Source organism: Panicum virgatum, chromosome 1K (assembly GCF_016808335.1).
Source record: "Panicum virgatum strain AP13 chromosome 1K, P.virgatum_v5, whole genome shotgun sequence".
Taxonomy (NCBI): Eukaryota; Viridiplantae; Streptophyta; class Magnoliopsida; order Poales; family Poaceae; genus Panicum; species Panicum virgatum.
The window spans coordinates 29,528,882-29,599,557 of NC_053136.1; the positions used below are offsets into that span (position 1 = coordinate 29,528,882).

Consider the following 70,676-nt stretch of genomic DNA (forward strand, 5'->3'; position numbering starts at 1 on the left):
CTAATTGGATTAAGCCAAGACACGTACATTGACAAGATATTGAATCGGTTCAATATGCAGGATTCCAAGAAAAGTTTCTTGCCAATGTCACATGGCATTGCTCTAAGCAAGAGTCAGTGTGCTACGACACCTGATGAGCAAAAGAGGATGAGTACGATTCCTTATGCTTCAGCCATAGGGTCGATCATGTATGCTATGCTTTGCACGCGCCCAGATGTTTCCTTTGCTCTAAGTGTTACGAGCAGGTATCAGTCAGATTTCGGTGAAACTCACTGGACAATTGTAAAGAGTATCCTTAAATAATTAAGAAGAACTAAGGATATGTTCCTAATATTTGGAGGCGAAGATGAGCTCCTTGTAAAGGGTTATACCGATGCTAGTTTTCAAACAGACAAAGATGACTCCAAATCGCAATCCGATTTTGTTTTCTGCCTCAATGGTGGGGCAGTGAGCTGGATGAGTTCCAAGCAAGATACGGTGGCTGATTCGACGACAGAGGCCGAGTATATTGCAGCTTCCGAAGCTGCAAAAGAAGCTGTTTGGATCAGAAAGTTTGTTTCTGACTTGGGTGTTGTTCCTAGTGCGTCCACTCCAGTGGACCTCTATTGTGATAATAGTGGTGCCGTTGTACTAGCAAAGGAGCCTAGAACAACTAAGAAGTCCAGACATATACTGCAGAAGTATCACCTTATCCGTAACTTTGTTGAGAAAGGTGATGTGAATGTTTGCTAGGTGCACACGGATTCAAACGTTGTTGATCCGTTGACGAAACCTCTCCCACAACCAAAGCATGAGGCGCACATGAGATCTATGGGCATTAGATACTTACATTAGTAATTCTAGTGTGCATGGGAGATTTTTGTGTCATGAGTGTGTTTATGTAATGATGAATAATTATTATTTGTTCCATGGATGATTATTTTACATTGATTATCAAGTAAGTGACTTGTTCGTGAAACTCTTTGTTGACAATGATATGATTCTAAATTATCCCTAGTTTATGTCGTTATGTGGGACAACAACGACGTTGAGACTAGCACATGCATTAATTGATGATCATGTTTCACAGATCATGGATATGGAGATATCGGATTAATGATGTGGACACATGTTGGTGAACATGGTGTTGGATTGACCCACTCCAAGACAATGTCGGGATTGTTATTTTGTATGTGCCATAAGTTGTTCTTGAGTGTTATATCTACTGGATCCTTAGACCTGAGATCGCCATTGTTTCTCACTGTGTGTAGTGGTGCATCTTAGGGCTGCTAAATGCTACTCCGTAACTGGGTAGTTACAAAAGTAGCTTATAGGTGTGTCATGAAACATGGAATGAGATGTGAGCGGATCAAGATGGAATTTGCCCCTCCTAGATAACGGTAGAGATATCTCTGGGCCCCTCGAGATAGTTGGATTTGAAAGTGCATGGCCATGCCAAAGTGATTAAAGAGTTAATCATTATGACTAAAGGTTAGTTATTAATAGAATCCACTATTAGATCGAGAGAATGGTCGAACTATCACAAAGGTGGCACGCATCTCGCCTTGAGCTTGACTGGTATCGTGTGGCAAACGGATCGGTGTATGAGTATATCTAAGGTTCGGATGATATGATCTTTATGTGTATTTGTGAGTCACTATGCCCTGCTAGGTGCCGCTATTGACTTGTGATTCGGAAATGATTTCCGATCACGACCACCTACACATGAACCTAACGGGTCAAACACTTAAGGGGTTTGGAATGTTGGAAAGCTTGCCTGTATGATTGTCTCTAGTGCAAGTGGGAGATTGTTGGTGATATGCCCAAGAGCCCATCATCACAATACGGTTTAAAGGCCCAAGAGGATATTGATCCAAGAGGGATTAGGGTTACTAATGGGCCTATGAGATAGAAACCCATTAATACGCCCTATATATACGAGGGAGGGGTTAGGGGGCGACAGACCCCTGTGAGCCGCGCCACCTCCCTAGCCGCCGCCCCTCCCCCTCTCTCTCGGCCGCCGCCCTTGCCGTGCGTGCGGTGCTAGCACACCGACGCCCGGCGTTTCATCCCTGTAAGTGTGGACTTCGTGGAGGCGCTGCTGCGACTGCTGCGTTGATCGGTTGCTGGGATCAAGTACGAGGAGCTCGGTTCGTGGGACGTGATTGACTACTTCCTCTACATCGACGCGCGACTTCTTCCGCTGCGCTGCACGTCTAGTGGTAACGATCTATGATCTTCTACTCGCAAATATTTTGGGTATATACAGTAGTGATGCTAGCGTAGCCTACCCGTTTCCCTACAATTGGTCCTTATCCCGCAACCATGAAACTCACTGACTGGTTTCTTGATACGATCCCAACGGATTTTCAATTCCTCCTACGGTTACTTGTTGTGGTGCTGTTGTACATATTAGTAACATCTGCCCAATACTGATCAGACTTATTGCCATTTCCATCAACTGGGTCCAATGAATTTTGCAACCAAGCACTGACCTACATTATAATAAGTTGGTCAGTATATATACCAGATGATGGCATGCATATAAAAAAAGTACCAGAAGGGAAAAAATAACTTACCAATCTAACGTCTTCTTCATGCGACCAGTTCAGTCGCTTGTCGGTCCTAGTAGGCTCAAGGGTGTCATCGTCATCAATGTCAATTGTTTCTTCTTGTGAGGCTGACCTCACCAGCCTCCCGCACCCGTCGCCTTCCCGACGCTTCCACACACGTGGCCCGCCGCGTCACCGCGCGCGCCCGCCCGCCTGCCCGCCGCGTCACCGCGCGCGCCCACATGCTGGTGAGGTCAGCCTGACCCATTTTGTGCTCCTGGCAGCAGACACGTCGCCACGGCGACCATATATCGCGGACACCACCAGCATCCAGCACACTGCACACGACGGCAGGGCAGGCCCCGACCCGCCACGTGATGTCCACGTCGCGCCGCTCCGTGTCCGTGGGCAGCCCATCGAAAGCCGGGGGCCCACGCATGCAACAAGCCAGGCACAAAAAATTTATTGAAAAGTTTTTCATATGTTTGGCAAAACCAATCCTAACCAAACATATGTAATCTGATGCAATTGCTAAATGCACACAACTATGTGTCCCCAAAATTCTGAAATTGCTTGAAATTGCTAAGTGCACACACATAGATACATAAACAGCCCAACATAATATATAGAATTTGTTTCCTTTGCAACACAAATATAGTCCATAAACACAAATATTGGGCAACCAACTATGCCGGCACAATTCACATACTGTCTCAAAGTTTACATAACAAAACAAAGTCCCACAAACAAATACTAACGACGATACATACTTCTTAGAGGCCCAACATATGTCTCATATGGCATAATTTATAGGATTCTCACCGGCGCCTTTGTGCCATAAAACATGCATATGCAATTTCATCACGGACCGCATTCATGTTCACATCGTCTTCAACTTCATCGGCCTCACGCATTTCCGCCTCATCCTCATCTTCTTCGAGCATTCTCAACCCGCCTAATGCCGTAGCCATATTAAAGTCCACATCGTCATCATCATTTTCCAAAATGAAATTATGTAGGCCACAACATGCTAGAATGATTTCTGCTTGTGTACGCTCAGAATATTTAGGGATGCCGTAGTACAGAATTCTCCACTTCATCTTCAGGATCCCGAATGACTGCTCTATGTCCGACCTAAGTGAAGAATGCGCTTTGTTATATACCTCTTGTGTACCCGAAGGTCCTGATCCCTTTCTCCATGCCCGTTGATGGTACTTCACCCCCCTATAAGGTGCTAGATATCCTGGCCTGTTGGGGTACCCCGCATCAACCAGATAAAACTTTCCTGCATTGACAATGCAACAATCAACCAACATGGGTTACATATTCATTGCAACATACAACGATGCTTACTTGCAAACAATTTACCTGCGGGTGGATGGGGAAAATTTGTGCCATATTTGCGAATGGCTTCTTGCAGCACTGTCCAATCATGTGCTGATCCAGGAATCCCCGCAGCAACAAATGTGAAGCGACGATCAAAGTCACATATGGCCAGTACATTCTGAGTTTTTTTCATTTCGCCTATCGATATATTGGCCAACCTTACTGAAAGGTATGATAACTTTGACATGTGTTCCATCTATTGCCCCTATTGCATTGTTGAAGGCAGGAGCAGACTTATGCTTCGCTACCTTGTGGTGGACAGAACTGAAAGTGGAGTCCTTGGGGCGAATTATATCTATGGCTAGCTTCAGGACACAAGATAAGACATGGTGGAATTTGCGGCTAACAGTCTCCATGGACCTCTCAAATCTATTTTCAGCCTGCCTAACAGGTTGTGGGGGTCCAACCATGTCTCGCATATATGCCTCGCGTTGCTCTTGGATCCGCTGATGCTGCTTGTCATTAAGCTGGTTGATTGCCTTTACAGTTTCGCCGTCATTTGCTTTCAGCTTGCCTAAAAGTTTTTGTAGCACCGTTTTTGATTTTTTGGACCGACTGCTGCTTGCTGGGGACATTGCTGGTTGCTCCTTCTTGGATGGGCTGTCCGCAGTCGATTTGGTTGCGTCACTGCTTCCCCTCTTACGGCTACCTGATGTTGGTACAGAGGTGCTATCCTGGACAGGGGTGTCCTCGGAATCCCTCTCCGCTGTGCTCCGTGCGGCCGCTATTCCAAGCATGGAGCCCCACTCAATGGCAACGTCCTTGAACATGGCGGGCAGCAAAGAAGCCCAACTTGGCTCCTCGAACTTCAAGCGGTCCACCTCCTTCAGCTTCTGTCGAAGTAATATAGACACCAATTAGCTTCAATGGCATGATATGTAGTACCAAAGACTTCAAGCATAGAAAATTGAGGCACTGTGCAAGAATGCTTACTTTAGTGTAGTGATCCCAAACATCTTTGCGGGCCTTGTAGCCGCCCCCTGCTCGGCCACCACCTGTGCTGCTTTTCAATTCAGTCAAACAAGTATGGAAGATTTTAAGCTGCCGGTACCTAGCAAGCAATTGATTCTTATCGTGGTTCCACCCTGTTCTTTCTTTGAAAGCCTTAACCAGGTTCCTCCACCCTAAACGAGACATTTTACCCTCTTGACAGTTTCCTTCCTGCATTTGTTCCAGCCATAGTTCACACAACGCTTCCGTTCGAGAATCATTCCAGTTGGCTCTACGGGTCTCGTTCTACGGCCACAAATGATTCAATAAGTGACAAGTCATCAGGCATGCAACAAATTATTCAAGAAGTGACAAGTTCAATGTTCAAGCATAAAACAACAAAAAAACATGATTGTTGATGTCATAGTGTTGTATGTTTTTTGAATTAGGCACACAACATTCGTTGCTGTTTATGGAAAGGGATAAGCAAAATATAAGTCCAATCAGTTAGGGAACCACTAACAGCAAAAGTGAATAGCACATCTGAAATAAAGATTTGCTCCATTTAGATTCTTCAAAGTTCTTACATGCTATGCCAATCATTGAAGTATAAAAAATAAAGGTGAAAGGGTGCGCATTGGAGATTGTATATGCTGAAAACAAAATGGAGGTAGTAACCTCCATGTTTAACGCAGTAGCTTACAGCTACATTCTCTGAGTACATCTGAACCATAATCATATGTGTTCATAAATGGCCTCCAGACAAAAAGGTGCAGCAAATTGCCAAAGGAAAAAAAATATCATACCACCTGTATGCTGCACGAGAGTGATGCATAATACAAGGCATCAAGTACTCTAAAGATAGGAAGGAGACAACTACTGCCGTAGCCATTCTGAATTTACAGTTCACAGCTAGCAATTGGAAGTAGTAATTTGAAGTAGTAATTTACTGAAGACTAACTGCAAAACTTTGTTTTCCTCACTCCATTTCTGTTATATGCTAATATCTGAAATCACAAACTAGAAAATGCATTTCTTACCAAAGACAATCCGGCGTCAGCATCCTCATCACTTGAGTCACTTTCGTTGGTTGACGGAATAGGAACAGGGGTCGGCGCCTCCCGGAGTGTTTGGCGTCGGGTGATCCGACGTCCGGGAGCTGAGGAAGCAGAGATATCATCGCCCATAGGCACCGAAGCCCAGGTACTAGCCTCGCCGTACCCTCCTGCACGTATGAAACAACAGATACATGTTACAAAACATTATAAATGTGGAAGTCGGTATGACTAATGCATGGTACTGACCGTAAGAGCTATGAACTTGACGCATCGGAATAGGCGTGACGGATGCAGAGGGGCCACCATGCCAGTTCGCCATGGAGGAGGTGGAATGCCTTGCGGGTTCTGCAAGGGAGTGTGCGCCGGCAGGAGGTGTGCATTGGTAGTACGGATGCGCCGGCCCAGTCATGGCTGCTGCAGGACCCGTTTGTGTAGGAGAAGCACCAAAGTACGGGTACCCGGAGTAAGGAAAGGCCGAAGCATTGGGTCCTCCGCTGCCAGGCGGTGCGCCACTGAAACCAGACAACCCATGCGGCGGCGGTGGCATGCCTCCGGGGACCGGCGATTGGCTCGACGCCGAGCCGAAGTAGGGGTTCAAGCTGGTTGAGAACCAGGGGTCCGGCTGTGGGTAGTTGCCGAAGCCGTCGTCCCCTTGGCCGGCCATGGCAGCGCGCTGCCAAGGGGGAGGAGCAGTGGGACGAAAGCAGGAATGGAGGGGGGTGCGGCGCAAGAGGTTGAAGGCAGGCGTGGGGGAGCCTACTGGGTGGCGCACAAGGATGGGAAGGGCCCCGGGGGAGAGCAGGAAACGGGGCGGCGGGGAGAGGACCCCAAGGCCGGCGATGCCACAGCGAACTGTGGCACAGAGACGGCCGCGGGGCAGGGTTTGGAGGCGGGATACCGGATCCCGCACAAGGCAGGCGTGCGCCAGGCACCGGGCCAAGGAAGGAGGCCGGCGGGCACACCGGAGCCGGCCCGGCGGCGGCGGTGCAAAAGGAGGCCAATGACCCTGGCCGGCGGAGGGGTTGCAAGGGCGGGGACGATGCAGCAGCCGGGGAGAAAAGCGATGGGGGCCTGTCGGCGGCGGATCCGTTTGCTGCCGCGGCGGAGGGGGCCGAACACGGGCCGGCGGCCGCCGGTCCGGCCCCGACCTTGAGGCGCCGCTTCTGCGCCTTGTACGGCGGAGGCACGGAAGCCGCCTGCAGATCCGGTGTGTGGGGGGTGGCGGCCACCGGATCCGTGCAACGGACGGCAATGCGGCGGCCGGCGGCGGCGGATTGCGGCGGCGCAAGGAGGACCAGCGGCGCCGCGTGAGGCAGGAGGCGGATGTGGTTTGCGGTGGGGAGGAGGGCGCATGAGCGCGTTGTTGCGCTGGGGCAGGCGACGGGGACGCCTAACGCGGTAGTCCGTGGGTCCCCCCTATGACCCCATCCCTTGGGTTACTGTTACAACCAAACACATGATATTCAAACAACGGGATTTTTTGCACTCCAACAACCAAACAGGGCCCGAGAAAGGTCGGGCGTGGGGCCCACTTTATAGAGGGCCCATACGGCCGTACGGCGGGGCCGTCGCGGAGCGAGTGCGTGCATGCCGGCCTGCCGGGCACAACCGCACAAGCTGGCGCGGCGTACTTGACCTCCCGAATTCGAATTCGAATTCCATCCTCGCTGCTTGCGCCTGCACGTATAAAATAAAAAATTCGAATTGCCCTAAAAAAGTAAAAAATTTGAATTCGGGAATTTTTGAGATGAAACATTTGCGATCATCTCTTTTCTAATCATCTCCTGGCAGGACTCCTGGCAGGACTCTTTCATTCACTCTCTAATAAAATTCGGGGAAAAAGAGCACCAGAGGACTCTTTAGATGATCCCTTTGCTGCTGCTTCTGCGCGCTCTAAAAAACAAGTAGAGCAAAACGGAACGGGACGCGCTCCACCACGTTACGCGAGAATTGACATGAATAATCACTCGACCTTAATTAGTTTATGAAATTACATTGCGGCAAGTATCACCGACAACAATGCCTAGCAAATGTCTCACTAAAAATTGCTAGAGAAGCAAATGATCTGATTCTCTGTTCCACCTTCCTATCTCAAGCATAGCTTACCAGTAACTTCTAGCGCTTGCACGGAGTCTTTCTGATTTGCTCGACTCTCAAGATTTGAAGTTTTGATCTAATAGCATCTCTTTCCTCATCATCTCAAGTAGTACTTTTGGCACCAGTTGGTCTTTCCAAACAGTACCAAAAGAGGCCGGTGTCCTAGATTGATATATTTGGTCTCGATTTCATAGTACCAGTTGGAAAAACGGTGTCCAAGACCCTTAACAACCAGTATTGAGGGTCTTTCTCTGGCAGTGGATATAATATTTTTGAGACAAGCAGTATATCACTATCATTTCTAGTCCTTTACACGTACGTCGGATTGATGCATGTATTTGAATGTACGCCGAGGTTTGGTAGACCGTCATCTCAATCTCGGATGCATCATCGATCATCTTGGCATCTAGTACATTGAGGGGATGTAATACTAGTCACGCTAAAAAAACAGGACAAAAATCCAGATCAAAAGTATCAGCTTTTTTTTTTGAAAATCAAAAGTATCAGCTTCGTCAGCTGGTAGCAGTTATATCAAAAAATAGCAACTGCCATCGATCGTGTCAGCTACAGCGGCAGGTCTGCCATACACCTCGCTCTCGGTGGCTGCTGCTGCAGGGGCGGTAGATAACCTAAAATTTATCCTAAATAATTTAAGAATTAAACTCCAATTTTATACATTTTTAAGTTAAAAATATACAAGGTACCAGTTGAACTGTGAAGGGACGACTGACTGTGATCCATTACCACCGCTTGTAAGCTAAATCACTAGATTGGACGACGTCGTTGTTTTTATAGGCAGCCTGTCGTGGTGTGCAAACCCACAGCCGGGTGTCGTAGTGCACCCGCCTAAACCCAGAGGGTGAGTACTCGGAGGTTAGCTAGAGTCAGTTCGATCTCGGTGGGAGAATGCGATGAACACAGCAGGTTTTGAGTGGTTCGGGCCGCCGGAGCGAAATACCCTACGTCCACTGTGTATTGTATTGCTTGCGCCCTCAAGAGGTTGAGAGTCTTGGCGTGTCTAGTCCTGAGTCCAGAGTGAGTCTGAGTATCTGTAGCGAGCACATCCCTTTTATATCTCAAGGGAGGCGCGTACATGACCGCTGGGTCCCCGACAGGTGGGCCTAATCGATGTAGTATAAAATAACATATTGTTCATACATTATGGCATTGCAGGTGAAAGAGATCTCATTCCTGGATTTCTTTGGTCTGCTCCTGGAAATCTTCCGTCCAGCATGCCCTGTCTTGTCGAGACGGCGCCAGGGTGTAGCTTGCGGCGTTGCCTGCAACGTAGCTGAACGGGCCGTGTAGCTTGCGGCATAGGCGGTATGATAGAAAAGTGCCGTGCCGTCGTATCCATTTAATGCGACAGACGGGCTATGCGCGGATGCGGCTGCACTGTGTACCTCGGTAATATGCGGTCTACAGTGAGGCCTGACAAAGGCTGCCCCGCGTGCCGCGGCGGCAGAGCACGCCTCAACTACCCGCATTGAATGCGGTGGGTGGGCGAGTCTTCCAGCAGAAGACCCGCGCCCACGCCTCCAGGACACGTGGCGGCTCCGGACCTCCCCCCCCCCCGGCGGTATGTTGGTTCTACGCGCGAGGGAGGTCCGGATGGACGCGGGAGGTCCCGGACCCCTATGGGGGTCCGTGCCCTCGGCTGTTGGCTCGGGCCTTCCCCTCCTCAGGGACACGTGGCGTCTCCGGACCCGTCACAGAGCGGGGAGCGGGTCCGGGGCCATTGGCCCGGTGAGGTAAGAGTCTGACCCGTGGGACCCGGCTGCTCCGCCCCTTATGACGTAGTTACGAATGACTACGCGAGTCATGCCTTGCTGCAGTAGAAGTGGGCATCCCTGCTACAGGGTACCGACACAGCCAATACACAGTGGTCGCCGGCTTTCACAGCCAGAAATTTGGCTATTTGTACCAGTCATTGGGCTTTGTTTGTATCGGTTGAAGCAACGGTACCAGCTGGCCGGTACTAAATGCAGGATACTTACTCACGACCTCAAGCCTCGTGTGTAACTTTTTTTTGCATTCCCACCTATGCATCACAATGACTGCGTGCGAGATGGTTTCCTTTTTAATAAGCCGTGGAGGCCTATTTTGTACTAAGCCAAGACGCCGACCGGTACTAAATGTTACCCTTTAGTACTGGTCGGTGTCATTGACCGGTACTAAATGGCCGCGCCATTTTAGTATCGGGCCAAAACACCAACCGGTAGTCCGATACTAAATGGCATCACGGGGCGTCAAAATTTAGAACCAATACTAAATGCACCCTCGAGACAATTTAGTACCGATTCTAAATGCGACCGGTACTAATGTTTATGGACGAATGACTAGTTTTTTTGTAGTGTTTCTTTCTGCTCCTTCCTCTCTTTTTTGCAACTAACCCAATCATGGATCCATTACTCTCAATCGTATTTACTAATTAGTGCGCGTACGAGAGAACGGATACTGCACAATGGCAGAGATGGTATAGTAGCAGCAGATAGCAGGCAATCGTTGTTGTTAGCGTGTCACCTCAGTTCCAGAACGAACTAACTACGCCTTGTACGTACTGATGATCCCCAACTAATTCAGTCCACCCCAACCCCAGCCCTGCGCTCTCTGCCGCCGCCGCTTCCTCTTAACTGGTGGGAGGGAGAATCTTAGACGGCCGGATGGTAAGCTAGATTATTAGTCTGGTGATCAGCGTGACACGCCACTGACCACCACTGGATGATTTAATTTGGTGTATCCATGGGGATGGAGAGCACGGCGGCCACACGAAGATGAAGAGCACGGCGGCCACACGAAGTAAAATATGTCCTGGATTTGGAGAGCGCTCCTATTTGTTATTATTGAACGTGCTGCATGTTTTGTCCCGTTCTATTCGATCGCGTCCTCGTCTGCTGTCTGCCATATAAAATTTTGGAGATACAAAAGGATACCCTTATCTACGTTGTAGATGATGTGGCAGCAATGCTAATATAATATATATCCTGCTTGTATGGTGGATATATATTGATACATACTCACGTGGATATAACGGGATATCACCATATATAATGTTATATGCTATAGCATATATCCATGCTTGGTATGTATAGCTCATATGCAAATACCACTACAAGAAATCCATTGATCCATGACGATTTTTTGGTGACGTTTATAAAAATTGTCATAAATAGATAGGATCTATGACAATTTATGGAATTTCGTCATAAATTTGCAAATAGCCCATATGAGCTCTAATTTGGGCCCGGTATCTATGACAAACTATTGAAAACGTCATAGAATGAAAATAGAAATCGTCATGGATTTAATTGTCATGGATCAACAAATTTTTTTGTAGCGTACATTTTGGAATACTTTAGTTTAAATGGTGAGAATTGAAGTTGTCGACCTTCGATCCCCTCGGCAGAGTGTCAACTATTTTGCTTAACAAGCAAGTGAGCTCCAATATTTATTTGAGCTAGTAGCTGCGTAGCAGTAGTAGGTGGCAACTGTTACAGGCCCAACTCTCGGAGGCGCGACCAACTGCTCCCGGAAATGACGGAGGCGACTGGGAGGCGATTTTGCGGCGACTCGCTCGTCGCTGATCATCTGTGATTGGTGCCGGCGGCTGGCCGCGATACTGCCGACGTCTCTGTCGGGCAGCGTCGGGGTATCCTCCCTGACCTTCGTTCCAATCGCTCGCGGAGCATTGGGAACGCTTGTTCACCTGCGTTGGTAGGGTGGAACAGATTGGATCTCGTATCCACGCCGGCCTCTGTGGTTTTCCGAGTCTGGGAGTCTCATCTGTCGTAGAGGCTGCGAACTAGTCCCTATATTGCACCGCTGAAGGTCCTTCCGTTAGGATGGATTCTGGGAGCGGATCGTTTCGCTGACAGGTGGAGAGGAGTCCGCTCATATCACGGCTGGACTCTTTCCGATCGGTTTCGGAGATCTACTATCTCTAGTCGGCTCCTGGAGTTATTCGCAACTCGGGTTGTTCGGCGTCTTCACCTTTTCTCTCTCGGCGAGATTAGGTTTTGATAGCATAGCGCCTTTCCTGCCTACTTGCCTGGTAAAAGCTGCTTTCCTCTGATTGTCTTCCTAACGCACTGCGGTGGGGTGATCAGGGATTTCCGGTGAGGAAATTGCCCACCTGAAGCCAAAGTCGTTTTGGAGCACCAATCTAGGGTTACAACTTCGCACCGATGGCAGGACCGGCGCAGCAAGATGGACGGGACGATTTGAGCACCAAGCAGGCCAGAGCGCATTCTGCATCTGATGGTGCTCCGGCGACGGCTTCAGGACTGGAGGCCAAGATTGCAAAAGGTAAAGGTGTTTTAGATATGCAGAACAGCGCTAGTTCAGAGCGGCAGATTGTTCTGGCAGTGCAGCACCAGGAAGAGGAGTCAGGAGTAGATGACGAGGAGTACGCCTTCGAGGATGACGAGGAAGCAGTCCAGATGAAACACCGATGGATGGCGATCGCTAGATATTACTCTGGTAAGGATTACTCTACCTGGGGTATGTTCAGTGAGATTAGCGCAATGTGGGGTAAGAAAGTGTCAATTCCTGTGAGGGAACTTGGAGAGAATAGATTTCTCGTTGAGTTTGATTCTGAACAGTTGTGGAAGCGTGTTATTGATGGAGGTCCTTGGAAGCACAAGGATGATGCAGTGATTTTTGTTCCATACGATGGTATTAAACGTATGTCGGAGGTGGAGATAGAATCCATTGCTTTATGGGTTCGGATTTATGATATCCTAGAGAACATGATGACGGAGGGGTTTGCTAGGGCACTGGGAGCTAAGATAGGGAGAGTTTTGCAAGTGGGCAAGGCGGTGCAGGACTACAAAAGGGTGAGAGTGGCCTTTCCACTAGCAAAACCTATTATGCATACCGTTGAACAGAAAGTGAGGGGTGAAGGAATTTTGGAGTTCGTAGTTAAGTATGAAAATGTGCCTCACTTTTGTTTCGGATGCGGCAGAATAGGTCATGCACAGCGTGAATGCCCAGATGAGGGGCTTGTGGCAGGAGGAGTTCGCTATGGGAAAGCACTATGGTGCTCCCCTCAGAAAAAGGGCATGTGAAGGAGTATGACTATTACTGCAGATAACCAGGGAGCCAAGCGCGCCCTGAATTTCAGTGGTGACCAGCGAAGGATAATGATGTCGGCTGCAAGTTCAGCCAATAGTTGGAGGGAGCATGAAGTCATGAGTGGAAGGAGAAGGAACAGGGAAGAGGATATGGCGGATCATGTGCCGCAGGCTAACAGACAAGGAGAAATTCTAGATGAACTTGTTAGCGGCGTGAAGAACATGGCAATGGAGGCCAAGATACCTGATTTAAATGAGCACCCATCCCATATTGAGGGTGGGAAGGTTCCTGGTCTAGATTCCTTTATTGATTCAAGTGGCACATCGGAGAACATGAAGACAGAACTGCAATCAACCGAGCATCTGAGTATGCTTGAAAGATTAAGGGGAGCAAAACACATGAAGGCAGCCGCTGCAACTGAAAAGAAGAGTGCGATGGGATTACGTGGCACTGCAAAAGATATTGAGAAGCCAAAGCGAAGTAAGAAAATTGCGCATTCCAACATTGCAGCTTCCATACAGGAACTCGAGCGCAACGGTTTAATGGCAGACGACATGCAGAAAAGGGAGGAAGGTAATGCATCAGCTGGTGCAACAACCAAGGCGAAGGTGGAGGAAGGTGAGTCTCCTGCGAAACGCAGTAGGCGCTCCCCCGCACACGTGACACCCCTGACGGGAGCTCGAGAGGAGCCCCGTCAGGAGCAATGAATACTCTAGCATGGAACTGCGGGGGGCTGGGGAACCCCCGGACAGTTCAGGAACTCTGCAACTTTGTCAAGTTGCATCACCCCAAGCTTGTTTTTCTTTCAGAAACAAGAATGAGTGCCAATAGAAGTAAGAATTTGCGCTGGAAATTAGGTTTAAAGCATTGTTTAGCAATAGATAGTGATGGCCTGAGTGGTGGTCTTGCTTTGTTTTGGGATGAACATATAAACGTGTCTTTGCTGTCGCAAGGTCAACGTTATATCGACGTGTTGGTGTATGAGAACCCCAATGCAGCACATTGGAGAGCCACATTTATCTATGGGGAGCCTCGAGTTGAAAATAGAAGGAATATGTGGGATCGCTTGCGCTTGCTGTGTGGGGCATGGACTGCGCCATGGATGCTTATTGGAGAGTTTAATGAAGCTATGTGGCAGTATGAACACTTTTCTGAAACACCGCGCGCGGAGCGACAAATGATGGATTTCAGGGAAGTTCTTAGCCATTGTGATTTACATGATCTTGGTTTTTCCGGTCTTCCTTGGACATACAACAATAACCAGGGAGGCAACCGTAATGTGCGAGTTCGGCTTGATCGGAGTGTTGCGAACACTGCGTGGTCGGCTTTATTTCCAGGGGCCAATTTAAAGCATCTCACCTCCTCGCGCTCTGATCACAAAGCGCTGCTACTTGTCCCTCGCTCCGTTGGACAAGTGCCGCGCTGCCATACATTCAGATACGAAATCATGTGGGAACGGGAGGAAGAACTAGGTGTTGTTGTTGAAAATGCCTGGAAGAAGCGGAATCCGGGTAGTGATTTGGGTGCTCTAGCTGTGGCGCTACAAACCATCACCCAAGATTTGAGAACATGGAGCAAGGAGAAATTTGGTCATGTGACCAGGCAGCTGGAACAGCTCAGGAACAATTTAGAGATGTTGGAAAGGGATAACCCCTTATCTAATCGAGGAGCCATTTTAAAGACAAAGCAAGAACTAGATGAATTGCTATATAGAGAGGAAATGATGTGGCTGCAACGGTCAAGAATCAGTTGGCTTAAGGAGGGAGATCGTAATACTAAATATTTCCATCGGAAAGCCAGATGGAGATCAAGGAAAAATCACATTAAGAAGCTGAAGAAGGAAGATGGCAGCTGGTGCACAGACCAAAAATCCATGCAAGGTATGGCTGTTAATTATTTTGAGAACTTATTCTCGAGTGATGTACAGGTTAATCCACAGGAGCTAGTCGATCTGTTGGAGGTGTCTGTCACGCCTCAGGCAAATGAGGATCTCTGTAGAGAGTACAGTGATGAGGAAATCGGTGATGCCTTGTTCCAAATAGGCCCACTTAAAGCACCAGGTCCGGATGGGTTACCGGCACGATTTTTTCAGCGAAACTGGGGTTTACTGAAAGAGGATATCATACGAGCAGTGAAGGAATTCTTCGCCTCCGGAGTCATGCCGCCTGGAGTTAATGATACATGTATCGTGCTCATCCCCAAGGTACCCCACCCAGAACACCTTAAGGACTTTAGGCCAATAAGTCTGTGCAATGTCATTTACAAGGTCATGTCTAAGTGCATAGTAAATAGACGAGACCGCTCCTACAGGATCTGATATCTCCTAGCCAAAGCGCTTTTATCCCGGGGCGCTTGATAACAGACAATGCCCTTATTGCTTTTGAGTGTTTGCATGCAATAAATTCTAATGTTATGTAAAGGTCAACCATGGAGGCGATTTTCTTAATACAACAATTGATGGAGAGATATAGGGAACAGAAGAAGGACTTGCACATGGTCTTCATTGACCTTGAGAAGGCATATGACAAAGTACCGAGAAATGTCATGTGGTGGGCCTTGGAGAAGCACAAAGTCCCAACTAAGCACATTACCCTCATTAAGGATATGTATAAGGATGCGACGACGTCTGTCCGGACATGTGATGGCAACACCACTGACTTTCCTATTAACATAGGCCTACACCAGGGGTCAGCATTGAGCCCTTATTTATTTGCTTTAGTGATGGATGAGGTCACAAGGGATATACAAGGTGAGATCCCTTGGTGTATGCTCTTTGCTGATGATGTGGTGCTAGTTGACGAGAGTAGGGCAGGGGTTAATAGGAAGTTAGAGCTATGGAGACGCACGTTAGAGTCGAAAGGGTTCAGACTTAGTAGGACCAAGACCGAGTACATGATGTGTGATTTCAGCGCGACTAGGCATGAGGGGGGAGACGTTAGTCTAGATGGACAAGTGGTGGTCTAGAAGGATACTTTTTGGTATTTAGGATCGGTGCTCCAAAAGGATGGCGACATTGATGAAGATGTTAGGCATAGAATTTCAGCTGGCTGGTTGAAATGGCGGCAAGCTTCTGGCATCCTTTGTGACAAGCGGGTGCCACAAAAGCTAAAAGGCAAATTCTATAGGACAGCAATTCGTCCGGCGATGCTATACGGTGCTGAATGTTGGCCTACAAAAAGGCGACATGTCCAGCAACTGAGTGTAGCAGAGATGCGGATGTTGCGGTGGTTTTGCGGGCACACAAGGAGGGATAGAGTCCGGAACGAAGTTATTCGGGATAGGGTCGGAGTGGCACCAATTGAGGAGAAACTTACCCAGCATCGGCTGAGATGGTTTGGACATGTCCAACGAAGACCTCCTGAGGCGCCGGTGCGTAATGGGGTTCTTGAGCGGGTCGATAATGTAAAGAGGGGTAGAGGTAGACCTAAACTGACGTGGGATGAGTCGGTTAAGAGAGACCTTAAGGATTGGAATATCTCTAAAGAGATAGCTTTGGATAGGAGCGCTTGGAGACTAGCTATCAATGTGCCTGAACCTTGAACTTATTTCTTTCGGGTTTCATCTCTAGCCTACCCCAACTTGCTTGGAAAAAAGGCTATGTTGTTGTTGTTGTTGTTGTTGTTGATGAACAGAGTAAGTTTTGTGCTTATAAGCTGGATCTATCCAAGGCGTATGACAGAGTTGAGTGGTGTTTCCTCCGCAATGCGCTACTGAAACTGGGCTTTCAGAGGAATTGGATGGACCGAGTCATGACTTGTGTCACATCGGTACGCTACACTGTACGTTTCAACGGTGCTATGTCAGCACCGTTTACACCTACTCGAGGTCTACGGCAAGGTGATCCTCTTTCGCCATACTTATTTATGTTTGTGGCTGGCGGTTTATCTACCTTGATCAAAAGCAAGGTTAATGCAGGTTCTCTTCAGGAACTAAAAGTGTGCAGAAATGCACCGGGTATTTCGCACCTCCTATTTGCTGATGATATGCTTCTCTTCTTCAAATCTGTACCGGAGCAAGCAGCAGAGATTAAGGATGTGTTGCAGACTTACAGCAGATGCACCGGACAACTGATCAATCCAGAAAAATGCTCTATTATGTATTTATGTTTAGCGGCAAGAGGCCGATGGAGATTCAGGAGCAAGTCAGACACATACTGCAAATTGATAGATCGGTGTTCGATGCAAAATATCTGGGCTTACCGACGCCGATTGGGAGACTGAAAGGTGACCATTTCCAGCACCTGAAGGAGCGCTTGAGTAAGCACTTGCGAGATTATACTGAAAAGAATATGTCCATTGCTGCAAAGGAGATTTTGATAAAAGCAGTAGCACAAGCCCTACCAACTTACAGCATGAGTGTTTTCAAGTTACCGCTGGGCTTATGAGATGACCTGACCAGCATCATACGTGATTTCTGGTGGGGAGTTGAAAATGGGCAAAGGAAAACTGCATGGATAGCTTGGGAAGAACTAGTTTTAAAAAAGTGCTGCGGTGGCATGGGTTTCAAAGATCTTCGGCTCTTCAATTAGGCCATGCTTGCCAGGCAGGCATGGCGCTTAATACAGTTCCCTGACAGCCTCTACGCACGTCTGCTTAAAGCCAAGTATTTTCCGAGGGGTAACCTAGTTGATACGGCCTTTTGCTCCAATGCCTCATCAACCTGGCAAGCCGTCATGTATGGACTCGAGCTCCTTAAGCAAGGTATCATTTGGAGAGTGGGCGATGGCAGCCAGATTCGGATTTGGAGAGATCCATGGATACCCCGGGAGTTATCAATGAGAGTGTCAACTAGGCAAGGTAGATGCAGAATGAGATGGGTGTCAGAACTTCTAGACACAGAAGGTCGAGACTGGGATTTTGATAGACTCATTCAGATTTTCAACCCAGCTGATGTGGAGGAAATTGTTAAAATTAAAATCCCAGCTAGGCGGATGGAGGACTTTATTGCATGGCACATGGAGAAAACCGGCCTCTTCTCAGTACGGAGCGCGTACAATCTTGCTCTCAGAATCAAACTGGGTCAGGGAACTGCGTCCTCTAGTTTTGCACCTGATGGTGCAAGGAAAGTGTGGTCACGTGTATGGAGCGGCAAGATTCCCCCAAAAGTGAATGTATTCACTTGGAAATTAGCTAGAAACAGCCTGCCGACAAGACGTGCGAAGTATATCAGACACCTGGAAGCAAGTGATACATGCGCTCTCTGTGGCCGGGAACCAGAGACAAGCTACCACGCCATAGTCACCTGCCCCCGGGCGCAAGGTTTGAGAAGCGCAATGCGTGAGCATTGGCTGTTGCCGGATGAGGAACAGTTTCACTACACTGGACCTGACTGGCTCCTATTGCTTCTTGATCAGTGTTCAGATGCAGTGCGCGATCTCACCAAGCTGCTGCTCTCGAAGACATGGTCCATCCATAATAACATCACCCATCAGGAAGGTCCCATGAGTATCCCTGAAGCTGTTCATTCCCTTCTATCCATGCAAGCTACGCTGTCAGATGTTCTGTCTGGCAGCTGTTCAAACACCGGAAAGGGGAAGCTGCCCTGCCCAGTGCCAGGCAAGCAAAAGCAGAGTAGTGCTGGCTCCAAATCGTTTGGGAGGACAGCATGGGATCCCCCTCCAGCGGGATGGACCAAAGTGAATATAGATGGCTCCTTTGTTTCCCAATCTGGGACTGCAGGCGTTGGCATCATTGCTAGGGACAGTCAGCGTCGAATTATTTTCACTGCGTGGCGTGTTCTTTTCAGGTGTCGAGATGCAACGGAAGCGGAAGCGCAGGCATGCTTGGAGATGCTTGGAGGGTATTCGACTTGCTGCACAGTGGGCCCAAGAGCCCATCATCGTAGAGACGGACTGTGCTAGAATTGTTCAAGCAATGGAAGCCCAAGAGGATTGTTCCACACTCAGCTTCGTCATAGTTGAGGCCAAGTCCCAAGCCCGGTTGCTAGTTGATTGGCGTGTTGCCAAGGTAAAGAGAGAGTGTAATTTAGTTGCTCATGAGTTAGCTCATTTAGCTCGGAGAAATACTCACACAACAGTGTGGATAGGTCAAGCACCTGCGTGCGTACATGATCTAATAAAAAAACGAATGTAATTCTCCGTCCTAATCAATAAAGCTCTCTTTTACCCGGAAAAAAAAAAAGTAGTAGGTGGCAACTACGAGTATGAACTAACGGCTGGGCCCGGGCAGGTTCCCAATATCCATGCTCGCAGACTCAGGCACCGAAGATTTAAACGTGACGACAAACGCTAGGCTGCGGGAACGGCTGGGCTTTGTTCTCTGAACCTCGCTTTTTTTAGAATCAGGATTTTGAGATAAGCCAGCTGACTGGAGAATTGACTGTCTCGATAAGCCGGCTGTTTGACAATCTTGATTATTTTGAGTCGATTCTTTGACCTGAGTGGTAAAATGTCTGAAATGCCCTTGAGGTTGATAATATCTCATTTTTTTCTGAATACAAGCAAAATTCAATAATTCTTATATTTTCCGAGTATCTTGACTACATAATTATTATTAGATCAAATAGATTAATATCACAAATATACGATGTACCAGCATCATTTGTGTTATCATATAGACTGGCGGTGTGGTGAAGGGGCGCAGGGCACCTTCTGGCGGTGTGGAGTCTGAGCACAGGCCGGCGGCGCTGCTGACCTAGGAGGAAAGATGGCCGGCGCAGCTCTGCTCCGTGACGGTAGGGGTGGCACTCGTCACAGATCCAGAATCAGGGAGGAATGACGGCGCGATTCCAAGACGCCTGCGCCCGGCACGGCCAGGTGGAGGCACGCCGGCGTAGGGAGAGACGGGTGGTGGGGGAGGGGCCTTGCGGAGGGAGACGCTTGAGGAGGAGGATGCTCGGGGAGAAGGGCACAGGAGGAAAAACTGTTCGATTATGGGCTAAGCGAGTCGTGGGCGTAGGTCGGGAGAATCGGCCTTGCAATTGTTTTCTGGATTTCGTGGTAAGGGGCGGTCCAGAAAATCAAAAAATAATCGAAACGTTTGGGTGGGCTTTTCGCTTATTCTCATTCACAATCCGCTTATAAGCGGAAACAAACATGCCCATCGTCAGTAATCCGGAGCAGATCAGAGAGAGAGCAGGTGGAAGGCACGGTGCATGGCCACCCCCTACGCATGCATCCACGAGGGCTTCCCTCTGACTACTAGTAGAAAAAGGGGGGAACTTTAGCACCGTGTCATGGTACCAGTGCCGATGAAGCATACATTATAGCACCGGGTCATGCCATGGTCCGGTGCTAATACCTCCACAGGCATTAGTACAAGTCATGGCATGACCCGAAACTAATGTTGCCATCTATATATACCAGACCCTCTACCTCTTCCTCGGCTGCCAACAACCAGCACTATTCATGGCAGCCGAATGAGGAGAGGGGAGGAGAATTATTGCATTTTTTTATAAAAAAGTTAGCAATTTTCTCTATAACAGCAATTAATTTCTTAGATGCAGTTAGCAACCCATTTAGTTTATAATTGTTATACATGCGATAATTATTTATTTATATGCAATTAGTAATTGAGTCAGATTATTATTTTTTATATATGTGATAATTGTTTTATATAGTTAGCAAGTAATTTAGTTTATACTCCTAAATTATAGGTCGTTCCAAATTATAGATCGTTTGACTTTTTTGACAACAAGTTTGACCATTGAACTTATTCAAAAAGTTTGTGCAAATATAGTCAAATTTAAATCATTCTTAAAGAACTTCTATTGATAAAATAAGCTAAGAAAAATTGATATTTTATACAAAATTTTGAATAAAACGAGTGGTTAATTTTGAAGTTGAAAAAGTCAAATGACCTATAATTCGGAACGGAGGGAGTAATTGTTAGTAATTGAGCTTTTCACCCGGTGCCAAAGGCCGTATGTATAAAAGAAGTGTCCCGACCCCTTCTTCCTCCTCCACACGTTGCTTCCTCTTCGTTGATCGCTACTTCCTCCTCTGTGCCTGCGCCCGAGCCTTCTCCATGCCACCGTGCCCGAGCCTCCTCCGCACCGTCGTGCCCGACCCTCCACCACCGCATCGACCCGCCACCGCCGCACCGCTCGCGCCTCCTCCACGCCCGCACCGTCACGCCTGACCCTCCACCACCGCATCAACCTGCCACCGCCGCGCCGTTCGCGCCTCCTCCACGCCCGCACCGGCCTCCGCCGGCACCCGCACGCCTCCTCCAGTGCCGGCACCCAGCCACGCCTCGTCCTGTCGCCTCCGACCGCGTCCTCTCAGCCTCCGGATGTGTCCTCGATGCGCCTCGTCGCCATGTTGATGCGCCTCGCCCGGTCCCTTCGTTGCGCTGGCACCCTAGCAGCTAGCCCTCCTCCATGCGTGCCGCTGGCTTGCGCCTCCAAGCCCACGCCTGGCCCACTCAGTAAGCGCCAAGCACGCCTCCGGGTGGTAAAGGGCCCAAAATTTTAAACTAGAAAATTGAAGGGCCGGGCCCTAAAAGGGTTGGACTCTAATCTTATATAATTTTGAGCTAAAAATTTTAAGGGCCTTGATGGGCTGTGAAGAGGCCATTAGGGCCATGGCCCATTACCACTCCTACGCACGCCCAAGTACGTAGGCACGCTGCGCACACCTATTTTAAGATTTTCCCCTATTATTTTTTTCCAAATTTCATTATTTTAGTTAATTAGGTTTTCTAATTCTAATTGTTGTAGTTTAAACTAGAAATTTACATTACAATTTAGTTTAAATTAGTTAGGTTTTAGTTGCCCTTTGATTTCATGTTTTATTTAGATATTAGCTAGAATTTAATTAGTTTAACTTTATTAGTAGTTTTAATTTAGAAATTTATTATTTAGTTTTAATTTTGAACTTCAGTTAATTATTCTATTGATGTTTCCAATATGTTTACATATAATTTTGTTTTTAGATAATTATATATTTTAATTTAGTATTTCTTTAGAATATTATTAATTTGATACTAGTTGTTTCAGGTATAACTAGATATTTTAGTTTATATCGTGAATTCCATGTCCATGTATTATTCAAATGATGTAACTTTCAAAGATTTATATATACAATATTTTTTCTTTTTAGATTGTTCCATGAATGGGCACGTGTCATTTGTAGAATTCATTGTTGTAATTAGGTTCAGCATAGATTTAATTATTCCTTAGAGAATTACGCACAGGCACACTCTCGCTCTCTCACACACACTAACACATACATACACTCACTCTCTCGCTCACACACACTCATTGTCTGTCGCTCTCTCTCTCTCACTCAACCTCACATACACTCACACACACATTCTCTCTCTCTCACCCTCACACATACACAACAATAACAACAACAATTTGGTCACAGTAATAGAAGAGGTCAAAGAAGGAACATTCCAGCCACAAAGGTAGAACGATGAGCTAACCAAGGCGTTAAAAAAATCTGGAACACCATAGACGAGCCCGCGCATCGGTGTGGTCCCATGAAAAGTTGATTATGCTCGAGATAGCTCGTACAAGACACATTGAAAAAGCAATGTAGAAAAGGACAACAAAATATATGCCTTAAAAGAAGAGATGAACATAACAGTAGCGTATCTGCAATCTCATGGACGCAAGGGTTAACGAGGCACTGATGAGTGCTCTCAGCCAGCTAAGGGCCACTAAGGGCCACTGCTGGGTCGCATACGGATATTGTGATAAGCCCGGCCTCTTAGCGACGTAGAGGCTATGCATACACGGCGACACCTGATGATGAGCCCCTAGAGAATGAACTGGTTGATGCCGCCCAAAGATACCGAATGGATGATATCACCATCCAGACATCATGTGAGCTACATATCAAAGCATAGAATATATTTGTTCTGATAGCTCACGGGTTGGCGTTACCGGTGATTCCTAGTGGTACAATTCATGAAATGCGGGTATCCCCTGGTGGTACCATTTGCCTTAAACCTTTAAATGAAGTTGTGCTATTTTAGTTGGAGGACAAGATTATGTAATTATTTAGACTCAATCTATAAGTTTTAGTCTCATTCATCAGTAAATAATTTCCTAGATCTATGGAAGGGAGAGAAGAAGATTTGTTTTTTTCTATCTTTACACACATGCATGATAGATTTTTCTTTCTAAAATTAGTGGTACAACAATAGGTTAGGTTTTTATTTTTTTATTTAGTACTAGTTAAATTGACATTTTCAACATCTATGCATATATAGAAGTATATATTTATGTCCATTTAGGGCTCCATTTCTTTTGAGAAAAAAATTGATTTATTTTTTCTATCTTTACACACATGCATCATAGTTTTTTTTTTCAAGATTTAGTGGTACAATAATAGGTTGGGTTTTGATTTTTGTTGTTTAGTACTAGTTAAATTAAATTGTTTCTACATTTATGAATATATAGAAGTACATATTTATGTCAATTTACGGCGACATTTCTTTTGAGAAAAAAGTTTGATTTATTTTTTACATCTACACACATGCATGATAGAGTTTTTTTTCAAGATTCAGTGGTACAATAATAGGATGGGTTTAATTTTTTATTTAGTATGTGTTAAATTGATTTTTCATCATCTACGCATATATAGAAGTACATATTTATGGCCATTTATGGTTTTCCTTTGAGAAAATAGTTTGATTTATTTTTCTATATTTACATAAACGCATGGCCATGTCAATCCATTTAAGTTATTTGTTGGTGTTCAGAGATGGATAGGACATGGGTGTACAATACTCAAAGGACGAACGCCTATTTTTGTGGAGAGCTTAATAATTCATTGAAGTTGTGGAAAACCACACAAGAAATGAGAAGACACGGATGATACATTGCCCATGCAAAGTCTGCCGGAATTTGAGAGTATTCAGCGACCCAACTACAATCAGATCGCATGTGGTGGTGAATGGTTTTGTTAAGGACTACAAGATCTGGAAGTATCATGGCGAGACGGATGCTCCCCCTCCAATGAATAATACACTTGATGAAGATGAGGAGTTTGGCGGATTGTTTGATGCTTATTATGATGGTGACAGAGATGATGATTGTGGCGGCGATGATGATGGGGGTTGGTGGATTCCATGGTGATGATGTCGATGACGGGCCCATTGATGGTGATTGTAGTGACGATGAACTTGATGTTGGTGATTTTCTAAGCCAGTTATTATGCCACACTAAAGTGGAGGTATTGGTTGCTAGTACCAGGGGTTAGCAAACTTCGAGAGTGAGAAAATCAGCAGAGGAAAATATATAAGAGTGATCAAAGGAATGCCCCCAAACACTGAATCGTACTTCATTTCATACTTGAGCTGACTCTAGAGGCTAAGCATAGTTGGTCGGATGGCAATTTCAACGGTCTGCTGCATATCTTGGCTTGGTTGCTTCCAAAGCCAGATAAAGTGACAGCCAACACATTACGAGCAAAGAAGCTTGTCAGCCCGTTCACGATGGGTGTGAAAAGAATTCATGTGTATCCAAATCATTGTATTTTGTATTGTGAAGATACTTTCAAAGACTTGAACAAATGTCCTGTATGTTCTGCAAGTCAGTATAAAAACAATGCTGGTTACTATGGTGGCGACATCAAGGTCCAACCAATGTTAATAAAAGGAAGGAGAATGTTGCGAAGAATAGTGGTGCCTGTGTTGAGCTAGACGACATTACCTTAGGCATTTATGAGAAGGAGGGAAGAATTTCCTCCATGGTTATGTGGTACCTCCCAGTTTTCAATCGCCCGAGGCGTTTCTTCTCGAACCCAAAGGATGATGAACTCATGCGATTGTGGGATTCAGATAAGCGTAGCTCTGACATCTAGGTGATGCTCGGCAGTGGAAGGAATTTGATGAGAAGTATTATTTGGAATTTGGAAACGATTTGAGAAATGTTCAGTTCCCATTGAGTACGGATGGAATGAATCCGTTTAGTGAAAGAAGTATCACCCACAACATATGGCCAGTGATACTGATGATGTACAACCTGCCTACATGGTTGTGCTAGAAGAGAAATTTTTTTTGCTATCCATCCTTATACATGGCCCCAAGCATCCTGGAATCGATATAGATAATTTTCTTGAGCATTTGATTCAAGGGATGAAAATTTTATGGAAGGAGGGTGCGACACGCACAGCTAGACCAACCGGACTAGCGTGCGCTTACCTATAAACAGTCCTCTATCTCAAGTTGTTTAGAGGGTTAAACAAAAAGATGCACTTTAGCAGACCCTCTAATAGGCCCTCTATTCTGTGAAGGCCTCCAAATTCTCTACTCCATCCTCCATTCCTAGGGGGTCTCCACGAAACCCTCTATTATAAGTTAGAATTGAAGTCTATTGTTAAAGTTGGAGCAAATTTAGATGCCTCTAAAAAATAGAGGCAACCCCTATTTAGCATTTAGAGGGTCTGATTTAAAGGCTGCTGCTAGAGTTGCTCATAAGTGCGGCCAGACGAATATCCTTAGCATGCAAACAAAAAGGGACATGTGAAAGGAGAGCGTGTCACCTTCGTTAAAGCTAGCTGATAATATGATGCCAGGTACATCGCACAGTTATTCCTAGAAATAGCTAGCATCAGTCAGAATAGTTCGAACAATTCCACACACTAAAAAAGAAGAAGCAAAGCCTCTAAGGAAGAAGGAAAGCATGCTGCACTCCACCCTCACAACAAAGTACTTATAAAATTGGCATGGAAAATTCATGACAAATTCAAAATGTTACACAAGGTCGTACCATTCGCTGTTGCCAAATGATTAACATTAGAAAATAATAGTCTCTGATCACCTCTAATATATAGTTAATTAGATTCAACCCTCACCTGATGATGAGTGACTCATTAGTCAACAAAAGAATCACTGCAGAGCTTCTTACAAATCTATGTGACATCAACATACATGAAGTCCTCTTCTACTCCACACATGCGCTGAACAGCATATTCACTCTTACAGATAAGACGTTCATTGGCAAGGTAATCTCCTCGGCAGATCATCTCCTCGAACGCTTGGTCCCCACCATGGAATTTTTCCATAGCTGGATGGACAACCTTTGCTCCCTCGGACTCACAATATAGGCACCGCACATGTTCTGATGCACAGGACAAAAAAGCATAAAAGTTTCATTATGACAAAATAAATTTTAAAATGAACGAACAGTTCTGTTGTGATCTATATAAAGTTTCACTTTGAATGCCCTCAAAAAATAAAAGTTTCACTTTGAATGGAGCTTTCACACAAGTGCCACCCATTGTTTTATGTGCATGCATTGCCTTGTAACCTAACTGGCCTCCAAGCAAACATCCTCTCCTCTCAAATGCATCTTAACTAGCTCCTATAGTCCTATATGGCTATATACCAAACGTGAAGCACAACAATAATCCTCAAATGATGCCACTCCAGCCCCAATTAGTAATTCCTTCTTCCCATGGACTCTCTCATATATGGCAATGGGCTGTCCTATAGGCCAGTGGTAGACTGATGGGCTCTTATCTGAATTGTGGTTCAAGCAGGTCAGATCTTGTGGCGCAAAAAGGTAGGTCCAATGGTTCTACTCTTATTATTCATTTTCATTTATTTCAAATAATAAAATTAGATTTAAATATTTAATATGTGGGAAGATATGAATGTAGGGAGAATGAAATCCATGCAAGATATTGTATATGTTTTCCAGTGATATATGAAGTCATCCAACTGTTGGAACAGAATAACCTAGGAACAAACCAGATTAATCAAAATGGTAGGAATCTTTTGCATCATCAGCTCAGCTTAGGTTCTGAATTTATGATTGTTGATGTTTCATTCGAAACGGTCAAACTCAATGAGTACATAACAAAAGTAATTGAGGTTTGATGCTTGTGTAAACATTAGAGCAAACTGTGTTTTTGTTTTGAGACCAAGCAAACTGTGTTGCAACATGCTTGTTGAATTGCAGTAAGTATTCTTAATATATTGTATCTTTAACTATTCCTGTTGAAAAGCATACCCAATTACTTCTCTATTACTGTAACATGTGTTTCTAACCTTACTTCCTACTAATAATACTATAAACTATCCATGGCTTCAAGGGGAACAACAAGCTAGATCAGCAATACGACTTTGTCCTAAATAATACATTTTCACGTTTTGTAGTATGTACATATGAATTTTGCAGCATAAGTTTGTGGATTTCATTGTACTAATTAGCATGTTACAATATATGCCTCCTGAGGCATCATAGTGAGTACGAAAAGCCATCCAGCACATCACACAACATTAATATGAAGGAACTGTGCACAAACAAGAGCGTACCAGTGTATGGCAGTGGCATATCCACACGGCAGCACTTTAGTACTTTGCCATCATCCTCATTGTCAAACTCAGCAAAAAAAAGTGCTGGATCTCTTTCAGCAGATTGAGAATCTCTTTGAGTCGCCAAAAAGTTCACATGGGAGTAGAAAAATTTGCAAGGTGCAAAGGAAAGATCATCATCCCTGTCACTGCAGAACTCAGGGCCGCAAACTAGCTCATTCACGCCACAGATAATGTGTAGGTCATACATGGGTTCCTATATGAAGGATGAAGGTGCATAATTAAGTTAATTAGTGAATGCAAGTAATCTAATTAAAGCGGTAAACATTATCGATAAAATAAGGTGAGAGATGTAGCAAAAAGCAAAACAAGTGACCAACTCCATCTTGCAGTGCGTGAGTATCCAGTGCAGCTTCCACCCATCTACTTATTCTTCTCTGCTGAGCCTCAGAACGCTTCTTTCCCGCTACTGTGGGATAGGTCGACCTTTTGGTTCGCTCAGGAACTGGCTCCTCCTTGGGAGACAATAATCCAGCAATGTGCTGGACATCATCTGAGGACAGACGGGCTCCGTTCTGCAGCAGCAACAAGGCAGGCCCCTGCAGAATTTTCTTGCAGCAACTGAGAAATTCGGCTTGCTCCACGGGTTTCGGATGCCATGCTGCCGTAGCTGCAGCTTCATAGGCTTCTTGGAATGTCCCGCATGGCGTTTGTTCTGCGGCCTTCCTGACAGCATCGTAGAAGCCATACCAACTTCTTGGATGGAGAAAATCGAGATTGTGCTGGTATTGCTGACGCTCTTCCTGTTCTTCTGCATCAATGTTTAGGCGCGCATAGTTTGCGATCAGGCACTGCACAATTTCGTGCTCTGACAGGTTGTGGTAGCGGGTCTGGAGAAAGGACGCGAGGCCATAAAAAGAACGGCTTTCCAGGCGAGTGAGACTGTTGGGGCCGATCACGTCGAGCACGGGCGGGTCTGCTGCTGGAAAATTGGCATCGTACCAGATCGTGTTGATGATGATGTTGCAGACAGGGTCCAAGGGCCCGTAGCAGTGGCCGCCCATGAGCAGGCTGCGGTGGTAGCGAGACCTCAGCTCAGAGCGTGGCAGCCTCGCCATGGCGCGCAGGTACGAGCTCCGAATCGTGTCCAGAAGCACCATCCTCAGGGACCGGGTGTGCTGACACGGCATATTATTGGCGAGCTTGCCGCAGTGGGATGGTCGTCGACAATCCGCGAGATCCCAAACGCGTCGCAGATCAAGAACTGGCAAATGGGCAGCAGCAGCATCCGTGTTATCGAGCAGAGTCTTGAGTTCAGAGAGGCTCCGACGGGGATCGTCGGGCTGCTTCACGGCTTCGAGCAAGACCAGCGTTTGGTCCGGATGCGCCGACATTGTTATCCAGACACGGACGAGCTGCTCCGGCCGAGGGTGGCCGGCGATCCGCGCGGCGACGCCAAGGGCCGCCTTGAAGGCGCACGCCGACGCGGCGGAGGCGACGGAGAACCCCGCCATGCCGCGGTCCGCCACGACGAGGCGCGCGGCGACGAGCAGGTCGGCCTCGCCGAGCCGCAGGTAGCGCACGGCCTCCCAGCCGGCGAGGTAGGGGAAGAAGCGGATCAGGAAGGCTTTGAGTGCGTCGAAAGAAAGCTGCCCCATCTTCTGCAGCCTCTCCGGATCGACGGCGCCGGCCGAGGCCTCCGCCTCCGCCTCCGCCTCCGCTTCGAGGGCTTCGCTGAGCCTGCCGGCGGCGAGGGTGTTGGTCAAGATGTTGGAGACGGGGTCCAGCAGCCCGATGCAGACGCCGGCTTCGTACAGGCGCGCGAGCGTGGTGTGCGTCGTCTTCCCCGCGTCGATCCGGACGCAAGCTTCCTTGTACGCCGCGCCAATCTTCGCGAGCACCTGCGATTTGTCCTCATCTTGCTCCTGCTTGTAGGGGATGTACCGCCGCTGCGGCCGAACAACGCGGAGGCTGCTACTTCCGCCGTCCATCAGCAACGGCGAGCGACGGGCTGGCTCCGATTATGACTAGGGTTCGTCGGGAGTTCTACCTCGTCGATTTGGGGGAAAGATCGGCCAGGCGACGGCTGCTGGCGCCGAGGCGAACCGTGTCCGGCGAGGGAAAAATTGAGCACATTATTTTGAACAAATTGGTTTTAGAATCATGATTTCAATCCAGTCAACACATTGGTTTTAAATCATGATTTCAATCCAATACATCGTGATCTTGTTTTAATGCACATTTGACTGGCTGGCAAGGTCACACAAACTATTAATTAATCGGCATAAGGGCAAGATATGGATACGTAGAGAAAGCTATCGGAGGCGAATCTGTCGGACCCTACTACATGGATTTGCCGAGGGACTCTGCATAATTTGCAACAGTGATGTTACAGTAACAATTCGTTAATTTTAGATTAATTAGTCTGGTTAGATTTATCTTTTTTTTGCGAGGGAAGATTTGTCTCGCGATTTGCAACTCATCTATGCAAACATTTTATAAATAGACTTCATTTAGTACTTCTAAATAGCAAGATTTTTTTTAAAAAAATTTACCTCTGAACATCTAAACACACCCTTAACCGTAAAGAAAAATATTAGTACTTTGAAGCGTCGTGGAAAGGTAAAGCTACGGTTCCCTTTTCTTGATTTGGATAAGGAAGTAAATAAAAATAAAAGGTGGATGTAAAAGTTAAATATTAGTACCTTCCATAGGCTGAACCGTGATCCGCTGTCGCCGTATTCCAATAAAAGGTCCTCATTCCGCTATGGCTTAGTGGCCAAATCGATATGATTCGAATATGATATTAGTAATAAAAAAGTTGATGTATTTTTATTTGTGTGCTGATTTACATGCACTGGGTTGTTCTGTTTTCGTGCCGAATATGTCTGTCATGTTGCAAAGTAGATATAGATATTGCATATATTTTACATACATGTTGCAAGTATTTTATCTAAATATTGCGTCTTCAATGAGAAAATTGAATGTTTTATGCAATATGAAACAAATGTTGCAGTAGATTTTCTCCTCGTCATCAACAAATGGCTAGCAACTTTTTTCAATATTTTTTTGATGTTACAAATGTTGGTTGTTTATGTTGTAGAAGTTTTTCTTCTATGTTGCAGATGTTGTTTCGAGTCCGACATCCATGCACTAGCAGCGTCATTGATGGTATCAAAAATGTAAAACTAAATTTGAGAACCCTGATTGTACTTGACCCGTCATCGAGATCTGAGAAGCTTCCACTGACGCGTAGATCCATATATGTAGCTGCAGACAAGTTGTCGTGACGTCAATTAGTCATAGTTAACATTAACACTAACCCACTAACCTTATTAACAGTATGGATCTCGAGACTTTCAATCAGATTCCTCTATTTTGGATGAAATTCAGATTCCTCTGTTTCCTCGTGATTCACATTCACCACAGCGACTGCAGGAGTCTAGAGGAGACAAGATTGCAGATTATTTTGATGATCTCAACAGAATACCATGATGCATGCAATGGATGAAAACCTACAGTCATGTTTGCGGGGTTTATTGCGACTTCGGCAATCACCTGAAGTGAAGCCGTTTTGTAAGCCGAGATAAATAAATCTCTAAAAATAAACTAAAAGCCGGGCAGAACCACTTTTTTAGCTTAAACTTCACCGGTGAAGTCATTTTCGGAGAGCCTCCCAAAACGGCCTCTACATCTTGCTTGTGCTGCTGCCCCTGCCGGTGGGTCCCATCTTCTTGGCGGCGTCCCGGAGCACGTACTTCTGGACCTTGCCGGTGGACGTCTTTGGCAGCTCCGGCAGGAAGACCACCGTCTTGGGCGCCATGTAGTGCGGCATGCGCTCCCGGCACCACGCCACGATCTCGGCCGCGGTCACCTTGCCCGCCGCGCCCTCCCTGAGGCTCACGAACGCGCACGGCGTCTCGCCCCAGAACTCGTCCGGCCGCGCCACCACCGCCGCCTCGTTCACGGCGGGGTGCCCGTAGAGCACGGACTCGAGCTCCACGCTGCTGATGTTCTCCCCGCCGCTTATGATCACGTCCTTGGACCGGTCGCGGATCTCCAGGTACCCGTCCGGGTGCATCACCCCGACGTCGCCCGTGTAGAACCACCCGCCCCGTATCGCCGCCCTGGTGGCCTCGTCGTTGTTGAGGTAGCCCAGCATGACGCAGCCGCCGCGGAGCACGACCTCGCCCATGGTGGCGCCGTCGCGGGGCACGCTGCGGCCGGTGTCGCTGTCCACGACGTCCATCTCGGCCGTGCCCGGCGTGCGCACTCCCTGGCGCGCCTTGAGCCGGGCGCGCTCGGACGCCGGGAGCTTGTTCCACTCCCCCTTCCACGAGCAGCAGACCACCACGCCCGATGTCTCCGTCAGGCCGTACCCGTGGCTGACCTCGAAGCCGGCGGCCTCCGTCCGGTGCAGCACGGCGGCCGGCGGCGGCGCGCCGGCCGTGAGGATGCGCACCTTCCCCGGGAGCGGCCGCCGCGCGCCCTCCGGCGCGTTGGCCAGCATGTTGAGCACCACCGGCGCGCCGCACATGTGGGTGACCCCGCGGCGGGCGATGGTGGCGTAGACCTCGGCGGCGTCGACGCGGCGGAGGCAGACGTTGGTGGCGCCGACCACCGCCATGCCCCAGGGGAAGCTCCAGCCGTTGGTGTGGAACATGGGCAGCGTCCACAGGTACGTCGGCCGCGGCGGCACCGCCCACTCGACGAGCGAGTCGAGGGTGACGAGGAAGATGGCGCGGTGGCAGTGCACCACCCCCTTGGGCGCCGACGTCGTGCCGGAGGTGTAGTTGAGTATCATGGGATCCCACTCGCTGGCCGGGCGCACCCACTCGAACGCCGGGTCGCCCTTCTCGAGGAGGCCCTCGTACGTGAGGGTGCCGGCGGCCGGGACCGGGAGGGTCTTCTCGTGGGGGTCCTCGACGGGGACGACGCGCGGGGGCTCGTGCCCCGGCGGGAGCAGCCGGAGCGCGTCGCCGATGAGCGGCAGCGACGCCTGGTCGACGAGGACGAGCCGGGAGCCGGAGTGGCGGAGCAGGACGGAGACCGTGCGCGCGTCGAGGCGCGTGTTGATGGTGTGGAGCACGGCGCCGCTCATGGGCACGCCGAAGTGCGCCTCGTACATGGCCGGCACGTTGGGCAGGAGCACCGACACCTGACAACAACAGTTGAGAAGCCGATCGATCGATGGATCGATGTTAATTATGCAAAATGCACGGGTGCCTCGTACAAGGCAGGCAGGAGATCGAGGCTTGCGCGGCTTACGACGTCGCGGCGGGAGATGCCGAGGGAGACGAGCGCGGAGGCGAGGCGGAGGCAGCGGCGGAAGGTCTGGGACCAGGTGAAGACGGTGTCGTGGTAGACGACGGAGGGGCAGTCGCCGTACACGGTGGCCGCGCGCTCGACGAAGCCCAGCGGCGTGAGCGGGCACGAGTTGGCCGGATTGGCACCGAGCCTGTCCATGCCGGCCGTGAGTTAGCTGTAGTGCGTAGGTTTCTTTTTTTGATGTGCTGCCCGTAGGACTGGACACTGAAAGAGGGGCAGCTCGATGATCAATATATATTTGAGAAAACTAATAACAGGAAAATGGCCGGGACGGTCAGGATCGAGTGCGTAGCTCCGCAACAGAGTATTAGAGTTGACGATCGAAATGGCGATCCACAGGGCAATAGATCGATCACAGATGGGATCGGATGCCATTTTGTCTTCTCGATCGGGGTTCTCTCCTGCTGATCTGTCTTGGTCATAGAAGAAAACCTAGTCCACTATAGTTGTTGACCATCAGTCATCTAGTACTTATTATCTAGATTATCGTAACTGGAATTTGATAGGACGCAACGTACTAAAGAACTGACCCTTCTACCCAAGGTCAAAGTCAAACCAGCAAATGTTCAACCATGTGATTCGAAATGTCCACCACGTGCTTCTGCCTTCGCCTTTTTCAGTCTGCGCTCAGTTTCTCAACTCAAATGTCAAGTCAAAGGTGAAATTGTTGTTTCCATCTTTTGACTTTATTTCTTCCGAATTTAAACCAAGCCTTGTGTTTGACATCATTTATATCAGTCCTCTGGCTTCGGTTTATTGCAAATCTTTTTGTATCTTACTGCACTCCTCCAAACCGCAAGACATGTATCTCCTAGTGCCATATTGTAGGTTGTTTCTTGGTCCCACGAGATGAAAATTAATTGTTAGATATTGTGCATTGTGTACCAGTTCCGTAGTATAGTTTGTAATAATAGATTATGGTGACCCCGTTTGTTTCGGCTTCCGGCCGATTTTAGAAGTTCGATTTTGAGAATTCCGAAAGTCAGATGACTTCTAGAATATAGAATTGAGAATCTAGCTGGATTCTCGATTCAAAAAGTCATCTGATTTTTAAATTTCTGAAAATCGAGTCTTAAAAGTCAGATGTTGCACCCACTTTACTCGCATACCAAATCATTGTTGGCTGAGTCACCACCATACACCAAAATACCAAATAAAAGTCTGTTCTTCCCTAATTTTGTATACCTTTTCAGCATTCAATTTCCCAACATAAATATAAATTAAGGTGGAATAGATCTTTCCACATCTCAACGTTCTTCCAGTATCAACCAACCACTCTAGTCATTGAAGTTTTTGTTATGGCTCATATCTATATCTATACCTATTGCTAAAGCGAGTAAGATTTTCATCTAATTTTTTTGTTTGGTATGTTGGTTTGGTCCGTTTGTATTATTGACAGGTGGGCCTTAGTCCATCTCGTATGCGAGTCGGACCAACCCCCTCCGTCCACGACTCGATCACGTAGCTCTCTATAAATTAATATAACACACGGGCACCAATATGTATCCAGTACATATCTAAATTTTTGGTTTGGTCGCCTAATTTTTTGGTTTGGTCCGCCTTATGTCATTGACAGGTGGGCCTTAGTCCATCCCGTATGAGAGTCGGATTAGCCTTTCGTCCACGACTCGATCACGAAGATCCCTACAAATTAACAGGCAACTATACGTATTCGATACTTATGCCAATTTTGCCCGTAGTAATGCATGAACATAATTGCCTAGTATATCATCAAACCGTGGTTTATTGGAGGAGGACTAGCTACTAGCCTACTACTGACTATCCTTATTTACGATAGATGAATAATCACATTAGATATTTAGACACCAACTAGCAGTATTAATTATAAAACAAATTGCATAAATGGAGACTAATTCAAAAAAACGAATCCATTAAGTCTAAAAAACTTGACCTGCGGGGGGAAAGACTGCCCCCACAATATTGTATTAAAAAAAGACCTTCTCACACAGATAAAAAAAATCCCCCAAACCCCTGCCCCACCCGTAAATAGTGGCTCGTCGCCTATGAGAAAAGACGGACCCCTAACTGTGCTTTGGATATGGGACAAGGGAATTTTTTTTCTGTGCAAGCCGGGAGTTCACAAGCTTCTACCAGTCAGGCTAAAGCCCGTTTGATTTGACAATCTTGTGCTACAGTAAATATATGCTAATGATAGATTAATTAAAATAGATTTGTCTCATAAATTAGTCTTCATTTATGCTATTAATTTATATTTATCTTTTGTTCACACTAATAGGCATTCAAACATCTGATATGATCCGGACTTGAAATTAGTCCCTGGACCCAAACACCTCAGAACGGACTAATAAACCTTCCTTACATACTAAATAGTATGGTCGAACGACGGCATACAACAATGTTTTGGGAGTACGTACGTACCGTTGGTCAGCGCGGTAATATGGCAGTAGGTTGCGTCGAGCGCGCATATATGTGCAGCAGCACAAATTTTTCATATTCGTCAATCCATTAGCTTTTGCATTATTAGCTGGCTCAGCTAGTTTAAATCAGTTACCGTCAAAATTAGCTAGCTAGAGCATTAGCGTGTTGAACCAAGGGAGAGCACAAGGGAGAGCCGCCGTCCGCCTACGCTAATGTTGAACTAGAGAACTGCTGAGCTGTGGAGCACGGTAACGTGGGGCCAGCTAGCACCTAGCAGGTGTGTCCGTGTGTGGCGGCTGGCGGGCGCGCGTATCCGATCCGTGCACCGGCGGCAGCGCACCGAGGTGATCATCATCCCCATCAGAGCTCGTGCATATTCCTTGCACAAAGAAACGGAAAAAAAAAACCGGGACCGACATGTGAGTCGTGCCGAGTCGTAGCTAGAGCGGAGTCACCGCTCAGGGATCAAACATCAGTGGAAAAGTCAAGACCAGCACAAGCCAACACAAACCTCATCAGCATGGCGGAGAAGCGGTTTGCGGGCTTTGCTTTGTCCGCGGACGACGACGACGACGACGACGAGGGGACAAAACACCTTGGAACGAAGCAGAGACCACGGATGAACAGGATGCCGGCCCGGACGGACAGAGATGAGCGGCGGGGTTTTTGCGGCACATCTCAGAAGCGCCGCGGCCGCATAGCCTGTTCTTCTCTTCTCCAAAGCATCTCGCCGGAGCTCGGGAAGGAGGGGCCGCCGGGGGTCTCCAACGCCGCTGGTTTTAGAAGGGGAAAGGGTCGGAAGATCGACAGGCGGGGGTGGCGGGTCGCTGGACGGTGCAGCGCCGCCGCCGCCGCTAGCTAGACATGCAGTGGCCAGGGCCGGGCACAGAGCCGGTTGGATTATAAAGAGCCCCCAAGTACAAGTACGGTCGCACATACGTATCCTCAAACTGCCCAGCCGTAAAACCGAGTCTTGCTTTCTGCAATTCACCACCTTGTGGACCCCGTGCGCGGCCTTCGCTTCTCGTTGTGCCGTTCTTCAGTTCTGCTCTGTTACGGTGTTACCTCTGCCCTGCCCAATATTACTCGATTGTTCCCAGGTCACGCCACTTCCAAAACCGGCGATGCCGCTCTACACAGGCCTCGCCGCCTAGCCATGCCGGGTCGATTATTTCAATTTAGAATATCCTTATGATTTTACAGGGCAACCGTTCTACTAGCCATGCCGGGTCGAGCTTGCCGGCGGCAGCAGCATCCCGATGCCCTGATTCATGATACTTCTCATATCTAATTTGTCTATGGTTATCGGAACCGGAAGAAATATGTACTTTATTAATTGCTAAAACAACACGGTGACATAAAATGCTACAAAGTGAAAATATGTCAAAGATCACAGCGTTGATTTGGCTTATACATAAATTTAGGACTCATGAATTATCATGAGACAACTAAACAGACAATCTACTGCACATATTATCTACAAGGTCGTCTTAAAATTACATAAGACCGTCTATTAGACAACACCAATGTACTTAACCTTAATACCTTTAACTACTTTTATTTTGATGTCAACTTGGTTTTCACCTTTCCCCGCGTTCTCCGGCGGGCCTAGTGTCTTGTTTTGCTCATATATAAAACAGAGGTATGCTGTATTGTCAAGCCCGCCTGCCCAGCTCACGCGATGCTGCTTGCAAAACCAAAGCACAAAGTGTACAAAATTCACTGAACAAAACTGCAACTGACAAGATTTCACAATGACTTGATTCTTTGCTCGCTTATCACAAATATTGCAACCGCAACATATACCTGGAGTAATATCCCGTACAAGTTACAAACTGGGACCAGTGTTACTAATAAATAGGCTTTGGTAACAATAGTGATAATAATAACAATAATACAGACTACCCCTACAATCATCTGGTAGTGTACATAGGTTAGGCTCCACAGAGGCGATGTGCACAGCAGGACAGGCGGCGCCAAACAAGCACCTGGAGCGCAGTCACATACTATTATGCTAACTCTCTGCCTTATTTACAGAGCCGGGCTGGTGATGTAATTTCGTTAGCGGTCAAATGGGAACTCCTTGTCATCCTCTTCCACCTTGAATGGCTCTGGGTGGCGACCAGAGCAGTACAGATTCCACATCTTGTAGTAAGCCCTTTCAAGGTTGCGCACCTGAAACAGTTTTGCAAGTTGCATGTAGTACCGGTCAGAATTCCAGACTTGTCACCAAGGTGAATGTTTACGGACATTCTTTGAGAGAACTTACCCATCGGGCTGTATCAAATAATGGGCAGGACATTCGAACTTCCTTCAGCTTATTAGTCAACGATTGAAGCTTAGCCGGATTTAGAGCAAGTTCAACCGCTCTTTCTTCATACTCCTTCATGCTAGTAGATCCAAAGAGTAAGGAAGGTAAGCCTTTGCATGGTTTGACTGCAAAATGAATTGATACTTTGTGCATATTTACCTGCTAACAATCATCTCTTCCCCGAGACCAGTAGCTACACAGAGGGAACCAGCTACTCTGGTTGCCATCTTCTCCAGCGGAAGAGTGATCATTGGCAAACCAGCCCACAGTATGTCGGTGCCAGTTGTGTGGGCATTGCATAGGGGGCTGATCAAAGGAAAACCACAAGGATAAAGAATGCATATTAGTTTTATGTTTTGAGCTCATGATTGAAAACAATAGTAGGTCATAGAAACTTCATACGTATCCAGGAAAAGGTCTGCCAGTTGACTGCGTCGTATATGCTCATTTTTCATGGCAACATCTGTGAATATGATTTGATCTGGCCTTACTCCTCTGGCAGCAGCATCTGTATAGAAGGGGTTTGTTGTGGCATTGCAGATGTCAAACAAACTGCCTTCAATTGAAGCTTTGTTTACAAGGGTGGAATTAATACATGAAAAGCTTTTGTTTAGGATACTTACGTGATCTTACTCTAGTTTCCCCAGCTGCTGGGAACCTTAAGAGCCATAATGCGCTGTTGGGAACACGTTTCAGAATATTGCACCTTAAAGATGAGTAGAGCGCAGATGGTTAGTAACATCCCCTATAAAGAGTAGTCCAGTAAAAAGAATGTAATTGTAAACTCTAATTCATCATGGCACCTTGGGAAATCAAAAAACAGAAGGTAGATACATCAAACTTGCAGCACATAAGGAACATGTTAGATAGTTGATAGTTACCATGTATCAAATATTTCCGGATCCATCTTATAAAGCTGATTGAAGCATGCAAAAATAAATTTATCCTCAGGTAATCCATAATCAGATCTTTTATGTGGACATACCGGAGTGAGGCAGTCTTGATTTTTCTGTTACAACAACACATTTAGAAATCATATATATCATATCATTGAAAAAGGGAAACAGAGAACATGGAGCATGAAGACAAACCTGCTTGTAGTCATTGACAAAATAGCAATGAGGCAAATGGACGAGCTTTTCTGAATATATATGTGCATAGCAACTTGGAGAAACAAACTGCAGAACCATTTATAGCAAACCACCTTCAATATAAATCGCTTAGGCCAATTAGCTATTAGAGTAGAACCTTAGATGTTATAATACCTCATCCGTGACCAGGTAGTCTATGTATGCAGCACCCGTTGTGCCAGGGAATCCCATGTATGAAACTTGGATTGGAGCTGGTTGCAATGCAAAAATTTCATTCCTGGCTCCCTGTTCCAATTAAGTACAAGATCATACGGTGAATAGCAATACAAGCACATAAAATCAGTGTAGGGGTGTGCACAGACAAACAATATAAGAAACTGCATGCTGTATTAAAAAATACTATGCCCTGTTTGGCACAGCTCCAGATCTAAAAACCAGGATGGATCTGCAGTTTGTAGATAAATTGAGGTAGTTTAAATATTTATATTTATATTTAGTATAACTAAATGATTCATTTAAATGCTCTTGGCATACCTCCAGCTCCAGATCCTCGATTTCTTGGAGCTACATATACCAAGCTCCAAGAAATCTGAGCTGGAGCTCTGCCAAGCAGGGACTATACAATCATATTTCTGTCCTGAATTAAGAATGATTCCATATCAAGGTTTTCTGGGCGATTTGCATCAGTACCACCACTTGAGATGCATTTTTCAAGTATACCATCAGGCTAGTCAATGGCTTGGGGTCGGGTCCTACATGTCATGGACACAGGTTGATGGTATAGATGGAAAGTGCACATTAAAGTAGTGGTATGGATGAAACTATTTCTTGAAATAAATGATTTGCAGAAAGAACCACAGTAAACAGTACAGCACAAGAAAAGCAGGCACTATGCATCTGAAGAAACTGAAACATGTGAAACCATTACCGATAAATGTAGAAGTAACAACAATACTATTAAAGGACGGCATTATTTATTACCTTTGTGTAGCCATTAAGATTGATCAGTATCTGTATCTTGTCTTGATTGATGAGTCTGGCAATCATATCAGAGGTCATGGCAGAGACATCAACAAAATGCTCTGCCTCAGACTGAATACGCTGCCTCCATTCAGTACCATCGTTTTGACTCAGTGCATAGCAAAAGACCTGTTGTTCCGTTAGTGAGTCAATATAGATAACCTTGCATGTAAAAAAAGGAGGGAGAGGAGTGAAATGAAATGAAATAACCTCAATATTGTCACGATCATGCATTCCAAATACTGAACCCATGAGATGGGAGAGGGGATGATTTCCGAAATCACTACTCACATATCTGTAATATGGGAAGACCAGTTATTTTGCTGTTGCATAAACCTTTCCAATTCAGTGCACAAGATTTTATTTCTGTACATACCCCACCCTGAGTCGGCAGTGTTTACCCTCCACTTTTACAGGAACAGGTGATGGATGCACAAAAGGCGGGAGCCCAAAACGAGAAGCAATCAAGGAACAATGAGCTGCATACTTACGGCTGCCAAGAAAAAGGGTGATATTAAGAAGAAGAAAAAAAGGAGAGGATATATTTCAATTAAAAGAACAATATATTCAGCAAGACTAAAGAACAGAATGTTATACAACGATACCTTATTTCCAGCGCAAGCATTGGATCGATAGGATAAGCAATTGCATGGAAAGGTTGCACACTTGGAAGTACTGACATCTGTAAGAAGCAAAGATAAAAAAAAAGTTAGACAGGAACAGTTACCCCATTTTCAAAAATGGAATTTCATTCAATTTTACAAAAAGGCTAACCTTTATTTGCCTTCTTATAATTTCTTCAACATCACGGAACATGGCATCCCTGTTTTCCCAGTCACAGACACACTACAGTGATCCAAAAGAAAATGTTACAGATTAGTGATCCCTCTTAAAAGATCAATTGCTTAAAATCACTGGCCCAAAACTTTGGGATCATAAAGGTAAGAAAGCTGCGAATGAAATCCAATATAGAAAAACATTGAGTTCATCCCAATGTAAGCTCTGTAGATCATATGAAATTTACAAGTGAAAAACTGCTGTAACATATTTGCTCAATAGGGGCAAAAAAAATTTACAAGTGAATCCTATGAATTTGCACATCAGAGACCCCCCCCCAAAAAAAAGGATATGTTGTAACATATTTTCATTCCCCCCCCCCCCTTGAAGTTCCAAGTTTAGTCTTATTTGGATTTATTTTCAATGAATGCACTAATGGGTACAGAAAAGTTGCAAGTAACCTGTAAGGTATGAAGAAGATTGCAGGTTGCCTCAGGAAAATCAGGACGCAGCTGTAGAGCCTGTTTGTAGCTAATTATAGCTGTCTCTACATGCCCACTGCAGAAAGGTTGCATGTAACAATATTTATACTACAGAAAACAGAAAAAATGCCAGAAACTGAATGCATAATACTACATAGGTTTGAGATCTGAAGAGTACCTATCCTTGTAAGCTGAGGCCAAGTTGGCATGGGCTTCTGCCATGTTTGGTCTGATCTGTGCAGCCTGAATATAATCCTGAATTGCTTCATTAACTCTACCAATCTCCTTGAATGTATTCCCTCTATTAACTAGTGCATCAGCTGCTGTAGGATCTATACGAAGTACTTCAGTGTAACATGTAATAGCATCAGCATAGTTTCCCTGGGGCATATACAAACTAAGAGAGTCAGGGATACAAACAGCAGGAATGGGTGTGAATGTTCAAGAAACTATTCAATTATAAGAACAGAAAAGTTATTATCTACAAGTAGAAATATTATTAAGCGTGATGAACGAAAGAAAACCACCTGTTGCTTGTATATCACAGCCAAGTTGTTAAGTGGAGAAGATAATCCAGATGTGACAGATATAGCTGCTTTGTAAAATGAAGCAGCAGCACTTATCAGGTTCCTGCAGTGTATTTTTGTCATGGTGAGCATATTGGCATCTTTTTGTAGTCATAGAAAACATTATTTCCTTTTATATTAAAAGATATGCAAGAATAAGAATCTCACCACTCCATATATATGTTTCCTAAGTTTGTCAGGGCTTGCGGGTGGTTTGCTTGCAATGCAAGGCATGACTGCATAAATAGAACTAGATCAGAGCTACATTTAGAGAACAAGTAAAATTAATAGCAGGGAAACATACTCTGTAGCAGTTGATTGCTTCTTCCACTCGTCCAGCATCTTTAAGTGCATTTCCCTACAAAGACACAAGGTGTCAACTAACTTTTAATTTATACATACAGTACTGTTGGCAAAATGGGGAGGACCAATGACTAACCATGTTGTTGTACGCTTCGACAAACTGTGGATCGCAGACTATAGCTTGATTGTAACAACGAATTGCCATATCAAGCTGGCCTTGCTCATAGTAAATAGTAGCAAGATTACCTGCACGAAAATGTTCCCCCTACCTTTGTATTACGAGGTATACTAAGGCTCTACTTTGAAGGTAAAGAAAGGACCATTCTCTTGTAAGCTTGTTCGCATCTCACCCGAGATGAATATCTAAATGAATGAACTCAAAGGGTAATCTTTAATCAGTATTTGTTTTTATTTTTGTGGCAAAAGTTAAGAATCTTTATTGAAAAATGAAAAATGATAAGATACCCAGATACAGAGAAAGAAGAAAACCTGGGTTTGACAAAATGCTAATATAAGAACTATATCTCACCATAAGCCATAGCATAGTCAGGGCGTGCCTGCAGTGCACGTTGATAACACATGATGGCATCTTGAGGCATTCCCAAAGCCTGGTCAACCAAGAAAATATAAGATCTAGTTTTCCTCCTAGACCAAAGTTGTCCCTGCGTTCTCTTGCAGGATTTTCTATCACAACAGATAAGCTTACCTTATAAACATTCCCTTGGTTAAGATATGCATCTGCAAAGGATGGCTTAAGTTTAACAGCTTCCTGCAATTTAAGTAAAGACAGCAACATTCCCCATCAGCTCAAAAAAAAAAAAAGGAAAGGCTCCCATTCACCTTGATATCATATTATGCAGACACTAGGACAATTTGGATGTTAATCCAATGAGAGAATGATAGGAGCACTATATGAGAATTTGGGAGCATATACGTAATAAGTTAACAAAGATATACTAACCATGTAATACAGCCGTTTAGATCAAGTTTAAATTTTAGTAAAATGAGAAAGCACTATTTTCTGTGTATTTGGAAGCCACCGAAGAGAAGGTCCATGACCATGAGGATAAATACAAATAAAAAACAAAGGAGAATCCCTACAACATGACAATAAAAAGCAACATAATAACAATTTAGCATGAAAAAATTTGCAAAACATTCACTAGAAACCAACTTTGTTCCAGTACAGATGCGCGATTCAACTTCCATCTTTGCTAGATTGCATGTAATGATGTAAATAAACTTATCTAGAATCTTCAAAAGCACCGCAAAAAAAAATCAATTGAGGACCTAGGGGAAAAAAGGCTATGTTGTTGTTGTTGTTGTTGTTGTTGTTGTTGTTGTTGTTGTTGTTGACCTAGGGGACCTCAAAAAAGTATGAAATCAAGAATGATTAATACCAACTAGTGCAGTGGTCAAACACAGCTCTAACATTTACCTTGTAATACATTAAAGCTTTGTCTAGGTCTCCTGCCTCCATAAATAGACCGGCAAGGTTTGACCATGCGATTGCAAAGTGAGGATCTATGCGTAATGCCTCGATGTAACAACTATATGCCTGTAATTACAATCAACATGTCAAAACTCATTACCAAAAAGATATTAGTCTACACCAAGGGAGTTAAGTGCCCAAGCGAACAAATTGGAAGAATATTGGATGTTCAGCATCATCCTCATGTCAATGTAAAAGATGATCTCAAAGCACAATTTAAACAAGTAGATTTCATAAAATGCAGCTAAATTGACTAAACCATCACAAAACAACAGATTTAAGACCATTTTACAAAAAGAAAAGGCTTAACCAGTGTTAGTTTTATAGCAGAATTACAAGTTTAAATTCATTCATCAATAGCTGCCCTTACAACAGAAATACATATTTTGCGAACTCCGACCCAAGTTTATTTACTGGAAACTGTGTGGATTATTGATCTGCGCCAGTGCAACTGGGCTGCGGGTATTTGCCCCTGGACATAGGTAACTGAGCTTGTAAAATCTGTAGTTTTGTGATAGTTTGGTGAAATAATATGGCTTTGTGAAATCTACTTCAGAATGCCATTAGCCAGTCAACCAGAAAATGTAGAACCTGTGAAACAGATACGAGGATATGCATGCACAGCAATGACAAAAAACAACATGATACAGAAGAACAGGTCAATGAATGGAAACGATGGGGAGAACTTGTTGCAAAGCAGAATTTGAATGAGTACAGATATAGTGACAGGTACAAAAGCCAAAAAATGATTAAGTTGCTCACATCTTGAATGAAACCTTGAGCTTTCATCAGATTTCCAAGATTGCTGTGTGCATCAACCTAAGTCAGCACAAAATGGCATCAGTTCACAAACAAGTAAATGTACTAACAAAATTTCACATGAGCAAATGTACATACCAATCTAGGGTTTATGGCAAGTGCTTGTCTACAGCATTGAGCTGCTTCATTCAATCTCCCCTTCCGTGTATATGCACTAGCAAGATTTGACCACGCATCACAGAAGTTTGGTCGCAGCTAAAAGATCCACAGAAAGAAAATAAATGAGAGTTTTTTATTTATACCAGTGAAAAGTGAACTGGACTGGCAAGGACACTAAGCACTAGCAGAAAATTATAAACATGAACCGACACGGTAAATAAAACAAGCATGTGAAAATAGCATGTCCAATCAAGTGAAGACAGTAAACTAGTGTCTAGGCTGTCTAGACAGCGAACTGAACGGAAGTAAGATAGTAACAATAAAAACAAGGAAAATATAAATAAGACTACAGCCAAACCTGAATGGCAGTAAGATAGTAACGAATCGCGAGATCAATATCGCCTTTCTCCTACATATAGAGAATGCATTGATCTCAGAATTAGCAAATAAAGGCTTTTCAAAAAAAAAGATTCATGTACTGAGTAGATAGGCAATAAATGCTGTTTGCTAAATTCTCATTAAACTACCTTCCAAGCATTCGCCATATTGCCATAGCATTCAGCAAAGTGTGGATCTATGGCAAGAGCCTCCTCATTTTTTGCAATGCACATGTCATAATTACGGATCTGCAACAGAAGGAATCCAATCGTGTAAGAAAATGTAAGGTAGAAAAAGCTAACACCCATGATCAGAAGAACATGAAATGAATTAGTCACCTGATAATAGATAGCTCCAAGGAGAAGGAGGTTATCAGTTCGACGTGGGTTCTTCTCGTAAACAACATTGCCATGCTCTAAGGCCTCTCTGTACTTCCCTGACCTGTAGTTCTGATGAGCAAGTGCCAAATGCCGCTCTTCATCAACAGCTACACCATTCAAGTAAACAATAAAAACTTCCATTAGGCTTACCATCAGCATGCAGCACATAGTGAAAATGATACTATGAGCAGGCTTGAAATGATATTTTTGTTTCATAAGAACAAAACAAGATAATTAATGTTCACATTTCCTTCCCACTAAGTTCCAAATCAAGAACATTGATTATCAATCCATTTGATACATATTTTATTTCAAATAAAAAGAACTCCTACTAGCACTACATGCTGGACCTAAATGCAATTTCAAGGATCAGGCCATAATTTATGGAATCCATGAGAGGTCAGTTACCATATGACTTAAAAGTGAAGCAAGCATGAGCTTTGCGCAAAAACATGCACCACCGAAGTCACTCTTTAAAACATTTGAGCTCTAAAGTATACCATTTGGCAATTAATATAGCAACTCAGAACAACAACACTTTTTATTCCCAAGCAAGCTGGGGTAAGCTTCAGTTGAAAAAAATCAAAAGAGTGAAATTCACAATGTTAGCACTGACAAGTACTAGCTGTCAGTACTGCACTCATTCAGCCCATGCTACAGGAAAAGATGATACTTCGTTGGTTTCTTGCTAATATATGCTAACCCTAACATAAACCAAAAGTAACTTGTAAATGCCACAAATGTGTGCAGTCCTTCACAAATAGATTATTTTTGCTGAATTTCTTCAGGACAGCAATTAATTGTTCAGAGATCAACACCCAGTTGCCAATATCATCAATCTCCTCATAAAACCCTGGAGATGAAAATACCAGTTCTTTCAACAGATTATAGTGGCAAGATAGCCTCAACTGTTGATCCTCCCCCACAAAATAATCAAATTCTCTTGATTGCATTTTCTCAGATTTACACAAGCAACAGATACAGTTCTGATACAAGTATGTTTCTGAAAGCAAAAAAACATGACATCAGTTTCCCAGAAAGCTATGCTGCTCATGCAAGCCACCTCCAAAATTGCAATATCTAAAGATAGTCGCTAAAGGTGTGAACCCTACACGGAATATAGACTTGTGAACCCTATACAGAATATAGACCATCAGAAACTAAGATGGCATATACTAATCTTCTAGAACCTTTTGTGCCACTTCTCCCAGTCGAAAGTCGAAACAGTCGCACGATCGTCTCCAAGTTGCAATTCTTAATTCAAATAGACCGGAAATATATTCTTCCACTTACTAAAAAAGAAGAATAAGACAACACCATCGAATCTCCGCAGAAGCACCAACCAAGTAGTATTCATTTCCAAATCTAATATTCCAAACAATGGACCGAGAAGGGGAGGAACTGGTAGATCTTAGAACCCAAAGCTCGAATTCCCCCAAACACGGACGGCCACGACACAATCTAGGGGGGTGGAAAAAAAACGCTTGCAGCTAGAGTCACCTCCTGCGAGCTGGCCGGGCTTGGGCTTGGGCTCGGGCTGGGCCGCCCTGTCGTCGAGCGGCGCGGGCGGCAGCAGAAACGTGGCGGGCGACGGGGCATTCCTCGCGGGCTCCTCCAGGTCCGCGCGGCCCACGAACCCTAGCCAGTCCCCGCCGCCGCCGCCGCCGCCGCCGCCGAGCACCGCCGGCTGCGGCGCGTGGAGGCGCACGTCGCCGACGGCGACGGCGCCGCCGTGCTGCTGCTGCTGCAGCGAGAGCATCTCCGCCCTCGCGGCGGGTAAGGAGAAGCCTCCCTGGCGCGGGCGCCGGCCTGAGGGCCCAGATCGCCGGGCGGATCGACACCTCGCCGCGCGAGAGGAGGTGGGGAGAAGAGTGCCCGAGGCTTGGAGGCTTCGAGAGAGAGGGGAGGTGGGGGGGACCGTGTGGGGGGACTCGGAACTTCGGAGACGCAGGAGAGAGGTGGGTGGCTTCGGCGAATTTTATAGGGAAAATTGCCACCACAACTCCGTGAAATTGGATTTCACGTTGAAAATCATGCCACTCAATGGCATGGATTTCAACATGAAATCCAACTTCGTGAAATTGTAGTGGCATGAATCCAACTGATCCAATTTTATATGAGGAGAGAGACTGCGATGGCACAATAAAAAAGGGTAGCAGTCAATTTCGACAGATTTCCTTTTTATTCCAATCGGCGTGGCATGCCGCCGAGCTTTTGTCAGCCTATTTTTCACCAAGGATTCGTGTGGATTTGTATGATTGGTTACCTTTTTTCTGGTATTTTTAGTATTTCTACTCCTCGAATATGCCATCTTGGGAAGCTGAGCTTCTCAAAGCTTTCTTCAAAAGAGTACAATTCGGTAGGCCCCTTAACAAAGGAAAACAAATGAATTATAATGGATTATAATCCTATAATGATGGCCCAATGTGGTTCTTTGAAGTACAAGATTGCATCTTATAAAATTCTTTTAAAGCGTATATGGGGTGCATGAATCCATAGAAACTTCCCACGAGAGATGGGATAAGCTTCGATATCACGGAAACTTTAGTTGTACCTATTTCTCTCTTTGAATTGAAAGTCTCATACAAATTCACTTATGTGTTTTTCCTATCTATATCTATATGCTTTAAGAATCTTATGTTCCAAAGAAATCATTCACTTTTTCTAATATATTTGTAGGATGTTTGGTATAATGGTACTTTATAATTTGATTGGAACGTTTTATTGTGATGCATTACATACACCATTGACCGGAAGGCCTCTGTGGACCTATTTGGAGAAATAGCCAAGGATTATTTTGAGAGCTAAAGTTTAGTCTACGAAAATAGCCCTTCAATAAATAGCATTTGATGTGTTTGGATCCAAGAGCTATTTAGCTCATAAAATACTTTTCCAATCATTTGGCTGTCACTTTTCCATAAGAGAGTGAAAGAATCAGTGGGGACTACTTGGAATAGCCCCAAATAGCAGCCCTTGGGGGATAGTTTTTTGGGTAGGTTATTTGCAAATAGCCCTGAAATAACCCTCATGTTCAGCTCCCTTGGGCTATTTGGGGGCGGGGCGTTAAAAAATAACCCATGAATCCAAACATGGCCTATGCGTAGAATTCTCTCCGCTTCAACTTGACCTAAGCAGAATTAACTATAAAATTAATTGCATAAGCTGGGGCTAATTCTCGAGATGAATCTATTAAACCTATTTACTGTAGCATAGCATGGGCAAATCATAGACTAATTAGGCGTAATGGATTTCGTCTCCTGAATTAGGCTCCATTTATGCAATTGATTTTGTAATTAGCCTATATTTAATACATCTAATTGGTATCCAAACATCTGATGCGAAAATTTAATCACCCTAGATCCAGGGCTTAACATGCCACTTACATGACTGGTATAGCCACACTTTTACCAAGAAGCGCATAACAATGAAACAAACACGCCGTTAGTGCCAACTCAGATTAAGATCTTGTTCTGCAGGAGCTCTGAGAACAACTTTTAGGTTGAATTTGGAGGTGTTGAACTGACAAACGACTTTTTCAGATAAAATTAATTCTATGCTCATTCTAGAAGTGATAGTTTGAAATGAACTAAGGGCTTGGGAGCTAAAAAAATTAGCTTCTCTTAATTCACTTATCGTGTAAGATCTATTTTTTTATAAAGTCCATCATATAGAATTATAGAGAATTGGTTTTAGCTATTGAATCACTTCGCTTACGGATTAACTCCCATATAGAATCAAAAGTGGGTGGAGCTCTATCAAACTGATTCTAAAATAGTCATAGATCCTAAAATAGAAAGCACAATCCCATTATGTTAAATTGATAGAGCTCCCGATCCACGGGGTATTTAGGATCACATGTGAACGAAAAATGAAGTCATCCCCTAGAAGAATCATGAGCAAGAACCTCCACGGCGATTTGAAAACTTTCACTCTATTCACTGCATCCAACCAATAATATTTTTCTCTCATACCAAATCAGTACTAGTCAACAGCCAGTCACAACACAGGGAAGAGCCTCTGCTACACGCTCCAATAATCAATTTCCGCCCATCCCTCTCTTCAGTCTCTGGCATTGGCAGTGACAGGGGTATATGTGCGATGCCGCTTCTTTAATGGCGCGCATGGCACTAATAAAGGACTTTGTACTCGAGCATCAGGACCCATACCCCGGCAAAATCTCCACGCAATCTTTTCTTATTGGGTACGGCCATCATCCCTCCCGAGATAACAGATAAGCGTCGGGCGGGCTTTGTTTAGGCGGTGCCGGTGCGGCATTTCTTCGCTGATCTCCTCAAATCTCTTTCTACTAGTAGATCACACTTTGTTTTATTTAATTTAATTTATTATCTCTCTCTATTTTAACGCAGAGAGAGATAAGAAAAAGCACGAAAGCGACAGAGATCCCGTCGGACACTGCTCGTGCTCCTATTTGGCGTCTCCCGGGCGACCGGGCCGACACTTCGGCCTGGTGGCAGGCCTGCCCTGGCCTGGCATGCGCCGAACCGTCCAAGTCTGACCCGGGCGCCGCACGGAAGCCTCGGCCCGGATCCGCTGCGCCGGGGCGGCTGCTCGCTCGCCTGCCCCCCTCGGCCCCGACGTGTCGCCGTCCGGCGCCCGTGACTGCCTGGCCGACAGCTCGGGTGCCGTGACTTGTGAGCTCCAGGTCGCCGTCGCCAGTTCGGAGACGGTGGACAGCTGGACACGGGACAGGCCAGTGGTCGTCGATGCGGCCACACGGACGGGAGCCGCAGTGGATCTCCGGGGGTCTTCCACGCTCGACAAGTGTGAGACGGAGTACGCGGAGTCGGGGGCCCCCCTGCCACCTCCGCCGAACCCACCGCGCGCGGGTCTCCACGTTTTGTTTTTCTAGAAGCTGTTCCCCGTTTTTTTCTAACAAACATTTTGAACAAATAACGTGAATTTTCAAAAAATCATACTGCATAAATATAAACCAACAATTACCCGCAAAAAAACCAAGAATGAGGCAACTATATGTGCATCTTTAGTATAGAAATAGGAGTTACATAATAAATCTATAGTTTAAAGATCTTTTATATAGCAAGTGACGAAACTTGGTAAGAAAAATTAGTGTCAAAATAAAGATTCTCCTAAGTTAGAGACGTTGAAAAAATAAAATAAAATGACAAACCAAGTGTGGACCTCGTACCAAACAAGTATGCTCGCCAATCGCACTCCTACAGCGTTTTCTTTTTTCAGGGATGTGGTGGTACTCTGCCTATTGTTGAGAGTCAAAATGAAGAGAGAACGAAATGAGTGAATTCTAGTATAGATTGATGATTGGATCATTTTTTTTATATGTACAAAAGGGAAATGGTGTCTCTTCTCCAAAGGACATGCCTCTTTGAGAGTGACCCCTTCATGAGATTAACAACTACTTGATGACATCCTAATGATGTCATTAATCTAAATAAGTAATTAACTAATTACAGAATTGATCACTAATTTATTTGTTTCATAACACCTATGTCTCGCACTTGCAGCTGCCATAGAAAATTTTTTATTGGTCCTCTTTGCCGGAAAAAGAGAAAAAAGTCACATTTCTTCTGCTAAGAAATAACATTTGATTCCGCTGCATGAGGGCCAAACACGTGTAATACAAATTAAAAGCGGTGCTGCAAACCAAATGTTGAACCAGTAGGAGCCAACATGCACTTAGGCTCTGTTTAGTTCACATCCCATAAACCCCGTAAACGCAAAAAATCATCACACCGAATGTTTCGACACATATATGAAGTACTAAATGAAGTCTATTTACAAAACTTTTTACATAGATGAGCTGTAAATCACGAGACGAATCTATTGAGCCTACTTAATCCATGATTTGCAACAGTGATGCTGCAGTAATCATCCGCTAATTATTGATTAATCATGAATTAATTAGCATCATTAGATTCGTCTCGCAATTTACAACCCATCTGTGCAAAAAGTTTTGTGAATAGGCTTCATTTAGTACTTCAAATTAGTAAGATTCCAACACAAAATTTTTTTGAGCTGAAACTAAACAGGGCTTACTAACATTTTGTCCATAGTTCTGCGGATGCCATTACATTTTATCTATTGTACTCCCTCAATTTACCTTTGATAGCTATCTACTACTATCTAAAAAGTAGGAAGTTCTGTTTACCTCAATTTACTTTTGGGTCGTTCTCCCTATAAAGTGATTTATTTTTTGTTATGTGTAAGTCACTGTCTTTTTTGGGTGACTTATTTTTTGTTTATATGTAAGTCACTACTCTAGACCATTGGAATACACATGTACAGAACAGATTTGAACGTTGGGCTTACCGAGTCCGCTTGTACTGTTCATGCATCCGTTAGGCCTGGTTTTGGGCTGAATTGAACCATGTTGTGCTGTTTGTTGACATGTTGTGTGTTTATCTGAATTCAAATTATAGCTGGGCCGAACTTCGCAGCGTTCAATGGTCTAGACATGAATCATGGTAAGCATTGTGTTGTAAGTGTTGGGCTTCGCGGTGTTTATAGCTGTCTGCTAGATATTTAATTCACTCTTAGACACATGAATCATGGTGATCTAGTGAATAATATAATCTTTGTAGCCATCGTGTTGCATACATTGGTGAATACACAATATATCAAATAATTCGAATGATTCTTAAAATAATTATGTATATAATATATATTTATATGGATAGTAATACATGATATAATATAATAATAAAGTCATCACCCTCCTTGAACATGCTGCTCTAATTTGACACTTGTTTTTAGTTAATAGATAATAAATACACAGATAACAAATTCTCACACCGTTCTCACAAATATTCAGACTGGGATCAGTCCACACAAATATCAGACTCAGACTGGCATCAGCTCACACCAAAAGAACAGCTATCGTGTAGTAGCATATGCTACAGACCACCTGGCCACAAATTCAGATAGCTCCCTAAAAACTGGACAATAGCATTTTAGGCTCCATTACTAAACTACTTCCTAATTCCTGAAAAAAAAGATAGTACCATTTTAGGCTGCAGTGCTACACCACTTCAGAATTCCTAAAGAAAATTGATGGTAGCACATCATGAATAATAGGATACTAACCTCAATTCTCAGCACAAAATTTCTTCTTTGACATCAGCACTGCAAGTAAAAAAACATACTAGTTCAGTAATTGCAGTGAGTAGAATTTCAGTAAAATTGCAGAATGAATCAAGATAGATTGACCACTGCAAAACAGCCCTTCCATAAAATTCAGTCTGCAATTAACTTAATGAGCAAACAAACATATACTAGGAACGGAGAAGAGCATAGTAACGAGCAATGGCAATGGCAATGGCATGTACACAAGGCATGGCCCATATATTAGACAACAAAGGATCATCCATTTTGAGATAATGGCATTCAGATTGGTCTTTGAATAAAGCAGTTTTAAATATTATAAATTTTAGAGTTCCACAACTATGCAGCCAACTATCAGATATAAAGATGTGCAGGCCACCTACATGATAGGATAAACACATAAGCTTTATTGAGTTAAAATTAACATGAAAAGAAAGATTGCATGTACACTCACAGTAGAAGACTACGGGTGTCGGACAAGGTCCCTGACATTGCAGCATTCGAAAAAGTTGACTGCTACGCATTTTTCAACATTGCCTTTGGGGGACATAATTTCAAATAAGTATTTGTAGAAACCATTCATCTCAGCATACAAACAATAAGAAATTACACTCTACACATGCTGACCTTATTGTTGAACTTCCATCTCCCATTGCTTGTAAAGATGTCTTCTCAATTATAACTTTTGAGCTCCACCAAAAAGTAATACAACAGATTTATGCTACTATAGTTCTATTACAACAAAGGGGGAAGAAATAAGGAAGAAACAGTTATAAGTAACCTTGGAGGCTTGTAGCACCCTACCATCTACCTCAGTGAAAACCTTTAGCAAATGGAATACCACATGCCATGAGCATAGACTCTGTTTCAGTACCTACAAATTTGCCATTGAAAACAACACAGTTAAGAAAGCATCCATACCAAATTATAGCTTCCTAAGTTGAATGCAAGAAGAAACTCACATAAAAAAGAGCAGACATCCTTTCTTGGGGTTTCTGCCTAGACTTCTTAAAGAGCAGACATTTAAAAAAAGTACAGGTCCATACTTACAACACAATGCTTCATGACTTACACCAAAGACAGGAACTAAAACTTGTAAATACTAAGACTGTAATAACCATGAATCACTGTGTTGAGCTACTCCATTTTGGGCTGGAGTCATTTCGGCCAGAGGCAAACATGTAGGAGCCATTTCAGAATCAAAGAACGGCTGCTGCTCAGCCAAATGTGCAGAAGCCATTTCAGAATGAACAATTGCAATGAAAATGTTTCATTTAATTCATAACAATGTAAACCAGCTAAAGGGTTCAATTGGAAATGCATCAAAAAGGCGGTTATAGGCATACAATGAAATATCAGCTACTCAAAATGGTAAGAAAAACATGGGTCCATACCGAGGTTTTTGTAGGTAGTTGCAAGTGTATTTAGAGCAGCTTTCCTGATCGCACCATCTCGCTTGGCTGTCAGTGCTGCAACAGATGGCAAGTTTTTCATCAACCCACCAACCTGCATCACAGAAACAAGTATCTGCTTTAAGTAACACAATAACATCTAACTGACACAGGGAAGTGGTAGCTATACAGATCTCAGTCCCATGATGGTCAATCAAGTATCCAATAAAATCCACACATTCTAAACTATCTCGAGAGTAAGAATTTTTTTAACTAATACTCATAAGTATTTTTCTTAAACCATCTCAAGGATAACTTGAACCACAGGTGAAAAGGGAATGATTGAGGCGATGGTGGCAGCAAACCTAAATGCTTATGACTTTATATACACCAAACTGATATTGACCAAATCAGAACAGAGAAAAATCATTTTAAAATCAGAACAACAATGACAAATAAACAAATTAGGGAAAAAAGAGATCGAATATGGTAGTTTTTAGGTTGAACAAAGTATGACAAGTACATGCAACAAGAACATAAGCTATCAGTTTTTTTTATTAAATCAGAGAATACAAAGAAAGCTTTAAAATCAGAGAATCTAGTTACTTATCATTTTATAGCCACTATAAACAAAGGAGAAGTTCTTCACCTAAGTTCTCCCTTTCTCAACTCCTCAACTACACACCTTGAATCCCAGAAAAAAATAGACTAGGGAGAAATAAAAAAGATTTGGGTAAAATTTTGCATAGAAATCTTAGTGAAGTAATGCACATTTTCATATTTCACGGTAACAAACTAGAAATTACTATACTAATTGAGGGTGTAATTCTAGTATAATAATTCTGAAATTTTAGGTATTATAAGAACAACAACAGTTCAGTTATAAAAAATGATCATATTTTCCAAAATACAGCCAAACAAAAGCTAATGGATGGGTTCTCCACAAAAATGAAACAAACTCAAATGCTCGGCATACATATGCTAAAGAAAATGAGGAACATGTATGCCTGATCCACATCTAAAAAATAAAAGACAACTAAAAAATCATAGCAGATGCCGACTAGAAAATTCACACTAATGCTTACCAAAGTATCCAATTAAAATGGAACTATCTATTGCGATACAAGTTACAGTTTGCATGACATTACCAATAATAATGCAAAAAGTAAAATAGTTGCAGACAGTAGTGTAGGGAAAAAAACAACATACTATATCTACTCGTCCTACAACACACAAAATGAATGAAGATACCCATCATATGTTCAGAATGAACTCACTAAAATGCTCAAAATATATCAACAGGGAGACAAGGCATGTAGGCACACCAAACATATAGCCAGACATTAATATTGGAGATTCTGCATATATTTAAGACTGAAGTAAATTTAGATAACTCCAAGTACTTAGAACCTAGAACAGAGAAGGGAGTAACATAGCTCAGATTAAGTAATATCAAATTTAAAAAATTCACATCTTAGCAGAAATTTCTATCTGCAATGCACAATGATTAGAACCCACCATGGCTCTCTTCTAGTAGCCTTTTAGCTTTGTGATAAGTGTTGACCCTATGAACAAAAAAATGAGATTATATTGCAAGCAAACAGGGATTAATGCAAGCTAACATTAAAACACTACCACTATGAAGACTAAATTACTTCTCTGACACAACAACTAGAGACTCATGCTCTAAAACACGGATACGTGGGTCAGCAGCCGTATCGCGTATCCAATACGTATCTGCCACGGATACGCCGCGGATACGTATCCTAGACGTATCCGTGAGCTGGGCCGTATTGGGCCGAAAAACCTCAGATTGGATACGTATTTGATAGGATACGGCCCAGTTACAGCCCACCTAAAGGAGCATACAGCCCCCTGTTGCCCTAACCCAACTCCCCCACACGCAGCCGCTCCGCTCGTCCCGCTCCCCCACGTGCGACTCGCGCCGCCACTCGTGGCCGGCCCCCGCCGGAGCAGCCTCCGCCCTCGCCGGCGACGACGAGCCACGGCCGCAACCCGCAGGGACCCCAGGACCAGGAGCTCCCCGCGCGGCAACGACGAGCCGGAACCGCGGCTGCACCGCTGCAGGGACCAGAGAACCTCCGCCCGCCTGGCTGCTGCAGAGGACCCCCGCCCGTCTCAAGGTGCAAAGGAGCTCCTCCTCTGTTCTTGTTCTCTCCCTTCCCCTGTTCTTGTTCCCTACCAATCTTCCTGATTAGAGCTTTCAATTTCAGCAGTATGGCATCTCCAAATCTGAGTGATGCTAGTGCTAGTGCTAGTGCTGCTGCTAGTTCTAGTGTTGGATCTGGGGCCAGACAAATAACTGATATCAGGGCTCCATTGTGGGATCATGTCACCATTCTAGAGAAGCCTAAACCTGGTGGAGGAAATATATTATGGAGATGCAACTATTGTCCATTTTCAAAAAGCACTAGCTACACAAGCGTTGAAGCTCATTTGCTGCAGAAATTAAGACAGGGGATTAAGACATCTCTATTTTGTAATTTATTATGCACTATTATTATTTATTAAAAAATAGTTAAAACGTATCCGTGTATCGGGTTGTTTGGGAAATTGCCGTATCCGCGTATCCGTATCCTTCCGATACCGATACACGTATCTGTATCCGTGCTGCTTAGGGCTCATGTATTCTACTGATCAAAACAATTAAAGGCATGAACCACTACTACTATGCACCTAACAACATTGGACACAAGGACAGGTAGAGTAGTATGGCTAGTGCAAAAGCAATGTCGAATACCTAATCATAGTTTCACCAGCACCCCCTCCATCGTCATGTCCTGAAATTTTGCGTATCAATCCACCTAGACAACAAGTTGCTATGGAGAGGAGTCACCAAATCTCGTCATGCCAAAGGAATTGACCTCTCAAGCAGATCTAACCAAAGGAAACAAGGGGCAACCACATGAATAAGGAGGGCATCAGCCACATACCTCGATTCAAACCAAAAATCAGAACACGCATCGACGAATCGAACCATAAATCAACAAAACAAACCACAAATCGACACTATCGCGGATTGCACAGAACTAGGCCGAAACCCTAGTGCCCACATGGACTTGCTTGCGCTGCTACATGCCCACACGGGCCTCCATCCAACAGGGCATCAGGGAACAGAACAACAGAACAACGACAACATCTAAAGGGCACAAGAAGGAGACCTACCTTCCTTGATGTCACCGGTGAAGCGTTGACCACGAGCCGCCCCTTCCACCTCCACCCCCAAGCGAGGCGACGAGCAACGCCCCAACCCCATGGCCCCTGCGCCAATGGTGAGCAGTGGGACTGGCTCTTAGGTGGGCGCCGCCGGCGAGCCCAACAGAAGCCTTTGCCTCCGTCCGTAACCAATCTAGAATGGGAACGGAGGAACAGGAGAAAGGAATGGAGGAGGAAGAGTCATAGAGGTGAAGTCGTGAGATTTGACTGTGAGAACCAAAATAGGTTTAAGTTACAATGACAAACCCGCTAACGTAGAGACGGGTTTTAGAAGACAGAACGACGGGCCCGATAACAATCAAATGGGCGATACATAAAACATGGACCCGATTATTACATAATACTATACAAAGTCATTAGACTCGTTGGTTCCCGATCGGACGTCGACTTACACCAAACAAATACAAGATTTAAGTAACCTTAAAACAAGTAAATCTGTTTACTTTTTTGCCTCTCCGTGACTCTGCCCTCCGCTAAAACATGCGCCCCCGCCTCGACGGTTTCCCGCAGGGGCAATCGAGCGGTTCCATTCCACCTCCCCTGTCTGGCTCGCCCGGCGCCGATCCCGCGCGCGCCGGCCTGCACTCCCCGTCTCGCTCCCCCCGACGCCGCCGCTGCGCCGTCCCGCGCGTGCCGCCATCGCCCTCCCTGTCTCGCTCGCCGACGCTGCCGCTGCGCCATCCCGCGCGCGCCGGCCTCCCCCTTGCTCTGCCCTCCCACGACGGGCAAATCGTGAAACCGCCGACGGCTCATCGGGCCGCCGCAACGGTGCTCGCCGCGGCTGGATCTCCATGCTCTCTCCGCCCCTGCATCTCTCCCTACGTCTTTCATCCCCGCCTCCACACCGTCATTCCTGCAGCGTCCGGAGAGCCGCCCGTCGACGTCTCGAGACGGCGCCAGCACCCCCCTGCGTCCAAATCGCCGGCGGCCCTCCTCGGGTCGAGGCCACCATCCCAGCCACGTTTGGATCGGTGCGCGGACCGCTTCGGCTCAACGCCGCCATCCCAGCCGCGTCCGGAGCTCCGCGCAGCCCTCCTCAGGTTCGACAGCGCATGGGACAACGCCATCCCCTCCCCCATCGCGGATACGAGGTGGAATGGGGGATAACAGCAGGGGAACCTCTCCCTCTGCTGCGATGAACGCAACCTCCAGGCTTCTGTCTCCTGTCGTCCGCTGTAACTGACTTCACTGGGTAAGAGCTCCATGTTAATTTCCCGTTGTTATCCTATCACCACTGCGTATGGTCTGTTTGTTGAAATGCCTAAAAGAAAGAATATATGCACAAACTTTGACACTAATAGGCTGATTTGTGCTTTGCAGTGAACTGTGAGCAAGTGTACCTAGATGATTTGCTGTGTTCTCGCATTGTAGCTCAAAAATTCATCAGTGCTGATAGACTCATGAAGCGATTTTTGTCAGGTACGAAATACCTTGGATAGTACCCTTGCTGCGGTAGACATTAGAGCAATGTCGTGTTAGTTTTATTACTAGGTATTGGCTAATTGGTGATCACATTCTAGCTACCAACAGGTTTTATTGACGCCCATATAGATTTTGTTGGCCTGGTACTATCAAATATATTGTGAAAGGAAGGTGAAGGTATAATGGTAATATTACGATTAAAAGGAAAAATAGATATATAGCAGATTATCATTTTCTCATGCCTAAAATCATGGCTATTATGTTGTCTAACAATACAACTTCCAGTTTAACCACCAAAGAGTCTTGAGTGCCTGGATTTCCTTTAGTATCAGAGTAGCTGTCGTTGTTCAAGATGGCAACGGGTAAAATCCACGCGGATATGGGTTTGATAAACCCGCACCCGCAAGCCAAAACCCGCGCCCGCACCCGCGCCCGCAACCCGCTACGGGCATAAAACAATACCCGTACTCGCTGTCCGCGGATATCCGCATGCCCGCGGGCACACCCGCGAACCCGCAAACTATGGGAAATCAAATATATAACAGCCAGCAAAAAATAACAAATAAATAGAAAAGTAGAAGCCAACAAGTAATAGTCTGATACAAGTAGAAGCCAACAAATAAATAGTCTAATACAAGTACAAGCCAACAAATAAATAGTCTGATGCACAAAGAAAAGCATACAACCATACGAGAGTTATTGTTCAACACCATTATTACATAAAAAGTTCTATTGAACCAAGCAAATGGAACTCATATCAGTCGGAATCAGCAGTAGTGATGCAAGAATCTTCTTTCATTTCTTCCTGAATGTCTTCAAGGCAGGACCAAAAGCTATTGACCCTATCACCATCATCTACAATCAAGTTTCAAATACATTAGTAGCTGCAGTTTATAGTTCTAATATGAAAAATACAATGCAATACAGTACTACCTTTGAGAGTGTGACGAAGCCAACTTTGCCCACACATCAAAGCTTCCAATATCTTAGGAGTAAGACGGCTGCGATGCTCACTCAAAACCCTTCCACTAGTGCTAAAAGCTGATTCAGAAGCTACTGTTGTGATTGGAATAGCTAGGATGTCCCGAGCAATTTGCCTCAAAGTGGGATAACGGGTTCCCTCCAACTTCCACCAACCAAGGATATCAAAATAATTATCATCATGAGGAAGGATTTCTTCATCCAAATAGCGATCTAGCTCATTCTTACTTCGAACATAGCTATTAGTTTTCTTATTTGCAGCAAGAGTTTTAAAAATTGATAACACAGCAGCTGCATCAACTGTAGAACTAGCACCACTAGATGATGTACCCACATAGTCATGTTCTTTAACTTGGTAGTGTTTCATCAAATCAGATAGCAATTCATGAGCCTCTTCCACATAAATTTCAGCATTTTCTTCACCAAAAAGGGCAATATAGCAAGCATGTAGCATTGTCATCTTAAGACGTGGATCAAGAATGACAGCAACAGCCATAAGACCATGTATATCAGTCCAATACTTGTCATATTTTTCTATCATGGCAGCAGACATTTCCCTAATTTTTTCATGCTCATCATGCTCCCAAGATTTGATTTTAAGTTTGATCTCACATACTTTAGGGAAAAAAGGTTGGCTGTCACATATTTAGTACCGGAAAACAGCTCAGTGAGGTCATAGAATAATCCTAATTTATCACAAACTGTACTAGCAAATATCCAGTCATTTGGTGGTGGACAAACATAGTTCCTATCAAGCTCACCCAAGCGATCGAAAACCTTCCTATAGGGTATAGCAATCTTAAGCATGATATAGGTTGAGTTCCATCTAGTTTTACAATCTAGTTGCAACTTCTTGACCAATTCAACCTTTTCATCTAGTGTTGTTTTCTCAAACTTTTCATACCTCTTTGGTGTAGCAACACAGTAAGCAATACTGTCTCGAATGTTTGAAACTGCACTTGCAATGACTTCCATGCCATCTTTGACGATGAGGTTGAGAATGTGTGCGCAGCACCGCATATGCAGCCATTTTTCTCTCAAAAGCATACTAGTTGCACCAAGCCTTGTCTCCATTAACCCAATCATGCTATCATTGATGCTGCAATTGTCAAGAGTGACAGTTGATACCCTCCGATCAATATCCCAGCTTTGGAGGCACTTGTGCAATGCATCACAAATAGCTTCTGCAGTATGGGGGCATGGCACATACATAAACCTACACATAACAAAGCATAGTTCAGTTGTAAAGTTCATAATTTATAGAAAATATAAATCTGAACAGCAAGCAACAATTCATGAAAAGAAAGATAATCACCTCAAAATGCAGCTTTTAAGCATCCACGAGTCATCAATAAAATGTCCAGTGACAGCCATATAACCTCTTTTTTGATTATCAGCTGTCCAAAGATCAGTTGTAACAGCAACACGGCAATTGGTCCTTTGCAAGAATATCCTAGCTTTCCTTTTCTCACCCTCATAGAAATGCATTATGTCCCTTCTAATAGTGTTTCTAGTACCCATTTTAAACAAAGGCTGCAGGGCACTAACAAACTTACGAAAACCATGGTGATCAACAATGGACAGTGGGTACTCATGCAATATAATCATGGAATAAAGAGCTTTCCTAGCTACTTCTTGATCAAACACATAGTTTTCTACACTCACTGCTCCTTTTTCAGTGGTTCCAAACCGCAAATTAGTTTGAATTTTATCCCCTGGCCTCTTGTTATTTAAAGGACAAGATGTGAGATGGGTTTTCAGATGGGTTGTACCATTCCTTGAGACGGCTGAAAGATTCTTGCCACAATGCTTGCATTTGGCCTTCCATTTTCCATCAACACACACTTGGGTGAAGTCATTCCACACTTTAGAATATTGCTTCCTCTTTTTACCAGGACCAGCAGCTTGTTCCTCTCCATCTGAAATGTGCACAACATTTTCTTCTGTTGTATCAGTTGCAGCTGCTACAGCACCTGATGCTTGGGAGCCTGGAACTTGGGAGCTACTAGGTGTACTAGCCATTGCAACTGCAGAACAATTAACATGTTCAGATCATGCCAATACGAATAGATCAAGCATATACAAGAGCAGATCTAGCGTACACAAGAGTAGATCAGTGCATGCCAATACGAATAGATCAAGCATATACAAGATTTTGCTGAGCTCTAGCTGGAATCTTAAGGGCCAGTTCTATCAATACTATGTAGAACAACTCTGGTAAAAATGGAAGTGTATACTGTTGCATTTGATCCAGGATAACCTTGGCAGATTTAGCAGTTCATGGTTGGAGGGTGTGATAGGACTAGTTGCTTATGTGTGCTAGATTTTTGTTATATTGATTTATGCTGCTATGGTTGTTTCACGTCTAAGTTCTGCGAAATGACCATGAATTGTCCAGATGGAAGGTATGAAATGTGAATTGCAGGTAAACTGGTAAAGTGTTTTTTTAATGTTGTGTTGGAAATGTTGATGTTGTGACAAGAGTAGATCAGTGCATGCCAATACGAATAGATCAAGCATATACAAGAGCAGATCTAGCGTACACAAGAGTAGATCAGCGCACGCGGCTGTCACTGCAGTACATACATGAGGGCGAGCGGCGGACGTACCTGTGGACGTGCAGGAGCTTCTGGTCCTGGCGTCGGGGGCCTGGGGAGCGCCGGCCGGAGGGGGAGCGCAGTCTGGAGGGGGAGCGCCGGCCGGAGGGCTTCTGGTCCTGGCGTTGGGGGCCTGGGGAGCGCCGGCCGGAGGGGGAGCGCAGACCGGAGGGGGAGCGCCGGCCGGAGGGCTTCTGGTCCTGGCGTTTGGGGGCCTGGGGAGCGCCGGCCGGAGGGGGAGCGCAGACCGGAGGGGGAGCGCCGGCCGGAGGGCTTCTGGTCCTGGCGTTGGGGGCCTGGGGAGCGCCGGCCGGAGGAGATCTGCTGGCCGCCGACCGGAGGGGAGCTGCTGGCCGCCGAGACGCCGAGCCCGCCAGGGAGAGCGCCGGCCGGAGAGGGAGACGCCGACCGGAGGGGAGAGCGGCGGCCGGAGGGGAGCCGGCAGCCCTGGGGATTGCGGCTGGGAGCTTGGGTTGGGGGCGCAGGGGACCAGGGGCTTGGGGGGATGGGGTTTGCGGCTGGGAGCCTGGGACTGGGAGTCGCCGAGTCGGGCCGTCGGGGTGGGTGAGTGGAGTGGCGGCTGGGAGCTGGGAAACCCTAAAAACTCTTATATATACTCATGTATTTGGGCCCACATGTCAGCGGGTATGCGGGTTCGGGTATTAAATTTTGAAATCCGTTAGCAAATATCCGTTGGGTTTGAATTCGTACCCGCGCCCGCGCCCGCGGGTACGAACCCAGACCCGAATCCGCGCCCAACGGGTTCGGTGTCCGCGGATTTGCGGGTTTTTTCTACCCGTTGCCATCTTGAGTCGTTGTGCCTAATAGGTAACAGCACACAATTCTTCCCAATACATGACCTGGAAATAAATAAATGTTCTAAATGGTCTTGACCCTCTCCATGAGTTATGTTATTCCGAACATGCCATATTGCCATGTCCACATTGAGCTCACAGATTAGAAGGAAGAGTCGTTGGATCCACGCTCTGTAATTGTTCACCATCCAGCAACTCATAAAGCTGACTTTTGACATCCCTCAGTGTCCTTAATTGCAGAAATATGATCACCGTGAGTGACCATCTCCTCTTTAAAAAAGGTTGCATTCACACTGAATTTGTAACTGCACTAGGATTTGGTTGTTTGGCGGTTCAGTGCTTCTTATGTTTCTTTGTTAGAATTGAAGACATCTCATATCTATTTCTCATTACAGGGAAGAAAAAAAAAATCAAAACACAGAGGCTGATGAGGAGGACCTGAGGGCGCCACCCTCGCCTCCCCGTCTCGCTCGCCGACACTGCCGTCCCGCTCGCGCCGCCCTCGCCCTCCCCGCCTCCGTCCCGCTCGTGCGGCCCTCCGCCCTCTCCCTGGAGCATGACCTCCCGCGGCCGTCCCCGTGCAGCCGATTGAAGCTCTGCGCCTCAGCCAATCGCCTCCCAAGACCTCACCTGCAACGCACCGCTGAGCCATCGGTGGACGCTCCTCATCGCCCCTCGTGCGCCTCCGGATCCGCGGTCCTCAGAGAGACAGGTGCGCGTCCGCTCTCCCCCAATTTCTCCTCCGATTCCTGCGCCGACTCATTTTTTTTTCATGGCATATCGTTGCACGGGGCATCCCCGCCGACTCCTCGGGGTAGCAGGTATGGGATGTCATGCTCTTGGCAAGTATGTGTAGCTTAGTGAGCATTACGAGTTCCCATGTAAGAATTGCAATTTGGAAACTGTGTTTGCTTATCTTGAGCTTAACCATACTTTTTGCATTACTTGTTTCTTCAGCCATGTAAACCGTGTTTAAGTTGTCTTTTTTTCGCTAAAGGATCTTGTGTTGTGCTAGGTCCTTTGGACGGAAAGTACGATGTCCTCCCCCAACAGTCATTCTACATGGTGGGAGGCAGTGAGAAAGTCATTTGAAGAAAGTTGCATCACTATCGTGCCAAATATGTTGCTTATCAAAAATGCCTACACACCCTAGCACAAATATGTATGTCTATGTTGATAGCAATCTCTTATGTTGTATTTTGGTTGAATATTTGATGTGGGTATCCATTTGATTGTTTGATTTGCTTCATGATTTGTCCCCATATACTCTTTTTATTTGCGTTAAAAAATTGACTCCCGTAGCAACGCACGGGCATTCAACTAGTATTTTAAAAACTCAAATATTCAAAAATAATAGCTATATTTGCTATTGGCATGAACTGTGACAATAAATAGCACTAGTAACGAGGAGTTCCCATTGGAGGACCAACAAAAAAATCTATATTGCATTTATTAGATTGGTAAGCATATTTGGTGTCCTTGGTCATTGTGTCATATGGAAATATATCAATCAAAGCTGAATGGAGGGAAATGATAGTTATATACGTATAATTTGAGGAGTATGTGTACAATGTTGCATAGTGATATGCAAGACAAAATTTAAGAGTAGCGAAACAGCTAGAGAAAGTGAGGAGCTGCCGGAACCAAATGGAATGATGAACTTGAGAGTGTGTGCAACGCTACGATGGCATCGATCGGGCAAAATATATAGAGCGTTGGGGCTGTATAGATCATGAGAAATGGAAGGGGTAGTGGTGGTATTGGTAGACAGAGTGTCGGTGCCCTGACCCGGGGGTCCGGATTCCAACTAGTAAATGCTGCGTGTTTCCTCGTCCCAGATGTTGATGCAAAAGGCAACACAGTAACGCACGGATTTATCCTGGTTCCGGCCACGAGGTCGCACGTCCAGCAAAGGGGTGTGCGAGGGCACTGTATTATCTTGCACCCGGAGTGCTTGTAGTAGGGGATACAAGAGGGGCGAGAGAGGGAAGGAGGCTCCCAAGTCTCTGCTAGAAGAGGGGTTGAACGTGGCGAATAGTGATGTCGGAGCTAAGAGCGAGTGCGTGTGATGGTATTGCCTAGAGAGACGATGTCCCGAATGTTCGGAACGTCACCCCTTAAAGGAAGCTCGCCTCCTCCCTTTATAGTCACAAGGAGGGGCGGTGTACATGAGCAGGTGCAAGGATCACCGGGGTGTCCGACCCTAGAGGGGGAGGGGGTGAATAGGGTCGCTAATCGCTTTTTACCCTAGGGCTCAAACTACTTGCATAAGATAAACCTAACACGTCCTATACATGCTAGTTATGACTAAGGTTTATCTTTGCTACTCTCTACTTACCCCAAAATACTTGCAACCTATAGCCAATCCTAAACAAACTAACTAGGAAAGTAAAGGCATGCAAGATAGAGTAAATGCGAAAACGTAAAATGGTAAGTAAAGAGATAAGTGCAAGAGGGATGCAAACTCCCGAGTAGACACGGTCATGTAACGTGGTTCGGCACAAACGCCTACGTCCACGGGACACCGAGGCTCTTCCGATCACCGTCTTGAACTACGCCTCCAAGGCGATGCCGGCAAGCAAAGGCAAGTGCCCACAAGACACCGAGACTCGTGCACCGCCACCGTCTCTCTCGGTCACCAGGCCGAAATCCACTACGGAGCTTCTCCACCAAGGAGGGGGTCTCCTCTTCCCCCGCACAAAGTGTCGTTGCCACTCCACACCAAGACGGAGGGTCACATGACGGATCACAAGGATTGCTTGCCGCAGCAAGACTTCTCTCAAGGGAGATCTCGCAAGAACTAATCCCTATTACAAGCACTAAGCACTCTCACAAGTGCGCTTAAGCCTATATGATGTACAATGAAGCACTATGGTGGTTGGAGATGATCTTTGACTCTTGTATACTTTCTTAGTCTCCAGCACACTCAAATGAGCAGTGGGGTGGCATATATATAGCCCACACACCCCAAACTAGCCGTTGGAAAAAAAGCTGACAAAAAGTGCTATCACCGGTTAAACCGATGCTCCCATTTTTGTCATCACCGGTTTAACCGGTGAGTGCATTTTCCAACTATCTGTTATACTTCAACGGCTACTTCAATCGACCGACTTAATCAACCGATGCAGCGTCTGTTTAACCGGTGAGTGTAGTTGCTGAAAAACTAACTCTCTGGACAACTGCACCGACGTTCACCAATACCTAGCGTCGGTTCATCCGGTGTATAGATTTTGCTTCAGCTGCTGAGTTCATTGCACCGACGTATTCAATTTTCCTGGCGTCGGTTCAACCGGTGTTACCAAAATTTCCAGACGTGCTCCAAGTCAATGCACCGACGTATGCAATTTTCTTAGCGTCGGTTCAACCGGTGTACTCTGCTGATTTGGCCTTCTCTGAGTCCGTTGCACCGGTGAGTACAATTTTCCTATCGTCGGTTTAACCGGTGATAGTAAATTGACTACGCGGAACCCCCGTAGGGGCGGCCCTTCGGGCCTAGCTACGCCTATCTTCTCTTTGTCATCACTTGAACCTAAAAAAGCCCGGGAATGTTCACCTTAACAATTATATTAGTCCAAGTGTTGTGTGTGTCATCAATCGCCAAAACATTATATTGAAATATGGCATGAGAGGCCATTTTCGCTACAGCAGAGGAACGTGGAAGTCATCGTCTTTCCCCGAATCGCGGGGGTGCAGTGGTCGAACACTGTAGAAAGTACACTGTGGGGCATGGCGTCGGGCGTGGCAGTCATCCTGGATGTCGTCCTTGGTCCTGCGGAGATCGCGCCGGCGTCCTGCCAACCCCTGCAGGCGGCGTGGTCGTCGCTGTTGGATGTACGGTCTTCCGTATGTGGCACTTCGTGGGCATAGCGGGTCAGGGTCCCGCGTACTCCAGCGGTGGCGGGGCACGCGGCGGTCCCGGACCCCCTGGACGGAGTGCTGGGGTGCACATTAGGAGGTTCGGGAGACACGTGGAAGTCCCGGATCCCTCGAGGGAGGAGGTCCGGGACTCCGGCTGCGAGTGATGGGCATCCCTCTTCGAGGGGCCCGTGGCGACACCGAACCTCCTCCCAAGCAGGAGGTGGGCCCGGGGCCATGCGTGTGATGAGGTGGAGTCCGGACGGCCGGAGTTGGCAGAATAGTGCGGGGAGCAGTGCCGAGCACGCTGCGCCCCGCGTCACAGTGCTGCCACAACGTCCGGGGATGGCGGAGCAGTGACCGGAGTTGGCGGATGGGACCCCGGTCACTGCCACTGTGGGGAATGGCGGCCTGACGCCGTCTGTCCAGAGCACTGTGGAGGAGTGGTTGGCATTCAATGCCTCCGTATGGCGGGCGGTTGAGCGGCGGGGCCGTTTGTCCCTCACGCCGAGGGGTGGCCTCGAGCGAGGCGGAGATGAGTTACCCGCTCGAGGGAGGTCCGCTGCCCTCGAGCGAGGCGGAGATGGTTTGCCCGCTCGGGGGTAGATTTGCTACCCTCGAGCGAGGCAGAGATCGTCCCACGAGTGGGCCCGAGAGGGGTGCGAATGGGTCGCATGCTGGGCTTCTTTGAGTCCTTTACTTTCTTCCAGATTGGAAGGAGGCCGTGAGCCTTCGCGGGGCCAGTTGCCTTGACATGTGTTTGCGTTTTAAAGCGATCTGAGTACCCCGATTAGGGTGTCCCTAATCGTGGTACCCAACAGTAGCCCCCGAGGCTTTGGTCGAGTCAAGGGATTCGGCCAAAGAGTGATTCGCCTATTTTCCCCTTGACGTGATCGGACAATGCCGCGCACCCACCAGACACACCTGAGCACCAGCCCGGCGGATGTGACAACACGTCGGTAGGGGTAGTGCGCCCGCGGGGGGAGAGCTTCGAGGCGCGCGCCTTTTGTTTGTTTGTTCCTGGGACAAGACGTGTCCGCGCGCTGAGGGGGGGCCAGGGTGACGACGGCGCCTGCTGCTCGGCAGCTGGCGCTTTCGTCGCACTATCCCGCGCTCAGGGCCTTGGCCCTGCTTTCCCTGTTTGCCTTGCGGCGCTCCGTTCGAGGGCGGTCGGCCTGAGCCGATGCTGCGCCGCTCAGCGCCCAGGGACTCAGCATCGCTTTATTTCGTTCAGTCGCGTCTCGGTGCGGTAACCGAGGGCATCCTTTGCTCGTGGAGCGCCGCGCCATCATGGGCGGTCCAAACCTCCGCCCTTCGACGGGCTTGAAGCTTGGTGTCCGGCGCAGCTATAAATAGGGGTCGTGGAGTTCCCTTTTTCTCTCCAACTTCCCTGCTCTTTCTCTCAGCCTCACCTAAGTCTTAATGTTTTCCTTTGCCTTTCGTGATCGGCCCCCAGATGGGGTGGCCTGGCTTTTTTAGGCTTTGGTGCTAGAAGAATGCTTGCGAGCGGCGGGGGAAGACCGGAGAGGGCGTGCGCACCATCCCTCAGCTTCAGTGGGATCAGCAGAAGAGCATTGGGCCCGTGGGGTCCTGCTCCTACGATGTCCCCTAGCCTGAAGGGGGATGGAGATGCCTGACCATGGCGCTGGTGCCAGGTCTGGTGGCTGTTCTTCGCATCGTCCCCCCCCGGCAACAAGGTTGCTCTCGGGGAGACGGCGTGGAGGGTGCCGTCCGCCAGCTCGACCTCCCGCATAGTCTTCCGTGGAGGAGACGCTAGAAGAAAGCTTGCGAGGAGAGCATCCCACTGGACCCGTGAGGTCTGGGGACTACTCCTCGCATCCCTAGCAGCCTGGTCGTCGTGTCAGCCAGGGGCTCGGTGCCTTTCCTCGCCGCTTGCTCCCCCTCAAGACAGGGAAAATTGCCACGCAGGTGGCAATGTGTTTGTATTTTTCGACGGTTTTGCGCCGGTAACCCTTTGTAATCTTTGTTTGCATCGAGCAATAAAGTCCCTTTCTCCTTCACGGGGAGGATGACCGAGGGTATAGGGATGTACAGAGGGTTACGACCCTCGAATATGTGTGAAGCTTCCCTTGCGGGGGCGCGTCAGTGCACCCGCGGGTGTAGCCCCCGAGGCCTTGGGGGAGTGTTTGCACTTGTCCAAGGGTTATAAATGCTGCCCTGCTGGGTTGTCTCACTGGGGTGGCCGCCCAGCGTCTTTTTCAGCCGACAACGGCACTCTTTCAGCCGCCCTCGGCATTCTTGGTGCTGGTACAGCGACCCGGCGTTCGGCTTAACCATCAGGCGGGCGGGCGTTAATAGTGGGGGACTTAGTTAGACACACGGAGTTTCACAATCGACGATTGTCGACTTATTCGAGGGTGCGGCCTGAGCCGTGGCGTGCGAGGAGCCCCCGAGCCTAGGCCTATGTGAAGGCGTTCAGGGGAACCCTCGTCTTAGATTACGACCCTCGTCGCCCTTCCGCAGGGAGGAGGGGTGAAGCGCACCATGCTACCTATGCCCGGGCCGCGAGCTATGGCTGCTTCGGTGAGCTGTTAGCGGGTAGTTCAAGCGGGACGTCCGTGCCCCGTTCGATAAGGGTCGGATCGTGGTGCATGGACACGTCTCCTAGAGCGCTCGTGAGGGTTCGCTAGGCTGGGCTCGGATCCGTTCGATAGGAATCCGAGGGCTCGATGCTCTCCCTCGATGGGATCCCCCTTCTAGGCACCCTCGACTGGCCTTGAACACTGCGTGGGATGTCTCGAACTTCGCATTCGAGGGTAGCTTGTATGGCACATCCCTGCAGTCCCTGACTCTGGCGATCTGGGGCGCATGTCGAACCCCCGACGGGCCAGGCTTCGAACCCCTGATCAGTAAGGCCTCGGAATGCGATTCCTTCGAGGGTAGGGTGCCCCCGGGAGGAATATTCCGTCATGACTCGAGAATGGCGCGGAGTCGCGACTCACGCGCGCCGGTCTTCCGCAGGTTGTGGGTGACGTGGCCCGATTCGTGCAGTGCGGTGTGGGCGCGTCTTTTCAGGCGGCAGCCTCGGGCAGACGAAGCGGCATGGGCGGCAGCTGACGGATGGGATAGTGCAACAGTCGCGCCACGTCCCCTGTTACTGTGCCGCAGTTTTTTGCCGCGTGCGCGCGTGGGAGACTCTGCGGCCGTGGGGCCCAGCCATCAGCGACAGCGAAATCTACCGCATTCAATGCGGTAGATTCGGGCTGTGGCTGCGGACCCGCCCGTCGCGGTGAATAAAAACGAAGAGAAAGGGGTTGTTTGGGCTCACCTAGCCATTTGCCTTCGTCTCGCTTCGCCTCCTCCGCCTCCCCTGCATCCTGAGCGCACAGCCAAGAGCGAAAGGAGGAAGAGGAAGGAGAGTGAGAGCGCACCTTAGCCATCCCAGAGCCTTCATTCCCACATCCCCCCTCGAACCGAAAAGATGTCGGATGTCCAGGAGCCCTTGCCGTGGGGGAGGTCCTCCGCCACCATGGCGGTTCTGGAGCAGTTGGTCGCCGACCGGCTGTTACCGCTGAACCCCGTTTCGGGGGCAACGGCGTGGATCGCCCCGCTGCCAGAGGAGACCGAGCCGAAGCCTCCCCAAGGCTATGTTGTGAGCTTCGTGCGTCTTCACGAGCGAGGCTTCGGCGTCCCCGTCGGTAGGTTCATGCGGGCTTTGTGCGAGTACTACGGAGCAGAGCTGCATAACTTCAGCCCCAACTCCATCTCGCAGGCGGTGGTCTTCGTCGCCGTCTGCGAGGGGTACCTCGGCATCAAAGCCCACTGGGATCTATGGATCCACTTGTTCCGCGGCGAACTCTTCGTTGAGAACGCGCGGGGCCAACTGAAGCGGTTCGCGTGCGCTGGTGGCCTAACGTTCCACGTGCGTCACTCTCGGAAGAACCTCTACATCTCCAACAAGATGACGACGAACAACGCCGGGTGGAGTCGAGGGTGGTTCTACCTTCGGAAATACAGCGGCACGCTCCCGGCATTCACCAACAGGGTGCTCTGGGAGCGACCACCGAAGTGGGACTAGGGGGTGTCGCCCCCAGCGCAACAAGCCAAACTCAGAGTCCTCACCGACGCGCTGGCGCATCTGGCGAAGAAGGGGTTGACGGCGGCGGCCGTCATCGCAAACTTTCATCGGCAGAGGGTGATCCCTCTCATGGAGAGGACCCTGCCGATATTCAAGCTCACCCCCGGGGTCATGGTTTTGGGCTCGAGGACGGCGGCCGAACTGCTTCCCCGCAACACCGCCGCACGGAGGGCGAAGTACGCGGTGGCGGAGTTCTCCAACGATCCCGAGGATCTTTGGAGGATCAAGATGCGCCCCGAGGCGGGGTACATTTCTCTGGTAAGTCCTGATTCCAGATTCGTCGTGTGTCTTGTGCAGCCCCTTCTTCCCCGCCCCCCTGACTTCAACTCGGTCGTGCTTTGCAGGGGTTGAAGTGTCACCCCTCGAGGCCCCCGGTCCCGGAGGAACGCCAAATCAACCGCCTGCACGCAGAGAAGTTGAAGAGGC

The 70,676-nt window shown here is 46.4% G+C and overlaps 4 protein-coding genes and 2 long non-coding RNA genes across 7 annotated transcripts; 2 read left to right on the top strand and 4 right to left on the bottom strand.

Annotated features, from left to right (window-relative positions):
• Window positions 1-25,688: 25,688 nt before the first annotated feature.
• On the bottom strand, window positions 25,689-29,469 carry LOC120701945. 2 transcript variants are annotated; one of them, XM_039985739.1, is made up of 3 exons: window positions 27,690-29,469; window positions 27,310-27,565; window positions 25,689-26,110 (listed from the first exon to the last, which is right to left on the bottom strand). In XM_039985739.1, exons 1-3 carry the CDS (start codon window positions 29,298-29,300, stop codon window positions 25,902-25,904), a joined length of 2,076 nt encoding a protein of 691 aa, XP_039841673.1. In that variant the 5' UTR covers window positions 29,301-29,469; the 3' UTR covers window positions 25,689-25,901. The 2 variants fall into 2 exon arrangements, with proteins under 2 accessions (XP_039841673.1, XP_039841679.1); XM_039985745.1 differs by having other exon boundaries at window positions 25,689-26,123; window positions 27,690-29,461.
• Window positions 29,470-30,857: 1,388 nt separating this feature from the next.
• LOC120652666 (probable acyl-activating enzyme 6) lies at window positions 30,858-32,876 on the bottom strand. Its single transcript, XM_039930550.1, has 2 exons — window positions 32,578-32,876; window positions 30,858-32,467 (listed from the first exon to the last, which is right to left on the bottom strand). The coding sequence occupies exons 1-2, from the start codon at window positions 32,773-32,775 to the stop codon at window positions 30,998-31,000; spliced, it is 1,668 nt and encodes a 555-aa protein (XP_039786484.1). The 5' UTR covers window positions 32,776-32,876; the 3' UTR covers window positions 30,858-30,997.
• A 3,900-nt stretch (window positions 32,877-36,776) lies between these two features.
• Window positions 36,777-46,702, bottom strand: LOC120701963 (probable UDP-N-acetylglucosamine--peptide N-acetylglucosaminyltransferase SEC). Its single transcript, XM_039985754.1, has 28 exons — window positions 46,256-46,702; window positions 44,714-44,862; window positions 44,525-44,623; window positions 44,356-44,406; window positions 43,977-44,093; window positions 43,842-43,898; window positions 43,026-43,145; window positions 42,294-42,356; window positions 42,117-42,195; window positions 41,724-41,833; window positions 41,589-41,642; window positions 41,453-41,520; window positions 41,246-41,348; window positions 40,897-41,099; window positions 40,698-40,794; window positions 40,234-40,305; window positions 40,065-40,141; window positions 39,836-39,952; window positions 39,670-39,754; window positions 39,421-39,588; window positions 38,614-38,724; window positions 38,440-38,526; window positions 38,230-38,357; window positions 37,972-38,054; window positions 37,751-37,856; window positions 37,508-37,654; window positions 37,307-37,427; window positions 36,777-37,212 (listed from the first exon to the last, which is right to left on the bottom strand). The coding sequence occupies exons 1-28, from the start codon at window positions 46,512-46,514 to the stop codon at window positions 37,099-37,101; spliced, it is 3,045 nt and encodes a 1,014-aa protein (XP_039841688.1). The 5' UTR covers window positions 46,515-46,702; the 3' UTR covers window positions 36,777-37,098.
• Window positions 46,703-54,991: 8,289 nt separating this feature from the next.
• On the top strand, window positions 54,992-55,793 carry LOC120702024. The gene is made up of 2 exons (XR_005686292.1): window positions 54,992-55,388; window positions 55,479-55,793. It is a non-coding gene; the product is annotated as an uncharacterized LOC120702024 (long non-coding RNA).
• A 1,202-nt stretch (window positions 55,794-56,995) lies between these two features.
• Window positions 56,996-63,545, top strand: LOC120702039. Its single transcript, XR_005686293.1, has 4 exons — window positions 56,996-57,673; window positions 57,802-57,900; window positions 62,692-63,008; window positions 63,312-63,545. It is a non-coding gene; the product is annotated as an uncharacterized LOC120702039 (long non-coding RNA).
• On the bottom strand, window positions 58,501-61,560 carry LOC120702031 (zinc finger BED domain-containing protein RICESLEEPER 2-like). The gene is made up of 4 exons (XM_039985809.1): window positions 61,494-61,560; window positions 60,200-60,911; window positions 59,789-60,100; window positions 58,501-58,758 (listed from the first exon to the last, which is right to left on the bottom strand). The coding sequence occupies exons 2-4, from the start codon at window positions 60,904-60,906 to the stop codon at window positions 58,755-58,757; spliced, it is 1,023 nt and encodes a 340-aa protein (XP_039841743.1). The 5' UTR covers window positions 60,907-60,911; window positions 61,494-61,560; the 3' UTR covers window positions 58,501-58,754.
• Window positions 63,546-70,676: the final 7,131 nt, after the last annotated feature.

Excerpts from the sequence above, each read along its gene's own strand:
- LOC120701963 (XM_039985754.1), bottom strand. The coding sequence starts at position 46,514 with ATGCTCTCGCTGCAGCAGCAGCAGCACGGCGGCGCCGTCGCCGTCGGC. Across the intron at positions 41,349-41,452 it reads GGAAACATATATATGGAGTG|GAACCTGATAAGTGCTGCTG; the intron begins GTGAGATTCTTA and ends AATACACTGCAG. Across the intron at positions 38,055-38,229 it reads CCGGAAATATTTGATACATG|GTGCAATATTCTGAAACGTG; the intron begins GTAACTATCAAC and ends CTCATCTTTAAG.
- LOC120701945 (XM_039985739.1), bottom strand. The coding sequence starts at position 29,300 with ATGGACGGCGGAAGTAGCAGCCTCCGCGTTGTTCGGCCGCAGCGGCGG. Across the intron at positions 27,566-27,689 it reads CTCACGCACTGCAAGATGGA|GAACCCATGTATGACCTACA; the intron begins GTTGGTCACTTG and ends TCCTTCATATAG. Across the intron at positions 26,111-27,309 it reads TATGCCACTGCCATACACTG|AACATGTGCGGTGCCTATAT; the intron begins GTACGCTCTTGT and ends CCTGTGCATCAG.
- LOC120652666 (XM_039930550.1), bottom strand. The coding sequence starts at position 32,775 with ATGGACAGGCTCGGTGCCAATCCGGCCAACTCGTGCCCGCTCACGCCG. Across the intron at positions 32,468-32,577 it reads GCATCTCCCGCCGCGACGTC|GTGTCGGTGCTCCTGCCCAA; the intron begins GTAAGCCGCGCA and ends TGTTGTTGTCAG.
- LOC120702031 (XM_039985809.1), bottom strand. The coding sequence starts at position 60,906 with ATGGCTAGTACACCTAGTAGCTCCCAAGTTCCAGGCTCCCAAGCATCA. Across the intron at positions 60,101-60,199 it reads CTTAAAAGCTGCATTTTGAG|GTTTATGTATGTGCCATGCC; the intron begins GTGATTATCTTT and ends TGTTATGTGTAG.